At 33.5% G+C, this 72,089-nt stretch overlaps 4 protein-coding genes, 2 long non-coding RNA genes and 3 pseudogenes across 7 annotated transcripts; 3 read left to right on the top strand and 6 right to left on the bottom strand.

Moving 5' to 3' along the window:
* Nucleotides 1-13,128: 13,128 nt before the first annotated feature.
* LOC112805628 (probable CCR4-associated factor 1 homolog 9) lies at nucleotides 13,129-13,686 on the bottom strand (annotated as a pseudogene).
* A 14,325-nt stretch (nucleotides 13,687-28,011) lies between these two features.
* Nucleotides 28,012-28,883, bottom strand: LOC112805627 (probable CCR4-associated factor 1 homolog 11). The gene is made up of 3 exons (XM_025847985.1): nucleotides 28,714-28,883; nucleotides 28,407-28,617; nucleotides 28,012-28,308 (listed from the first exon to the last, which is right to left on the bottom strand). Exons 1-3 carry the CDS (start codon nucleotides 28,881-28,883, stop codon nucleotides 28,012-28,014), a joined length of 678 nt encoding a protein of 225 aa, XP_025703770.1.
* Nucleotides 28,884-34,173: 5,290 nt separating this feature from the next.
* On the top strand, nucleotides 34,174-35,299 carry LOC140173087 (uncharacterized). The gene is made up of 4 exons (XR_011862365.1): nucleotides 34,174-34,507; nucleotides 34,804-34,872; nucleotides 34,947-34,990; nucleotides 35,164-35,299. It is a non-coding gene; the product is annotated as an uncharacterized lncRNA (long non-coding RNA).
* Nucleotides 35,300-35,595: 296 nt separating this feature from the next.
* LOC112805626 (uncharacterized) lies at nucleotides 35,596-38,045 on the top strand (annotated as a pseudogene).
* A 3,641-nt stretch (nucleotides 38,046-41,686) lies between these two features.
* Nucleotides 41,687-45,435, bottom strand: LOC112696728 (mitochondrial fission protein ELM1-like; annotated as a pseudogene).
* Nucleotides 45,436-45,542: 107 nt separating this feature from the next.
* On the top strand, nucleotides 45,543-48,340 carry LOC112696729 (peptidyl-prolyl cis-trans isomerase CYP18-2). Its single transcript, XM_025749572.3, has 6 exons — nucleotides 45,543-45,737; nucleotides 45,837-45,932; nucleotides 46,028-46,089; nucleotides 46,201-46,334; nucleotides 47,239-47,323; nucleotides 47,991-48,340. Exons 1-6 carry the CDS (start codon nucleotides 45,666-45,668, stop codon nucleotides 48,034-48,036), a joined length of 495 nt encoding a protein of 164 aa, XP_025605357.1. The 5' UTR covers nucleotides 45,543-45,665; the 3' UTR covers nucleotides 48,037-48,340.
* A 7,065-nt stretch (nucleotides 48,341-55,405) lies between these two features.
* LOC112805624 (uncharacterized) lies at nucleotides 55,406-57,466 on the bottom strand. Its single transcript, XM_025847983.2, has 3 exons — nucleotides 57,262-57,466; nucleotides 56,510-57,069; nucleotides 55,406-56,395 (listed from the first exon to the last, which is right to left on the bottom strand). Exons 1-3 carry the CDS (start codon nucleotides 57,464-57,466, stop codon nucleotides 55,406-55,408), a joined length of 1,755 nt encoding a protein of 584 aa, XP_025703768.2.
* A 57-nt stretch (nucleotides 57,467-57,523) lies between these two features.
* On the bottom strand, nucleotides 57,524-59,354 carry LOC112805623 (uncharacterized). Its single transcript, XM_025847982.3, has 2 exons — nucleotides 58,556-59,354; nucleotides 57,524-58,479 (listed from the first exon to the last, which is right to left on the bottom strand). Exons 1-2 carry the CDS (start codon nucleotides 59,055-59,057, stop codon nucleotides 57,524-57,526), a joined length of 1,458 nt encoding a protein of 485 aa, XP_025703767.1. The 5' UTR covers nucleotides 59,058-59,354.
* Nucleotides 59,355-59,574: 220 nt separating this feature from the next.
* Nucleotides 59,575-62,679, bottom strand: LOC112696727 (uncharacterized). Of its 2 annotated transcripts, none has more exons than XR_011862363.1 (3): nucleotides 61,366-62,679; nucleotides 61,031-61,087; nucleotides 59,575-60,162 (listed from the first exon to the last, which is right to left on the bottom strand). It is a non-coding gene; the product is annotated as an uncharacterized lncRNA (long non-coding RNA). The 2 variants fall into 2 exon arrangements; XR_011862364.1 differs by having other exon boundaries at nucleotides 62,036-62,679.
* Nucleotides 62,680-72,089: the final 9,410 nt, after the last annotated feature.

Below are 72,089 nucleotides of genomic sequence, written 5' to 3'. Positions count from 1 at the left end.
GGATGCAGTGAACCTCAGAGGGAAATAGATACTGGTCACTGAAGAAGTCATTGAGGATATTCTGCACCTTCCACCTAAGTCTGATCAGCCTGATGGTTACCAAAAGGCTGAGGAGGACATGCGCTTTCTGAGATTTGATTGGGATGCTGTCAAGGAGAGGATAGCCCTTGACCCTACTGTCCCATGGGTCATGGGTACAAACACCACCATGCCTAAAGGAATCAAGCGAAAATACTTGAATGATGAGACTCGGCTCTGGCATCAGATCTTGAGTAACTTTATTATGTCAAGCACTCATGAGACCGAGTTACCTGCTGCCATGATCACCCTCCTCTGGTGTGTGATGGAGGGTATGGACCTGTACCTACCGTGATTCATCTGGCACTATATGTCTAGGGTACATATCCGAGGCACCCTCCCCTTCCCTTATCTGGTTACCCAGCTAGGCCGTCAGGCTGACGTGCCTTGGGAGGACGCTGATGAGAGGCCACCTGCTGCAGAGTATAGGAAAATTATTCCTCACAGCAGGAACTTTCTGGCCTTGGGCTACAAACCTGACTTCCTTACTGCTTTCGATGAGACAGCCACACCCTCAGCTGCCCCCTCTTCTTCCATTGCTACACCTACCCCGCCCACTGCTCCTCCAGCTACTCACAAGCCTATTTACCATTTGGTGCATCAACTGTTCGCCCACTTGGACTGTATGGAGCGTCGCAACAAGCGACGCTATGAGCATCTCAAGTTGTTGATCCGGTCCGGCGGCGACATTCCCTCTGAGCCTGACACCACTTCTGATACATCTGAGGCAGAGGCATACGATCATGAGGAGCAGGCACCCACTCAGGCTGAGCAGAGATGACCAAAGCAGGCTGCACCACACACTGCGGTGCCACACCAGATGCAGGCCATAGATCCTGAGATTTCTATCCAGTCAAACCCTCCTCTACAGCAGACAGAGCCTTCTACCCTCATCCAATTCGCAGATTCTCAGACCACCACCGCGACACCAGCAGCCCATCCTTCCGGAGATGACACTTCGCCACACCCTGCTTGAGTGAGCATCGAGGACGATGCTATTATTTTAAGTGTGGGGAGGTTGCCATCTCTGGCTTATATTTATTTTGGTGAACCACTACAAACTCTCTTCTTATTTTGTTCATTTTCTGTATTTTTGCATATTTTTCTCTTTTTGCTTTTTATTGTACTTTTTGCATTATGCACTTTGAGCTATATGTATACTATCTTGGATATTTTAGCTTGATTTGCACCTTAGTTTACTAGTTATATTTTAAGTGTATTAATTAGTATAGTTTACCCTTTTTAGCATATGATAGTTGATTTGATTGAAAATAAAAAAGGAAGTAAGCTAGAGACTTTAACAAAATAGAAACAATCCACACCTTGTATATATAGCATTACATGTTAGTTAGTTAACAACATTTCATCAAGGAGGAACACTAAAACTTTAAAGCCATCCAATATATTTTACATTGAGAATAATGGGAACTCTTGATTTCTACTTGCATGACATACATAACTGATATATGATTTATGAGCTTGAGAACACACAGCCTGTGAGTTTTGAGCTTAATTGCATGGTTACATTTAAACCATAATATTTTATTCCTGTGTGTTCTGCCCTTCTTATTTATTCTGGTGTTCTTTACTTTGTTTTAATCTATATGTCTGATTATAGAATATAGATACATACCAAGAAAGTGATTGAGGCCATTGTTTGATTCTAGCTCACCACTTCCAAATTAGCCTACCTTTTACATCACCCTTGTTAGCCCCCTTGAGCTTTTTAATCCCATTCTTCCTTATAACCACATTGCTAGCCTTAAGCAAAAAAAAAATAAAAATAAAAATAAAAAATAAAAATCCCAAGTTGAATCCTTGGTTAGCTTAAGATAAATATTGTGTAATTGTTTAAGTGTGGGAAAATTTTATGGGAACATGGGATGATAGAAAAGTAGGAAATTAAATTAAACAAGTTATGTGAAAATAATTTGGGAAGCATGCTCATGTGAAGTCAAAATAAATTAATTACTATGTGTAGAAAAAAAAATAAAAAAAAGAGAGAGTTTTTATTGTCAATAAGGGAACACAAATTCCCCAATTACAAAATAAAAAGATTTAATGCACATGGAGCAATGTTGAATGTTAATACATGAGTTTGCAACATAAAGTGGGAAAGTTTGGGCAAATAGGATTGAGAAACTTTGATTTTTGTAAATATATGTATGATAGGTGAGATCTTAGACTAATCAAGGATTCACTCATTAGCTCACTTAGCCTTATACATATACTCTTACCTCTACCTTGGCCCCATTACAACCATAAAAAGACCTCATGATTTTTGTATGTTGTATTCTATAATTATTGATTGGATAGATGAAAAACAAAGTTATGGAAAACAAGAATAAAAAGAAGAATAGAGTGATTAACCCAATAAACACTGAGTGACTAGAGAGTAAACACAAAATCCAGTGAGGGTTCAATAGCTCATCACCATATATCTCTACTTCTATTATTAATTGTCTTGCAAGTTTGAAAATTATTTTATTTACCCATCTCAATTGTAAAAGTGCCTTAACATTATCTAAGGTTGGCTATGCATATATGATTCCTTGAGAATGTGAATTAATTTAACTACATGTAAAGTTTCATACATAAGTGGATAATAACTAGATTTGCATGACTCATTTAGGTAGATGCATTTAGAATAGATTGCATTGCATGAGATTCCACCACTTCACCTTACTCTTTATCTTGGATTTAGCATGAGGACATGCTATTGTTTAAGTGTGGGGAGGTTGATAAACCCATATTTTATGATATATTTTGTGCCTAATTTGAATGATTTATTCAATTCCTCACTCACTTATGCATGTGAAATTGCATGTTTTTACCTTCCCTTCCTTATTATGAGATGTATGTGAAAAACATATTTTCTAGGCTTTAAAAATTTTAATTTTAATTATCTTTTATTGCCATTCGATGCCGTGATTCGTGTATTGAGTAATCTCAGATCCTCTAAGGCAGGAATGACTTAAAGGATGAAAAGAAAACATACAAAAATGGAAGGAAAGCATAAAATGGAGTTTTTGAAGAAATGGACAGCGACGCGACCGCATGATTGACGCGATCACGCGCCACAAGCGAAATGCATATGATGCGGACGCATGACTGAAGCGACCGCGTGACACGGAAAACTCCAGACGACGTGACCGCGTGACCCACGCGGACGCATGACAGAGGCCACGCACCAGAAATTACATAAAGCAATCCCAGCGATCTCTGAAGCCCTTTTTGGCCCAAATCCAACTCTAGAAAGCATAGACCAGAGGTTATGAAGTGGAAGAATGCACCCGAAAGAAAAGCGAGCGAGCCAATTAGTTACTTTTCATAGTTTAGATGTAGCTTTAGAGAGAGAGGTTCTCTCCTCTCTCTTAGGATTTAGGATTAGGATTTTTAGAAATTAGGATTTATCTCATCTTCATATCAAGTTCAATATTCCTTTATTTTGACTTCTCTTCCACTTTGAGATACTTTAATGCTTTTATTTGTATTGGATTTATGTTGTCCATTTGACTTATGAATATTGTCCATGTTAGATTTTATTGCTTTGAATGTATGTTATTTGAGGTATTTCAGATATTTATGATTCTCATTTAGTTTTTTTATATTCTTGGCTCTAATTCATCAACTAGAAGCTCTTGAGTTATCAACTATTCATGATTGACTGTTATGTCGACTAATTAATTTGAATTTCACTAACTCTAGTCTTTCCTTAGGAGTTGGCTAGGACTTGGGAATTCTAACCAATTGGTTCACTTGACTTTCCCTTGCTTACGCAAAGGTTAACTAAGTGGGATTAACTTCCATTCTCATAGGAGTAACTGGGATAGGACTTCCGAATTTTCATATCTTGCCAAGAGTTTATTTTATAGTTAATTATTTATTTTATTTGTCATTTAATTTACTTGTTCCTCACTTTCAAAACCCCAATTTACAAAACCCATAACCAATAATAAGAACATACCTCCCTGCAATTCCTTGAGAAGACGACCCGAGGTTTGAATACTCGGTTATCAATTTTAAAAAGGGTTTGTTACTTGTGACAACCAAAACATTTGTAAGAAAGGTTGACTGCTTGGTTTAGTAACTATACTTACAATGAGAGTTTACTATAACTTCTAAACCATCAATCTTCAGTTCTTCAGCGACGCACAGCTTATCCAGACCAGCGCCAATTATCTTATCTTTTCTTTTCTAATCCTAATTTCTTCTATCTTTTCTTCTTTCTTCTCCTTTCTTACTTTCTTTTTCTTTTCCATTGGTGTTAAATTTTCTTATTCAACTATTGTATCTTTTCTAGTATTATCTTTGTGCTTAGTGACTTGTTTTATTCTTGTTAGGTAATATTAATTAAATCAATGCCTATCTTTTATACCTGTATTACTTTTGCATTGACATGAATTTATATTATCTCTCTTTACCCAATCTCTTCCCCATTGTTGCAATTTTCGCACTCTTGATATGCCATTTGCTTCCACTATTTTCTCCCTTGCATGTTGTAGCTACCATGTAATTGAGACCTTTATTATTTGGCATTAACACCCATATTTCATTTATGTTTTTATGTTTACTTCTGGGTTACTTTCCTTCTTTTCCTCTTCTTTCAGGATGGCCACCGAGGAAGAAAAAGGGAAAGCTTCTAACTAAATGGGGAGACAAACAAGTCAATCTGCACAATCTATAGCGAAAGGCATCAGTTGGAGCAGCCGTCCACTTATACATCTTAGCATGCACCGAGGACGGTGCAATCTTTAAGTGTGGGGAGGTCGATACCGATCTCCATGGGCTAGTTATTTCTGACTCAACACCAATGTCTAAACTTCTCTGTAGTTAGTTCTTGCATTTGCATGTTTGATTGCATTATAGTTAGACTTTGTGCATATTTTACCACCACTTGGTTAAAGTAATAAATTTCTTTTCAAGACTTTATTTTATAATATTTCACTAATTTAAATTAAAAATTAAAATTTTCTATGTGTTAAATTTGTTTGAAGTTGTATTTGGAATATGGTTTTTGAGGCAAAGAACACACAACCTGTGAGATTTGAGCTTATTTACATGGTTACATTATTTAACTATAATATATTATTCTTGTGTGTTTTCTTCTCTATGATTGCAATCGTTGCTTTGTTCCATTCTATATGTCCATTATTTAGTGTATGTACATGCTTGCATATGATTGAGGCCATATTTGATTATTAACTCACTTATCCCAAATAAAGCCTACCCTTTTACGTCACCCTTGTCAGCCACCTTGAGCTTTTTAATCCCCTTTTGTTTTATAACCACATTACTAGCCTTAAGCAAAAAAATAAATTAAAAATCTCAAGTTGAATCCTTGGTTAGCTTAAGATAGATATTGTGTATAATTTAAGTGTGGGAAATTTTATGGGAACATGGGATGATACAAAAAAAAGGAAATTAAATTGAATAAGTTATTTGAAAATTTGGGAAGCATGCTCATATGAAATCAAAATAATTAAATTACCATGTGCATTGACAAAAAAAAAGAAAAAAAATTTATTAAGTAATTAAATAAGGGGATACAAAAAAATATATTACCCCAAATACAAAATAAAAAGAATCAATGCACATGGGACAAAACTCAAAAACAAGTTTAATACATGAGCGTGTAATACAAAAGTGGGAAAAATTTGGGTAGCTAGGTAAAGCATTTTAAATTATATAAAGTGTGTATGTTAGGTGAGATCTTACACTAATCAAGGATTCACTTTGTTAGCTCACTTAGCCTTATACATATATCCTCACCTTTACCTTAGCCCCATTACAACCTTGAAAAGACCTCATGATGTTTGTATTGGTACATTAAATATTTATTGATTGGTTAGATGAAGAACAAAGTTTAGAAAGAATGATTAGAGAAGAATAGAGTGATTACCCTATACACTAGAGAGACTAGAGTGAGACATACACTACCAGTGAGGGTTCAATGCTTGATTCTATGTTTCTTGCTTTCATGAGCTATCTTCTTACAAGTTTACTTACTTTTTATTGTATAATTTGAATTAGTGGAATTTGATTCATATTTGTCTTGAAGAACTTATTTACTTTTAACCAAGTAGGTAGAAACATTTTGCATGTAGTTGCATTCATATAGATAGGTTGTATTTCATACATTCTATCATTCCTCTTCACTCTCTTATAGCTTCTCTTGAGTTTAGCATGAGAACATGCTAATGTTTAAGTGTGGGGAGGTTGATAAACCACTATTTTATGATTTATCTTGTGCTCAATTGAGTGATTTTTATCAAGCCTTCGCCCACTTATTCATACTATTTGCATGGTTTTACAATTCCTTCCTAATTTCGTGCTACGATTAAAAACATGCTTCTTTGGCTTTTATTTTCTTTTATTTAAATCCTCTCTTATTACCATTAGATGCCTTGATATGTGTGTTAAGTGTTTCAGGCTTCATAGGGCAGGAATGGCTTAGAGGATGGAAAGGAAGCATGCAAAAGTGGAAGGAATACAAGAAGTTGAAAGAACTGCAAAGCTATCAACCTGACTCTCTCGCACTAAAACGGTCATAACTTGAGCTACAGAGGTCCAAATGACGCGGTTTTAGTTGTGTTGGAAAGCTAACATCCGGGGCTTCGCAAAGATATATAATTTGCCATAGCTGCCCCGAAGTTAAGCGACAGGAACGCGTGGATGACGCGTCCGCATCGCATCTGCGAACTTCAATCCACGCAAACGCGTGGACGACGCCTCCGCGTCACTTTGCCGTGACCTGTACGGACCAGAAAGCGCTGGGAGTGACTTCTGGGCTGTTTTGACCCAGTTCTCGGCCCAGAAAACACAGATTAGAGGCTGGGAGTATAGCAGAATCAAATCATACAATCATAACTCACTTTTCATAGTTTAGATGTAGTTTTTAGAGAGAGAGGTTCTCTCCTCTCTCTTAGAATTTAGGAGTAGGATTTTTAGAAATTAGGATTTATTTCTTCTTCATCACAGGTTCAATATTCATTTTACTTTATATTTCTCTTCTACTTTTAGATACTCTAATGCTTTTATTTGTATTTGATTTATGTTGCCCAATTGGCTTATGAACTTTTCCATGTTAGAATTGACATCTCCATTCAATTTGAGGTATTCCAGATACATATGATTTTTATCTAGTTTTTAATATTCTTGACTTTGGTTGATTAATTAGTGACTCTTGAGTTATCAAACTCATCGTGATTGATAATTGTTATTTTTGCTAATTGAATTGAATTCCAATAACTCTAGTCCTTTCTTAGGAATAGGCTAGGACCTGAGGATCAAACTAATTAGTCCACTTGACTTTCCTTTGCTTAGTAAAGGTTAACTAAGTGGGATTAAAACTCAATTTTCATCACCATCGATAAGGATAACTAGGATAGGACTTCCAGTTTTCATACATTGCCAAGAGTTTTATTAGTTATTAATTTATTAATTCCTGCAATTTATTTCTCTTGTTCAAAATCTTTTTAAACCCCAAAAATACTATTTTTCATAACCAATAATAAGAACACCTCCCTGCAATTTCTTGAGAAGATGACCCGAGGTTTAAATACTCGGTTATCAATTTAAAAGGGGTTTGTTACTTGTGACAACCAAAATGTTTGTACGAAGGGATTTTTTGTTAGTTTAGAATCTATACTTACAACGCTACTATATTTTTTATAAAATTCTTTACTGGCAAAAATCCTAACGTCAGAACCCGTGACGAGTGGTAAATTCCAATTTTCAGGGGAGGTGCTGTCAAAATTTTCCCCAAAAATTTGCAAGAGTGTTGGTTATGGTTTTGAAAATAATTTTTTTATTTGAGTAACTTTAACAAAAGAGATGTGTTTCAAATGCTTTTATAGATTATTAAAGAAAATCGTATTCTTATGATTTTGTTAACCTGTTATTTCAAACTCATTTGACTTCTAAAGAACGAAGAGAGTTTTGATTAATTATTTAAAGGTTTTAAAATAGAAATTTATATATAAATTCGAAGGTTTAGGAATAAGAAAGTAAGTCTAGAGGTTATGTTTGGAGTTGAGCTGTGATTAGTGGTAATTGGCTTGGTAGAGAGATAGGATAAGGATGGAGTATGATTAAGGTATGGTGATGATTTTTGGTTGATTATACTGATGTGGGATGATAACTATAATTAAGGATGATGGTAATATCATTAACTTATGACTCGAGTATAAGAATTTGAATATTAAGGTGTTACAAGAAAGCTGTCAGACCCGGCCTGATGGCACTTCCCAGCAACTCAGTCCACCTGAAATGTGTCAGCTACCTTTTGCAAACCGCCATAGAGGCCATTCTCAAAATACATACATGCCATACAAAATGAACATACAATTGCCATTAATTTGCAGAGTTCCATCTTAAAGTATTGATGCAGTCCCTTTTTCTCTCTTGGGTAATTTCCTTGATTATATTCTGTTTTGCGTCTTTATTTGTGAATCATTCTTCCCTTCCTGGTACCGTTTGCGTCACCTGTTGATGCCATAGAATATGTATAAGGAAAGGAGGATTTATAACATGCATGGAATGATGTAAGTGTTTAAAAGTTAAACAAAAATCAACCGATATATATATATATATATATAAGAATCGGATCAGGTGCTGGTGTAGTCTTATGAGTACGAGCTAAAATCTACATGGAAAATAAAATTCCTAACCCAAATTAAAGTAATAAACATAGTACAACAAAATCCTTCCTTAATGACATTCCATATTATATTCTAAAGATTATCGTGAGATACATTAAATATGCAGGATATACTGAATTTTTTCTGAGATATTCTGGCATTATTCTTCACGATCGAGTCTATATTACTCTTATATCTAGTAGGTACAATATAATCAACTAGAAAAAGTTCCTCTAAAAGGAGAATGGAAGGGTGTATCTGTAACGGGTAAAATATAGGCCAAAGCCCAATTAGGATAGTTTTATTAGTATTTGAATTACTATAAATAGATATAGTAGAAAAAAAAGGGGATCAGAAATTGAGTAAGGAATATAGTTCCTTTTCTCGAATTCTTTTCATGGAATTATCTCTCTCCCTCTTAATTCTCTCTAAATTTCCTCTGATTGATTAATTCTTCTCTATTCCTAAATCATCCCTCTTACAGTATCCACCGTTGAATCATTTTGAGTTATGATTACAATACTTTTGTTGATCTAGAGGTATATAAACATAACCCCTTGCCTTCATATTTGAAAAGAAAGCTGACTCTAGAATAGTGGTTAATACTTACGGGCATATTTGCCTTGCATGTTCATGCAATTTATACTGGAAGTATTACACAGTAATTAAATTTGGAAAATGTACTTGAATTTGGCTGATGAGGTTAAAAATCTTTAGTTATTATCTCGGTATTCAAATCCCAGAGATGAGAAACTCCCTCTACATGTTTATCTTGGATGATCTTATTCAGCATTTGCTGATTTTAAATATATTAATGAAAAATGTTTATCTAGTTCTCTCTGCATTGGCAAGTTGCTGTGTCTATTGGTCCTTTGATGTGCCATAATATTTCTGGCATTCCTTGGGAAACAATTAATTATTTATATATTTTCCTTGCAGGCAAGTCTTTCGGAGGGAGAAAATGACAGTAGTTTGACCAGGATTACCATTGCAGGTCTATGTTTAAAGTTTGTGTTGTATGCTCTGCCCGAATAACTACTATTGAAAGGATTAATAACTAATCTTGTTTTGCTCATGGGTCTTTCATATTATTTATCGGTGTTAATAGGACTTTAAGTTGAGTGGAAACTATATAAAAACTAATCTAAAAGTATTTAAATTAATATAGGGTGTTTTGATTTTAGTCCCTCAAAAATAATTTCTTAGCATTTGTTAGCAGGCTTTTCCAATATTTGGTTCTTAGTCCTACTGTTCTAAACTTTGATCATTGTAAGTCTAAATTCTCCAATATTTAGTCCTTACATATATTGGAAGTTTCTTTTTTGGTCCTTGTAAATATTTGATAAACCATCTTTTGGAATTAAGGATTCCTTGATGCTTTCAAGAATATAGTATTTTTTTTTCAATTCATTTTATCCAGATAGATCTACAGTTAATGATTTAATTAGTCTTGCTTAAATCACATTGAGAAATCTGGCTAGTTTATTTCTAAATTGAATTTGTGCCTTGGTATACTAAAATTACAATATAACAGAGTACTAAATTCAATCTATGGCTGCTTGGATGTCGAGTCAGTGGCTGCAATTTTTGTTTGTTCTGTGTGACATAATCTTGTCAAAAATCAGTTTAGAATTATTTCTTTTACTATGACTTAAATCATCTATTCATGTTAATAATATTCAATAACTTTTTTACACTAGTTATTGATTTCCTAACTCTTCTGTCCTGGAACTAGCAGTATAGAGGTTTGTAATAAAGCACGACATGGGAAATTAAAGTGAAATGGAAGAAGCTGAGTGATGCTATGAGTGTTATTTGTGATAAAAAAATCTACCATTCAAGTTTAAAGAGAAAAAATTTATGGCACAGCTAGACATGTGAGAAAAAGTTGGGTTAGTGGAAGTTCTAGTAAGTAGATTAAATTAGGCTAAGGGTAACTTAATAGTCAAAGATAGGGGGAGACCAAGCACACCTACATGAACAAGTATTTAGATGAATTTAGATTTTTACGATAAGACATGGTCCATAAGAAGACACTAGCGTAGTCCATGCAACTACACACTGAGATAAGGTTTGGTGGTGGCTGTGTTGATAGGGTTGTCAACAATTGTTTGCTTGCACTGGAAGTCTTAAAAATAAACTGAAACTCGGATACTAATTGATGATATCTCTGTGCAATTTGTCATTGTCTTTCCTGCTATTAAGGTGTGTTCTGTCGTACCTCTTACAGGTTGGAATCCAAGGGATGCAGATCATGAAACGGCAGAGACCGAAAGAGATTCATTTGTCAAAATCAATTGCAAATGGTGCTAAAAAAGTTAACGGTACTGCTACGGAAACTTGTCTTCAACTGGGTTTGGTATCAAGGGAGGATAATGTTGAAGTTGAAATGGCTAATTGGAAAGTGGAAAATCTAACATTCACTATTAAGCAACCGGTAATGGGAATTCCATATTTAATCATGATGTCATTGTCTCTCGCTTTATGATCATCGTGTGTGATTAAGATTTTACTATGCAGATAGAGGTGATTTTAACCAGTGATGAGGCTCAGCACCTTCCTTTTCTGTGCAAATCTGAAGTTGATTTCATGGGCATGTAGGAAGTGAAGGGATTGACAAGATTTTCTTTGCTAAGGACAGCAGAGATGATAATGTCCACAATAGAGGATTTTGTCCATCATCGAAGCTGGTAAACAAAAGCTTGCACAAATTGACGATGGAACCGACATTAACTTTGTTCGAGGAAGCAGCTGCAAATTCACAGGAAAAGATCAATGCCTTCATCAGTGATTTTGGTATTTTAGAGTCCTCTGGGCAGCAACTTACCATTGCTAAAGAACTCAGTCAAAAGATTGAATCAATGGAGGGTTTATTGAAGCAATTACGCAATAAAACTTAGTCCCATCCATATTTGTATGTAATTAGAATTTATGATTGTCCTTTTTCTTTATTGATATATTTTACATAGGTCACAATTCTTTTTGTATATAGTAAAGATCATATTGCCGAGTGTTGTATAAAATAGTTAGAAAATAGGATTCTTCATTATTATAAGAAAAATTTTGTTCGGTTGAGCTCGTACTCTGCGAAAAAACAATTTCGGTAGCTTGCCTTTATCTCATAAAATTTTCTTTTGGGTGTTTTAATTTGTTCATGTGTAATACTGTATTCAGGAAATGTTTAATTAATATTTATCAAGTTAAAATTGTTTTAGATAATGGATAGTGTTACGTAGGTAACCTAAAGATAGGTGGATTGGGCTAGAATAGAAGGCCCAAACTGTGGGGGAAGGTGATTTCCAACTTGTGTTTGCCTGGGAGTCGCTGTCCGAATTGTGTGTTTGAGAAAGGAGTGGGCGGTACCTGCAAAGATACTCCGACGACTAAGTTAGCAAAGGGATAAGCAAGCTTAAAGTATATTGAAACTTAGTTTTACCTGAGTGCTTCAGTGTATTTATAGGTGATGGACCAATAACCACCGTTGAAGTAGTTTCACTTTAGATGGTAGATAACCATTCCTTTATCTTAGGGTTGTTGGGATCTCTTTTCTAGAAGTGGGCAAGAGATTTAAGGAGGCAGTTACTTATTTGAATAAGTGTCACTTACCTTTGTGTGCTGATTCCGACCTCTTTGAGGAGGTCGGATAGACGGTGAGGGCAAATCCTTAAGATTTGAACTTCTTAGCTTAATTTGGGCCTGACTTGTTGCTTGAGGCAGGGTTGAACAGATAGCATATTCATTGTGTTCAGTTATATTGTGTGAATATGTGCCCTACAATAGTACAGTAGACTCTAGTTTTTGGCAAGTACATGCCAATTTTGAATTTTGTGAATGTTAGAGACACCGTAAAGAATAAAGAATATGCTGTAATACTGCACAATAGTATTAGGGGGTTAGGAAGTTTTGAAATTTGTAACCATCAATTAACCATTATTAATATTTTTAATGGTGTGATATTACTTCTAATGGTGTAAGATTATTCATTTTTTTACTGATTAAATAAATACTGACCTAATTTTAATAAAACTGCTGGCCTCAAAACTTTCTCATAAAATTAACATGTTTGCTAAAACTTCAAAGGCAAATGATAATGAAAGTCTGTTAAAAGCTGTTTCTAAACTCAAATATAAACTTGGTCTCTATAAGACAGATTCAAAAACAGAACCATGAAACAACTATTGGAAGTGTTATGAAACAAATTTGTCATATCCAAAAAACAACCATTCAAGTATTGTAAAATAATTGTCATATCCAAAAAATAACCCGTTGATACTACTTTGTAATTCACAGACAAAATGTTGATACATGAATAATCTAATGTATGATAATTTCTTTCAACTTAAGAGTATTAAGCTTTTGCAATTTTCAACCCAAAAAATACATTAACATACTCCCTAAACCCATTTCATTAGCCAAAAAAATAAATTTCTCTAATCTTGTGAAAGGTGTGGCAGGTGAGCAAGCTGTCAGACCCGGCCTGATGGCACTTTCCAGCAACTCGGTCCACCTAAAGTGTGTCAGCCACTTTCTCCAAACCGCCATAGAGGCCATTGCAGAACCTCATCACATGCTTCACATCATAAGCATTTCCCCCAAATAGCTCTTTTACAAGCACCAAGAACTCCCCCGAGCTTGTCGGATGTACACCCCTTCACCAAATATCCAATATCATAAGCACCATGGAATATGACCCATGTCAGTGCTTTGTTGAATAGCAACCCAGATGCTGCGGCCAACTTTGCAAAATGCACCGAAGAAACTCCAGCCACTGCATTGCGTGCAAAGTCAAGGCCCTGGCTGCGTAGGAGTTCCACAGAGTCCTTTGCGTGGATGTCACGCATGAGGTTAAAATCTCAGAAATTGAACTGCTAGATGTAGTGAGTTCTGTTGTTGGTTCCTAGGTCAGGGAGGTTGCCAGAGTGAGTCCAAGCTGAATGATTTTGAGCGCATCCACGTTGGCCTTCATGACTTGGTAAGTTTCTTATGGGACAAGATTCCGGTAGTTCTGGTTGCGGGCTAGGATGACTACACCGAGAAATTCAGTGTCAATGGAGACAAATTGATATTGGAACTCGGAATCAGCGTTGGCAGCCCACACTCGCCTGATCACAACCGAACTATTGGGACTAGGCTCTAGAGGCGGCAGTCGTTTCGGAATCCTTGGCTGAGCAGCACGATAAAATGGCGAAAAAACAACATCCATGGGCGGTGGCATCAGAAAAACTCTCGGTGGTTGTTAAAGTTGTTCTCCTTCATCATCGATCCTCGTCATTTTTTTATACATGGTCGTCATGCTTAGGGCTGAAAGTGAGTCAAACCAGCTCATGAGCCAGTTCGAACTCGACTCGTTAATAGCTCGATAAGCTAAATTTGTGAGCTGGTGAGCCAAGCTTGAGCTTGGAATTGAGCTCATAAATTAAATGAGTCGAGCTTGAGCTTGGATAAGCTCAGCTCATTAGCTCGTGACTTTTAATATTATATATATACATATGAAATAGTAATATATAATTATATATGTTAATGGTATTAATTATTTAAAAATTTTATATTTATTTAATACATATAATTTTAATGTAGGACATAAATAAAAAAATTATATTTATTGATAGATAAATAATATATAAAATTATTCTTTTCAAATATTTTTTAAAATAGATAAGTTATAATTTATTGATATAAAATTATAGATTATGTATTTGTGTTTCTATTATTTGAGCCAGCTCATGAGCTTGAGCCAGCTCGTGAACTTTTGGTAAGCCGAGTTTGAGCTTAAGAAATAGGCTCGATTGTTAATGAGTCGAGTTGTGAGCCAAGCTCAATTTTAGTGAGCCGAGCTTGAGCTTGGTCTAACTCAACTCAGTTCGGCTCACTTCCAACCCTAGTCATGCTCTTTCTAATTTAACCCTGAAAAACAACTCTGTTAAATCCTTAGAAACCGAAGAAAAAAATAGAACAAAGGAATGTAAATTGTGTGCTGTGTATGGTAAACTGAAAACGGTGCACTACCTTTTCTTTGGCCGAATTCTTCTCAGGAATGTTTTGAGGCTTGGGTGGATAATGGTATGAATAAGAAAAGGAGTTTGTTGCGATTTGAGAAAATCAGTTTTCAGAATGTTGTTTTTGGACAAAGCTCTTCTATTATTCTATCTTTTTGAGTCGTCTTTGAATTTGAATCATGAAAGCTATTTTTCTCTCTTGTCTCAGTTGTTGTGGACCACATATTTATTTGCATCGAAGATTCTGGTATATCTGTAACCTTTTACATTATTTGATTGTAATCTCCTTTATTGATGATCAAATATTAAAAAGCTAATAAGCCACGTTTCTATTATTTTTAAGAGAATAATTTTTATATTTTTATTTTTAAAATTATAAATTTAATAAAATAATTTAAATATTAAGAATAAAAAATTAAAAAATAAAAATATTTTGTTAAATTATTTAATTTTTAGAATATATAAAATTTATAAATTTAAATTAAATAAGATATTAAAAAATTTTATTATGTTGTTATTATGTGTAAAAAAATAAAAATAAAGATTTAAAATATTATTTACAAATTAAATATTTATAAATATTATTAGGTTTATTTATTTATTTTTAATAGTATTTAATTTTAATTAGAGATAAAAAAATTATATTTAAAATATTTTTTATGCATAATTTTAATTGATAAAAAATATTTTTTTAATTTTATTATTCAATTTTTAAAATTATTTTTAATTTTATTATTTTTTAAAAATTATTAAATTATATCTTTATTTTTGTCTCAACGCGATTGTGATATTACATTGTTCTCTTTTCTCGTCTTCTTCTCTTTTCACGTTCTCTTCACTCTATGGTTATTAATTATCACCAAATATCATTATCATAACTTTTAATTTTATCTATCACTTTGATTTATAACCAACTATTCTGTTAACTTTTATGAGTTGTTGAAGTTTTACTAAAAAAATTTTTTATGTCTTTTCAATATCTAAATGTATAAAAATTATAATTTTTTTCTTGATGTGCGTATTAGTTGTCTTATTTTGTTCTATTAAGAAGAAAGTTAAATAAAAAAATATTCAAAATTTTTGTTATATTATCAAAATTTGATGTGAATAATTTTAAAAATTAATATTAAAATATATTATTTTTAACTAAATATTAAAAATAATACATCATTGTAAATTTTTTAACTAATAATTATAAATTGAAGTCGTAGTTTAATATAATATCTTTGACAAAAGAAAATCATTGTTATCCACATTTGACTACTACTATGTAAGTTTCATGTTTATATCATTATACGCATTAATTAAACTGTACTTTATTTTGTTTTATATATTTTGAAATAATGTCACCTATCATAAAGGTGAGATGAATTTTCATAATCTAATGTGAACTTTATTACTATTTTGTTTATAATTTGAATATTATCCATAAAAAATAGTTATTTAAAGTAAAACACTGCATAAAAAGAAACAAAAAAACTTTTGGATTCATCGTTCTAATTTCTTTTTTAATCCTCGTTTGATATTACTCAAATTTAATAGGTTGATGATTCTGATTTTTTGTAATTAATTAGAAAGTTTTATCTCTCTCTTCTTTCTCTCTCTCTTTCCAAACTCAATTTTGTTATGAAATATTTTTTTATGTAAGAATTTTTTTTAATTCTTTTAGGTAAGAATATTTTTAATTTTCTATATAATAAGTATCTTTTAAATTATCTAGTGGATAAAATGTCACGTCTTTTTATTTATTCTAAAAGTTTAAAATTAAATGATAGTATTTTTTTTTAAAAACAAAAATCTATAACAATATAAAATGATAATATTAAGTTTCACGTTCTTATATACGAGAACATTATGGTTTATTATATTATATATTATCTTTGTATCACATAATAAAAATAAAATTCTATATCTTATTTTTGTTACTTATTTTAATTTCTTTTAGTTGTCCAAATTAGGCTATATATTATCAACTCATTTCTATTATTTATGCAATAATAGTTATCCATTAATAAATATTGAATTGCCCAAATTCAAACCTATTCTCTTGAACCACTTTTTAATTATACGATTGGAATCGTTTAAACAGGAAATTTAAGACCCTACAATTTTCAAAGTAAAAAAATAAAATAAAATAAAATAAAATAAAATACCTAATAAAATAATATAATTCAAAAAATAAAAGATATATAAGAAAAATAATGAATTAAAATTTACATACCCGATGAGATAGAAAAAAAAATAATTATGAATGTTGAAATAATGAAAAATATATATTTAGATATTTATTGGGTTGTCAGATTATTTAAAAAAATCAAAATTTATTAACAAAGTTCTTATCTTGTCATATTTTAATTATATGGAGTTTATTCATTCTATTAATGGTATGTGCATGTTTTTAGGTTCTTTGTATGTCAATCAAATAATCTTTTGCTATGTGTCAAATGCATCATATTAAATTAATTAATTTTTAAATTTTCGTAATATACTTTAAAAAATTAATAAATGACAAATTCAGTACTCTACAAAATTAAATATCAAATTCAGTACTCTAAATAATTAACAATTTGTTTATGGTTTTTTTTCATAGTTTATCCATCTTTTTCCTATCTAATTTTTCTTCATCCTTTATCTATCTCTTCGATATATATCTAATTTTATTCATCGTATACGATCTTCACAGTTACAGTAAATTCAATAAATTTCTTTATTATAATAATCAATTAGTTCATGAAAGAGTCTTTCATTTTATGTCCGTTTAAGAAATAATACATATTTTTATTCCAAAATTGAAATTAGTGAATAAAATTTTTTATTTTGTAATTTCTTGTTTTATTAGTTATGGCAGTTTTTGTCATATATTAAAAGTATATAGATATTATTTGAAGTATAACTTTTAATATATTAAAACTATTTAATTAGCCCGATTAAATAATTATAAAAATTACAAATTTTCAAAACAAAAATAAAAAATTTTCATGTTAGCAACGGTAAAAAGACACTCAGATAATGCTACATTTTTCTTCTTCAATTGTTTGCACTTCATACTCTGCTATTTTTATTATTTGTTCTTGTTTTTCTCCAATTTTTTTCTGGAATTTCTTTTTCTTTTTTTACCATGTTAAAGTGTAAATGCTTGAAAGTTACACTGAATGGAATACGAAGAGTAACAAATCAAATTGAATTAGAAATCAAACTTATTTTAGTCAGATTTATATATAGCCTTAACATGAGAATTGAAATAAGTACTTTTTTATTCCAAAACAAGAAATAGAATTCCAATTTTGTAGAGAATTCTATTTTAAGGGTTAATCAATATAAAACCTATTATTCTAAAAAATGCTAAAAAATTAAAAAAATTAAATGAGGATTAAAAAAATATCAATTTATGTCACAAACATCTAAAAAATAAAAATAACATTAATATATACAAACATATAAATAGAATGCAAACAAAATATTTTTTTATAAATAAATTAATTATATAAAATAAAATATAATTGACAAGACATAATATTTATATGACATGGTTGTTGAAATAATAAATGAAAATGACATTACTTCATATATATATATATAGTACCAATCGATTGAATACATAAAAAACTTTAATCACGTACAAATTTTAATCGATGGTATTATCATACCAATCAATTGAATAAGAAAATACCCTTGTTGTTTTGCAAAATTCAATCGATTGTGTGTAATAATTTCAATAGATTGAATTACAAAAAAACACGATTTTCTACCTCGTTGATTCACATTACCAAAATATTTATGAAGGTTACGATTAATAGAAGATATATTTTGTTATTTTTTTCTAATGGTTAATAAACATCATAAATGATTTAATAATTAAATAATATACAAAGGATTAAATTATAGTTAAAATTAATTAAGGATTATTTAGCATTATTAAAAGACTTAAAAAAATATATGTTGTTATTGAACCATTTAATAATCCAAACGTTTTGGAACAGTCAAATCCTATGCCGAATGAGTCCAAGTTGAATGATTCTGAGCGTGTCTACATTGGCCTTCATGACTTGGTAAGTTTCCTCTGTGACAAAACTCCGATAGTTCTTGTTCCGGGACTGGATGACTACGCCGGAAAATTCAGTGTCAATGGAGACAAATTGATATTTGTCAATCAGGCTACTTCGGAACTCGGAATTAACGTTGGCAGTTCACACCTGGGACTAGGCTCTAGAAGCGGCAGTTGCTGAGCAACACAGTAAAATGGCGGAAAACCAACCACCATAAAAAAATTCTCTGTCGTTGTTGTAGCGATTCTCCTTTATCATCTATCCTCGTCATTCTTGTATATATGGTCGTAATGTTCTTTCAAACATAATTCTAAAAAGCAACTACTTTAAATTCTTAGAAGCCGAAGAAAAAGATAGAACAAAAGTATGATTATTAATTAAGTAAGAAGAATAAAAGAAAAAACCAATGTTCTGCATATATAATATATGCACCAAAATTTATAAACTAACCGTTTCTTTAATGTAAACAATGACAGAATTAAAGATTTAGATTTATTAATTGTAAATTATGAAGCACGAATTTTCTCATAGTGCGGGCATATCTGACGCACACGCGATGGATACTTTAAACGAGTCGTAACGAACGAGTTCGATCTGATTAAGATGTTCATGAGATAGATTTTTTTGTTGGACTGCAAATCTTCAATTGATTTTGTGATTTTATGAGTCGATTAACCAATTTTTTTCTAATTTTAAAATATTATAAAATTAAAACAAATCAAAAATTAAATTTAAAAATAAAATAATTAATATAAATCAAAACCTAAATCTATTTACCGTTTGTCTTTGATAGCTTACTTACTCACGAGCTTAGCAGTTCTTGGTTATCTGCGATATATTGAAGAAGAAGAAGAATAGAAGATACCGAGGTTGAAGACGAACTGAAGAACTACATTGTGTGGTGCGTGGTGTTTGCAGATGATGGAAGCTGTGGTGTTTGCAGACGATGGATTTGAGGGAGAAGAAATTGATACATTTTCTGTTAGCCAGATGGCAAGAGTAGATTAAAATTTTTTATTTTTTTAATAATTGCATAATTTTAAGACTTTTTTATGCAATTATATTTACTCTTATATTTACAATATGATATTTTATTAATTTAATATATTATTTAAATTTTAATTCACAACGTATCCTAAATGTGTCGTATCCAATTTTTTTATAAAAAGAACTGTCAGCGTATTCGTGTTGTGTCATGTCCATATCGCGTGTCATATGGTGCTTCCAATTTTGACCATATTGGTAGAGGCGACGGAAGACTCAGTATCATCCTCCCCATGTAGATTGTAAACTGATTTTTTAGATTTTACCGTTACTAGACTTAGATTTGCTCTGATTTAATTTAACACAAATAACTTAGCCACAAGCTGCATATGAATTAATAAGGGCCATAAAAATCAGTTTCGCAAGTGGGATTTTATATTGCTCTATTTTAGCAACCTATAAAAAAGATAGTATACAGATTGGTTAAGACCTTTTGTTGGACAATACAGTATGAAAGAATCAAGGAGACCTAAGAGGATTACCAAATCTGAAAGACTTTATATCATTGAAATTTCTTAAAGAAGCAGAAGTTCCAAGAATAAAGAGTCAGGTTCAGTTAAAACAAACAAAGAAGTAAGTAGAAGCTGCCAAGTTATAGTTGTGAATTTTAGAATGCATGTTATAACATTAAGATACAAAATTCCTAGTAAATTTAGGATTTTCACTTACATATTATTGCAAAATTTATTTTAAAATTAAAATATTTTTTGTTTGAAATAAAAAATATATCACATAATATCTTCACATAATCTTTTAAATATAAAAGAGTGTTAGCATCTTTAAGAATCTAAAAGAGTATCAAATATTATCTAGATATAGTTTTGATTATATGATTATTTCCTTATTTAACTAGGAATAGGGTTTCACTATTATTATAAATAGAGGTTAGTGATCCTCTCTTATAAATTCAATTTATGGCTGCTTGGAAGTCAAGTCAGTGGCTGCAATTTTCGTTTATTCTGTGTGACATACTCTTGTCAAAAATCAATTTAGAATTATTTCTTTAACTATGACTTAAATCATCAATCCATGTCAATAAGATTCAATAACTTTTTTTACACTAGTTATTGATTTCCTAACTCTTCTGTCCTGGAACTAGCAGTGTAGAGGTTTGCAATAAAACACAACATGGGAAATTAAAGTAAAATGGAAGAAGCTGAGTGATGCTACGAGTGTTATTTGTGATAAAAATCTACCACTCAAGTTTAAGGAGAAAATTTATGGCACAGCTAGACGTGAGAAAAAGTTGGGTTAGTGGAAGTTCTAGTAAGTAGATAGCTTAATAGTGAAAGATAGGGGGAGACCAAGCACACCTACATGAAAAAGCATTTAGGTGAATTTAGATCTTTTATGATAAGACATTGTCCATAAGACACTAGCATAGTCCATGCAATCTACCTTACACACTGAGATAAGGTTTGGTGGTGGTTGTCTTGATAGGGTTGTCAACAATTATTTACTTGCACAGGAAGTCTTAAAAATAAACTGAAACTCAGATACTAATTGATGATATATATCTGTGCAATTTGTGGGAATCCAAGAGCTGCAGATCATGAAGCCGCAGAGATCGAAAGAGATTCATTTGTCAAAAATCAAATGCAAATGGTGCTAAAGAAGTTATTGGCACTGCTACAGGAATCTGTCTTCAGCTGGATTTGGTATCAAGTGAGGATAAGGTTGAGTTGAAATGGCTAATTGGGAAGTGGAAAATCGAAAATTCACTGTTAAGCAACCGGTAATGGGAATTACATATTTAATCATGACCTCATTGTCTCTCTCTCTCTCTCTATGATCATTGTATGATTAAGATTTTACTATGCAGATAGAAGTGGTTTTAACCAATGATGAGGCTCAACATCTTACCTTTCTGTTCAAATCTGAAGTTAATTCCATGGGCCGGATAGCAGCTGGAATTATAATTTTGGACCTAGCAAACTGTAACTTTGAGCACATTAATATCTTTTAATATTACAGTCTTTTTATTAAACTCATATATGTCTTCCATTATCCTTCTCTAGTAACTTTGTGATGGCATGTAGGAAGTTAAGGCATTGACAAGATTTTCTCTGCTAAGCACAGCAGAGATGATAGTGTCCACAATAGAGGATTTTGTCCATCACCAAAGCTGGTAAACAAAATCTTGCACAAATCAACGATGGAACCGACATTAACTTTGCTCGAGGAAGCAGTTGCAGATTCACAGGAAAATATCAATGCCTTAATCAGTGATTTTGGTATTTCAGAATTCTCTGGGCAGCAACTTACCATTGCTAAAGAACTCAGTCAAAAGATTGAATCAATGAAGGGTTTATTGAAGCAATTACGGAATAAAACTGATGAGTTTGGAAAACTCTAAATTAGTATTTGTGATGAGTAAACATTATTAAAATAATTAATTACAAAATTATTAATTTGATTTCCATTTAACATATGTTAATTAATAATTTTGTTTTGCAGAATTTTATAATGGGCTAAAAAGAAAAGAAAAATCCAGCAAGCCCAATAGAATATATTCAGCATTGATACAAATTATTTTGATCCTTATGGCTTAATTATTGTTCTTGTTATCGGGCCAGAATTCAAACTATCATAAGCCCAATTCATCTTGCATGCTTGGTCCGAAATCATAAGGCAATGGGGCACAACATTATTTTATTAACAAAAGAAACTCATTCCTTTGATCATGTTGTTGCATGCTCCAACCAATATCACTTTTGTTCCTTGATGGAATCCAAATTTTATTAATTGGAGTTATTGTAGACCTTGGAAACATGAGAGAGAGTGTCATTGATTGATTAGATGGCTAGCCTTAATGAAGACACGCTACTCAGCAAAGAGGGAAGCAAAAAGCAACCCACCTTTCTTTATTTTATTCAAACTAAATTAATTGCTTCTCTTTCTACTCTAACTACTCTCTCATTTTTCTTCTTCCTTCGGTCATGTCACAGCAACCATGGAAGCTACATTAAGCTACACTCAAGGTTGTCAAACTCGCGAGTCTAGGTAAACTCGTGGAGCTGACCTAGATTCGACTCGTAGACTCGTACGAGTTTACCTGTTATATAAAAAAATATATATATCATGTATAATATATATATTTACTCAGATATAGACATTCAAACTTAACAATTTCAATATCAAAACACATAATAAATTAACATAATACTACAATTACAAATTTACAAGTTACAACAAGTGCTCTAGATCACACATTTAAATCCTTCACAAGTATGTATCTAGTTCAACATAAAACACACAATCACACAATTAAAACTTCATAAGAATTAAGACACAACCAAAAAACAAAAGAAAACAACAAAATAAAGTCTAAAACTCAAATACTCCAATTTCTTCATCTTCTATGGCATCAACATCATCATCTTCACCATCTTCACCAGAAACATTCTCAGACATTTTGTATTTTTATCCCTAAAAATCAACAACCCAAATAACAAATTCAATTTCAGATTATCCACTAACTAAATTCAGATTTCAAATTCAGATTCAGTTGATAAATAACATTCAGATTTCAGCCTTCAATTGCCAAGTGATCCACTATCAAAGTTGAATTATTCATAACTAATACTAACTAAACTAACACTAACATTTCAGAGTTTCAGTCAGATATTCAGATTCATTAACAAAAAATCACTAACTAAGTAATTAACAGTTTAACATTAACGTCTAACAACTGACAAGTCCATTAATCCAGAACCAATCAACCTAGTATTATCTATTGATATCACATATCAGTAGTTTAGAAAAAAAAATTTTAACCAGACAACCAATAAAGTAGTAAACCACACATTTTAGTTCTTTTGATACATTACTAACTTATTAAAGCATGAAGCAACATCAGTTTAATTTTTTTTCCATCATATCAAATCTCATTAACCAATTCTGTGTATGATTTAAACTAAACTAATATCAGAAGTTCGAAACCAAAATTGCAGAATTCATACCACAACTAAATTCAACAACCCAGATAACAAATTCAGATTATTAAAGCATGAAGCAGCATCAGTTTAATTTTTTTCCATCATATCAAATCTCATTAACCAATTCTGTGTATGATTTAAACTAAACTAAAAAAATTTTAAAAAGTTAATATTAGAAGTTCAGAACCAAAATTGCAAAATTCAGACCAAATTTGTTAATATTTGAATTTGTTTAAAAAAATTACCTTTGAGAACAGGGATAGAATTGAAGTAGATCGGCAGTGCAGAACAGGGGCGACGAACAGGGGAGGTCGGGAGGCAAACGCAGTGAAGCAGAAGTAAAATTGGAAGTAGATCGCAGAACAGGGGCGATGGCCGACGAACGCAGAACAGGGGCGGTGATGAACAGCGTGCTGTGAATCGTTGAGTTCTCCGACGTGGGTGGTGGGCTGGTGTCGGCGATGTAGGCTGTGGCACGAAGAACCTTCACCAGTTTAGGACATCAGGACATGAACGATGGGGGTGGTGGGCTGGTGGGCGGTGTCGGCGATATACCACGACTCCACGAGGAAAACTGGTAGTGGTTAGGCGAGGCGACAGGCGAGGGATGAGGGATCCGTCCGCCCTCTGCGTGGCGGCGCAGACAACGGTGCCGGTGGATGGTGGCGGCCTCAGCAAACGTCGGAGAAGAAGAAGAGAGTGAGGGCTTGGTGGTGGTGGAGAGTGAGGGCGCCATTTTCGAATTAGGGTTACTGGGTTAGTGGTTTGGTTAGCTGTAGTTGATTTTGTTTTTTTTTTGGGGCCCAAAACGACGCCGTTTTGGCGAAAATGGGTACCCAATTCAAACTCGCTGACTCGCTAGTAAACTCGCGAGTTTGAGCGATTCCGTCCGAGTCTAGCCGAGTCTACCCGAGTCTACCCAGAAACGAGTTTGTGTCCGAGTCAACTCGATTCCACTACCTAAACTCGTAAACTCGTACGAGTTTACGAGTTAACTCGCGAGTTTGATAACCATGGCTACACTCACCGAAAAGAAGAAGCTGCATGCATCAAGACCATCAAGTTAGTGATGGCAAGAAAAAAAGGAAACCAAAAGTATGTTGTGGCTGAGATAATCATCAAATGTGGTAAGATTTGGTGAGGTAATCTCGGATCCCTGATACTCAAAAGGAAGAAGAAGATTCGGCCAGCAAGGTGAGATTCTTGGAGGCATGGCTTGTCTTTGATTCTGCTCAACCACCACAGGAAGTAGCTAGAGTGGCGAAGTGATGGTTGAGGCAGAGATTGAAACAGATGAAGTCATCATCATCATGAAGCATCAAGGGGCAGAAATCCATCTTGGAGAGGAAGTCAAGGATGGAGCGCTCGGATTGATGAAGAGTGATGATCAAGAAAGGACTAGAGGTATTTGCATGTTGGTTTTTGCATTAGTTATCTCTTCTCTCTCTGTAGCCGAACCGGTTCATTTTGAAGGAAAGGAAGCTAAGCTCGGGTGTGTGTTTCAACTGTGAAGGCTTCACTTCTTTATAAAAGGGTGAACAGTCATGGTTTGATTCAATGAGAAAATTTGAGAGTGCAAGGCACAGAGTTCTTAGAGCTACCTGAGCTAACAGATTTTTCTTCTCCTTCAATGTTTTCTATTTTGTAATTTTTCTGTTTAATTTTGTCATGTCTTGAGTCTCATGGAAAAAGACAAACAAGTGAGGTTTGTATGAAAAAGCCATAGAGCGGAAAAGGCAGAGAGTGCAAAATTAAAAGAAAAGGCCATAGATGTCTTAGAGTTCCTTTGTACATCTGTGTTGTGTTTCATGATTTTGTGGGAATCCCCTTGTAAGTTGGGTTAGCACTTTACAATTTGTAATCTAAATGATTATAGTGAAATTCTATCATTGTTGTGATGGAGACTGGATGTAGGCTGCACTGCACTTAGCAGCTGACAAGGATATATCTGGGTGTAATCTTCTATCTCTCTTCCTACTTCAATTCTGTTTTTACTGTTCAGATGAAAAATAAAAAATGTCTCGTGTCAAGTGACGAGACAAAATGAAAATGTCTCGTGATTAGGGACGAGCTAAAAACAGAAAAGTTTCTTCTAAGTCCAGCAAGTGTTAGCAAGCAAAAAGGGGGCTAAGATTCAACCCCTCCTTCTTTTAGCCACTGAAACCATCAAAAACTTAAGACTCACTCATATTTGTATATAATTAGAATTTAAGATTGTCCTTCTTCTTTATTGATATATTTTACATAGGTCACAATTCATTTTGTATATAGCAAAGAAGATCATATTGCTGAGTGTTGTATAAAATAGTTAGAAATTAGGACTTTTCATTATTGTAAGAAAAGTTTTGTTCGGTTGAGCCTGTACTGATAAATTACAATTTTGGTAGCTTGCCTTTATTTCATGAAATTTTCTTTTGAGTGTTTTAATTTGTTCATGTGTAATACTATATTCAGAAAATGTTTAATTAATATTTATTAAGTTAAAATTGCTTTAGATAATGAATAGCAAGTTCATTGTGTTCATTTATATTTTGTGAATATATGCCCTACAATAATACAGAGGTCTCTAGTTTTTGGTAAGTACTTGCCAATTTTGAGTTGTGTAAATGTTAGTCACTGTAAAGAATTTATTGTAATACTCGCCTCCTTAGTGACTCTCAGTAAGATGATGATGAAGCCAATAATAAGATCTTAACATGTTTGCTAAAACTTCAAAGAAAAATAATAATGAAAGTCTCTTTAAAGTTGTGTCTAAACTCAAATACAAACTTGGTCACTACGGAAAAGTCAAAGGTAAAACAATGAAACAACCAATTCAGATGTTATAAAACAATTGTCATATCCGAAAAATAACCAATTGAAATACACTAAGGATTGAAATACACTTCCCCTTCCCCTGCCCCCCCCCCCCTCCTTCTCTTTTTTTTTCTTTTCTCTGAAAAGGACTCCAAAGTCAAGTCTAGTGCCTTATAATGGTTCAGAAAATAACTTCAGTTTGATTAGATAGAATTTACTTTCAAGAAAATACAACATGGAAGATCAATTAGATATTAGTGCCTAATAATGCCTGATATTTTTATACCCTCAATGTATCACTATCAACATAATAACTACTTAAGCAAGTGTAATAGTTGGATTATACTTGATCAGCAGTGGATCCGTGTACTATATATTAGTGCAAGGGAATCCAAAACACAAAAAAGAAACAAATACATGCATGCATACATACTAACATACACTTTTATAAAGACTCCTTTTCAAAACAGAACAATGATCCTCTTCTTGTACTATTTCAAAGGAGCTTAATTAAGTATAAGGTCATAGTCATACCTCGTGCTCTCAAATCCAAAAATAAATTCTCGGCAAGAGTTTCCAACTGTAGCCTTCCTAATGATTGAAATACACTTGCTATAGATTTTGCAAATGAAAGCATTTCTATGTCTATATTTTTCAACACATCTGTAATCTGGATCTTCAGATCACTTTCACAAAGAGCTAATAAGTAATTTTCTGTAATAAGATTTGATTCCAATTAATGTATTTTGGTGCCACATGTAACAAAATTCCTTTTACCTTGGGACCTCAACATACACGATAAGCGAAATTACATCAGTATGTGTCAGGTTAGGCTGGGCACAATCACTTCTATTATCATGAAGCTAGATGCTAGATATGTCCTGGGAATACAATTTAGCATGAATTTTCAAACTGTTTCTAATATCTAAGACGTGAACAAAGACTAACTTGTTAATTGCAGTACAATGGCAAAGCACACCCATGTACAACCAAGATAACAAGTTAAACTAGAATATTTAGTATTTCCATTTCACAATGCATGTCACACAATCCCAAATCAAATGAAGGATCTCTTGTAAAAAGCATCAACATAGTCTCTACATTAAAATAAAGCAAATCATGAATGTCCCACATGGTACTGCTAAAAACTTGTGCTGTATATTCAAATATATGTTACTGTTATCTGAAAAAAAATCGCTACTTTGTAATTCAAGTGTTATAAAATAATTGTCATATCTAAAAAATAATCACTTGATACTACTTTGTAATTTATTGACAAAATGTTGTTACATGATTAGTCTAATATATGATAATTTCTTTCAACCTTATTAAGCTTTTGCAATTTCCAACCCAAAAAAATACATTAACGTATTCCCTAAACCCATCATCATTAGCCAAAAAATAAATTTCTCTAATCTTGTGAAAGGTGTGGCAGGTGAGCACGCTGTCAGACCCGGCCTGATGGCACTGCCTAACAACTCGGTCTGTCAGACCCGGCCTGATGGCACTGCCTAACAACTCGGTCTATGTGAAGTGTGTCAGCCACCTTCTCCAAACCGCCATAGAGGGCATTGCAGAACCTCATCACATGCTTCACGTCATAAGTAGTTCTCCCAAACAGCTCTTTCACAAGCTCCAAGAACTCCTCCAAGCGCGTGGGAAGAACACCCCACGTCAGAATCTTCACCAAATATCCAATATCATAAGCACCATGGAATGTGACCCATGTCAGTGCTTTGTTTAACAGCAGCCCGGATGCTGCTGCCAACTTCGTAAAATGCACCAAAGAAACTCCAGCCACTACGTGCAAAGTCAATGCTCTGGCTGCGTAGGAGTGCCACAGAGTCCTTTGCGTGGATTTCACACATGAGGTTGAAGTCTCGGATATTGAACTGCCAGAAGTAGTGAGTTCTGAGTTTTGTTGTTATTTCCTAGGTCAGGGAGGTTGCCGTGCTCATATGACAGAGTGAGTCCAAGTTGAATGATTTTGAGTGCGTCCACATTGGCCTTCATGACTTGGTAAGTTTTTTCTGGGACAAGATTCCAGTCGGTCTTGTTGTGGGGCAACATGACTACACTGGGAAATTCATTGTCAATGGAGACAAATCAATATTTGTCAATCAGGCTGTTTATCATTTGGAACTCGGAATCAGCGTTGGTAGCCCACACTTGCCTGATCACAACCGAACTATTGGGACTAGGCTCTAGAAGCGGCAGTCGTTCCACAATCCTTGGCTGAGCAGCACGATAAAATGGCAGAAAACCAACAACCATGGGCGGTGGCATCAGACAAACTCTCCGTCGTTGTTGTAGTCGTTCTCGTTCATCATCGACTCTTGTCATTCTTATATATACGGTAGTCATGTTCTTTCTAACTTAACCCTGGAAAGCAACTCTGTTAAATTCTTAGAAACCGAAGAAAAGGATAGAACAAAGGAATGCAAATTGTGTGCTGTGTATGGGTGAACTGGAAATCGTGCACTACTTTTTCTTTGGCTGAGTTTCTCTAAGGAATGCTTAGGCTTGGGTGGATAGGAGTATGAGGAAGAAAAGGAGTTTCTTGCGGTGACGTGTTTTGTGTGGAAGGACAGGAATGAGATGATTTTCAACAATGTTATTGTTTGATGAAGAAAGAATGAAACATGATATAGTTGTTTCCTATTTGTGCTTCAAACTGGAACCGGGGGAGAGGGAGCAAAGAACAGCTAGTCCGAACCTTTCATGCAGGTGTGGTGCGACAACTGGTTCAGGAATGCTTAGGGTCCACGGGAGGAGTACTAAGTTTCTATGTTATTCAATGATGTATTTAAGTTTCTAATTTTGTGTTGCTTTGGTTTCTTTAGGTGCTGCCTTCCACCGTTCTACTAGTTCTTGTTTAGAATTTTGCTATGCGCGTGTAAAGTTGTATTCATTTAAGGAAAGTTTAGGAGATCAATTAATGGTGAAGTTAACTAGAGCCAATTAGTATAACACCCTACTATATTTAATCTTATGCTTAAGTCATAAGACTAAAATAGTATGGTATTACAACTTTTAAAAGTAAAATATATAATAATAATAATAATAATAATAATAATAATAATAATATTAATAATAATAATAATAATAATAAGAAAAAAGATACTCAACTAGGAGTCTTGAAAAACGGGTAAAACAAATGCTCAAAATAAAAAGCGCAACGTTCGAGGAATTGAATTTCTTGCGGGTTAAGAAGCCTAAAAGGAAGTGATAAAGATAAATAAGAGAGAAAGGAAAGCCAAGGAAACAACATAACTAGCTCCTGATTCAAATAATCGTGTCCCAAAAGTGTATAGGTTTCATCGGGTCTAGAGTCGGGTTCGGGTCTAATAAATAGGTCCGGTATATATTTCAGGCCGGGTCTGGGTCATATCAAACCCGGTTTCACCCGACCCATGCACACCCCTACATATAAACATACATAAGTATTCTCAAAATACACCAAAATGCCAAAGTAAACTCCTATCTCTCCCTCAACCTCTAAGAGGAGCAGCATACATAAGTTACTTGGAGAGTAAGCTAAATACATATATACACAAATATGAACAGAAACCCAAAAGACATCGAAGAACTACTTCGCTTCAAGATCCAGACGCCAAGCGAGGAGCTTCTCGACCTGCATCTGAAAAATAACAACACAATATGGAATGAGAACTTGAAGTTCTCAGCATGGTAAAAGTATCACACGTATAATAAATAAGGTCTTGAGAATGCCATAGGCAATCTTAGAACTCCGTTATTCAGTTATCCAACTTAATTACTAAACAAAAACTATAAACAGGGGTAGGTATTCTAAATCTACCTAACTTAATTTCAATCCACACCTATCACCAAACCATTTCTCCATTTTCTCCATCCCTCCATCATCCATAATGCAACAAGAACAAACAACTAAACAAGTTCAAGCACAAGTAATGAACAGATAATACAAGTAGCAAATATACAAGTAGTAGGTGATATATATCAATTAGGCATTCCCAATTAAGGCATAGCAAACAAAGCACACATATGCATATGATGAATGTCTATTCTACTGGCCATGAGCTCACGTGTCAGTTATTTTGTCAGAACCTGACACATTTGGTAGCTAACCCAGACATTGGTCTCTAGGTTGCGCATCTCCAGGAGGATCATAAACAAAGGAGAGTGCCTTTCTACATCGAAGGAGTGTGCCTTTACACCTTTTCCTGGAGGATATACGAAGGAGAGTGCCTTTCCACATCGAAGAAGTGTGTCTTTCTGCCTTACAACCAGAGAAGAATGTGGGGGAAATAATACGAAGGAGAGTGTCTTTTCACCTTCCCACACCTACATCACGACAAGAGAGGGAACTTCCGTCCTCAACTTGCCATATCGACCATTTTGGCCACACACAGTCATTCCTAAATCTCGTCATTTATCATCATCATTTCCTTACATTCGTTCTTTATAGCCATAGCAACAAGTATTCATTTAACTTCACATCATTCCCTTATAATTCATCACGTTTATCCTTTTTGGGTCCTGACTAAACCATTTATCAAACTCTTCTCAACCTTTTTAATATCGAATAACCTTAAAATCAACTCAACTTTAACATTAAATCAATCTCATAATACGAAGATTAATCTTTGACTTCTCGGACCCATGACTATCACTAAGACATCTTCGACACTTTATTTTCCTTTCTGTTTTTAATATAACAAATAAACTCGGAATTGGGCAAACTTTATGTCCAGACATTTATCTCGGAATAAGCTTTCTAACAAATAAAAAATCACAATTTTTGGATTTAACTAGCCTCAGAAACAGAGGAGAAACGTTGACTGCTCTACAGTGCTTAGAAGCCAGAAAACAGCAGCAGCATATGATATCTAAAATTTCATATAAAATTCAAATTAAATCCAATCGATTTAAAAATTAATGTGGTTCAACTTAACATATCCAGGTTTCTTTTTCAATTAGTTTTCAGGTCAAAATAATTTTTAATGAAGGAGTTATGTAACTTGGAAGTTGAGTAACTTTCTGCAGAATTCTGTTTTAAAAGCCAATAAACATGTCCTCTTCCAAGTCCCATAACTCACTCATTAAAACATGGACATCCCTAAAATTTAAATCACAACTGCTAAGCATAATTAATTTTCATCTCCAATTAGTTGCACCTGAATATGCATCCATAATCAGAAGTTATAAACTCTCAAAGTTGTTGATCTAAGAAAACAGAATCTGGCTTTTATTGTATAACGTATCGTATTTCAAAAATTCATATCTTTAAAACCACAAGTACAACCATTCTGAAATTTTACGATATTAAAATAATAGAACTAAAGCTTTATTTAAAATTGGTTTCATTTCAAAATTCATTTTGAAACATTCGCAGCAAAGCCAACAAGTTACTGCTGTTCTAAAAATTATGCAGTAAAAATTAGATTCCATGACTACAATTTGAAAATTCACCATAAATCATATATTTAACGAAAAGATCCCAAATTCTCTAGTTCAGTTCTAAATATTCTGAGGTTTAACCAGGACTTAATTTCACGCAATTCTAATCATCACAGAATTAGTTACAACATATGTAATACCACCACAACACAACTCTACATCCTTATTAACAAACACCAACCATAATCCATCATAAATAAATACAAGAGCATACCATTAATAACTTTCACACCTCATAATGCCAATATATATCCACCAACAAATCTATGCCAACAACATTACAAGGCTAATCATTAAATATAACAACAATTTAACTTATCATATAATTCCTCTAACCTAAGTTTTCACAACACCGTAAATATTAAAAGTGTGAAACTTAAACTATACCTTGGCCGATCACTTTGTATCACCCAAAGCAGCCTCACAACACAAATCACAGCCCCTCCAAACTCAATCAAAACAGCCCCAAAACAAGTCTTGACCACCAAAAAGCCTCCAAGTATTCCCATTTCAATTTCAATGCAGATATACCCACTTAATCTACACCTAATACATATACATATTCTAATTTCAATTTTTCCATTATAAATACAAGATTGGGCTAGGGTTTAGGTTGTCCTTACCGTGCCCACACGCGTAACAACTCGAGCTCAATAAGCTCCGCAAGCTAAATTAAACCTAAAACACCAAATTATATAAAATCTCAACACCAAAGCCCAATAAATTCAGAACTGGAAATGAGAAAATTGAGGAAGAAAACGTGGCTTCTTTATCTTACAATGTTATGAGCTTTGTAAAGCTCGACGCCGCGGTTGCGTAGCCGCAAACAGATCATCAATCGGAGTTCGGAGCGAGAAGTTATGTGGATTTGAATGAAATCAAGGATTTTGGAATCTTCAACATATTCTTCCCCATTTTGGCTCTGTCCAGCATGTTCTGCATGCTGAATGGAAATGAAATGAGCTTCAGCTCATTATATATAGTGAGTTGGTTGGGCTCACGGGCCCAGTTCGAATTCGGTTCGACCTGTTCGGCCCAATCTTAGGTCAAATTTTTTGAAATTGACGTCAAAATTCTGGTTTTGACAAATTCTATCCTATTTTGATATTAGTTTTACATTTTTAAATCTCCTAATTAAAATTCGAATTATTGACTAATTATTTACCATTTTAGCGGGGTTTACAATTAGGATAAAAATAGTTTCAAAAACAAAAACTAATGTAATGTATATTATACTGCACCAAGGTCAATTATTTAATGTGAACAATGACAATATTAAATATTTAGATTTATTAATTGCAAATTGATTTTTTTAGATTTTATAGTTACTAAACTTGATTTGTTTTGATTTAATTTTATACAAATATAATTATTTGATCTATTCTATTATTAAAAATGATTGTGTGAAAATATTTGACTGATTATTATTCCATTTATTAAATTTAAGTTAAAATAAAGATTTAATTTTATCGCAAAAGATTTATGCATAGCTTCTCCTAATTTGTAAAGTGTATGACTTTGACGCCACCATCTAAATTGTGAAATAAGAAAGAAGATAAAATTTTTAATTTATACTAATTAACAAATTTAATTTAAAATAAGGGTCTATTTTTTTTTTTTTTCACCAAATGAGATCCAGGAACTCAAAAGACAAAAGTATCGTTCTATTTTATTTATCAACCAAACTACACATTCAAGCATGTTTTTTATCCAAGTCCAATCAAGTATTTAAATTCAATGTGTGAGTTTTCTAGCTACAGTCAGTGAGCAATGTGCAGATAGAACCCATTTTTGTGCAAATTGATAGGCTGGATTTGGTTCTAAAGGAGAATTCTGATTATAAAAGGCCGCCCGAGAATCATGCTAGGTAGTGAAAATTCTTTTCTTGCTGAAAGTATCTGAGAAATCTTGTTGTAGGGTGATGGTATTTTCTCTTTAGCTAGTAATTTTTATACTATTGTTTGCAGCATCACGCCATCAAGTGCCTCTTCAAGGGGTAGTGGTTATGGTTTTGCTGATAAGGTTTGACACTATCACTACTAAGATTATGTTGTAATGTGTGGCTGAGTAACATCTACAATGTGTATTTTACTAGTTGTGTGATGCTTGTAGTTGTTAAACTTTACAATGGATGTACACAATTGAAAATGGAAATGAAGACAAAAAACTATTGTCTAACAAAGTTGGGAGATTTGAATTGATTCACTTCATGCCTTAGCTGGACTCCACATTTTTCTATCTTTCTCCGTCCTTTCAACTTTAACGTTGTTGCTGTTGATTGTTGAGAGTTCCTTATGCAGCATAAAAATAAAGATCTATGAAGAAATACTAGTTTAGGATATGGATTAATTGTTTGTTGCAAATAGAAATCATTTGTCTGATGCGCATGTTCAATTTGAATGTTCCTCATTGCTACTGACTGTGGACTTCCATCAGATATCCGATGGAATGACTATACAAATTCAAACAGTTAATTTATTACTTGAAACTCATGGGGGTGCTCGTCCCCAAGGGGGAGCAGCATGGTAAGTTCTTCTTACTAGTATTCTGAATTGGTTATCTACTTTAGTTTATTTATGCTCTGCAGTCATTGTCATTATCAATATATTGAATTGAAATCAATATTTATATCTTTTTTGCTAGGTTTGATCATTAGTGCAGTATTTAGTCTGCATTCATTGCAATAGAGTTTAATGATAGTGCATGTTTTTATGGGGTAGCTTTACAGATAAACCTGATGGATCGTCCTCTTTGACCAAAAAACTATGTTATAAATTTATCCGAAACTTATCCATAATTATCCCTATATCTCTGGCTGTAGGGCACCCCGCCTATGGCATCTGTCAGCATCGGCAATTTGTTGCTGTATACCACAAATGATAGCTGGGAGGTAATTATGTCTCGGCTCGTGCTTACAATTAATTTGGGACACTTGGTATAAATATTTTCCGTTTGCATTATCAGGTTGTAAATCTTAAGGAGGCAAGGGAATTCTCAAGTAATACGAAGTATATATATGTATTCAAAGTACTGCATTACGCCTTTCATTTTATATCTTATGTGTGTATGACCGATATTGGGATAAATTACCTTCTAAATATTGATATTCAATGTCATCTCTATCCATTCATTGGTATTTCTCACTATGTATAAATTCTTATCCCCACCTCTTTCTCTACAGAAACTCGAGTGGAAATCTGTCTATTGATCTTTTTCCTCATCCTGACATGTTGAGGGAAGAACTTTAGGCCGCTCTCAAGAGCGAGAAAACATAAGAAACGATGATGGTGCAAAACGAGTATTCTTTGGAGGGGAGTGTTTTCTAGAAGGAATATCGGGAGAAGCATATGTACAATTCCTCTAATTATTGTAATCTACTTTCTTCTAAATGGGCAAGATTCCTGACTCATGAAATATTACTGTGCTTGCTATTTCCCCGATCACAATTCAGAGAACAGTCTCCAACAGTCCACTTGGGCTTGAGGTTCAGTTGCACATCATAGAAGCTCTTTGCCCTGCATGAAGTGAGCCAGGTAATTAAAAGGACACTTTTTACATGTGTCCACATTGAATCGATATAAGTGGCATAGATGATGTATGAAGTTAATATATCATGTGTGCAGGACTTCGTGCACTTCTCCGCTTTATGACAGGATTATCTGTCTGTCTAAACAGGGGAGATGTAAATTTGAAGGCCCAGAAGGTTTCAATTGCCTTAACTTTTCCCACCTTTGAGAAAATCAGTTTTCAGAAGCTTGTTTTCGGACAAAGCTCTTCTATTATTCTAGTTTTTTGAGTCGTCTTTGCATTTGAATCATGAAGTTAATATATATATATGGAATGATGTAAACTCCAATATTTAGTCTTTACATATATTGGAAGTTTCTTTTTTGGTCCTTGTAAATATTTTATAAACCTTCTTCTGGATTTTATAATATCACCAGTTAATAGTGCTGGTCTAATAATAGAGACCAAAAACATAATGTTAGAACAAAACTCAGATCCAAAGAAAGAAAAGGTTGAGGGACAAAGACCAAAATGACTTATAGATATTAAAAATATTAAAAATATCTTTAAGCCATCTGGGACAGGGTTGGGTGTCTTGCTTCTACTTGGTGCATCTTGGAGAGTTTGAAAAGTTTTTATTGTTCTAATGAATATTGTCATGCTAATCTTTGTATTGAGGATCTCTTGTCTTCCACCTTGTTTGCATTATCCTGCTCCCTAACATTAATATTTCTTCCTTTAACAAGGAAATAAATGAAAAAGAAAAGGAAAAACATATTACTGAATGTGAAAAATATTGGGGAATGGGTGATGGCCTATGTGGCACCTATAACTTTTGTTGTTAGATATATTTGGTTGGCTCTTGAGCAAGTAATTTCATACAGAATGGGAAATAAGAAAGCAAACTATTAGCAATGTGCCCTACTTAGTTGTTTCAGTCTGCTATAGTCATAATGATGGTTTCTTTTTTCCATGCTGACTGTTGAAATAGTTTTCACTATTACTAAATTGTATATGTTTCTTGAAAATGCAATGACAAGTTTTCACACCCGCCATGTTCGTTAGTGCAGCCATCTTTGCATTCTGTTAAAAGAGAGTCTTTTCATGTGCCAGAATTTGGTAATGCTTTATTAATTTAATTTTGCAATACTGATAAGGATAATTTTGTTTCGGTGTTGTCCAGTAATGTGTTGTAAATTTATTGAAAAAGTTAGACAATGATGGCATAACATTTATTTAATATTACATACCTTCACAACAACAACAACAACAACAACAACAACAACAACAACAATAACAACAACAACAAAGCCTTGTCTTAATAAATGGGGATTATTACAAGGATCAAATGACACCATTGTGCCTATCACGAATGATGCCTGAACTCAGCCATATATTCCTTGCTTTATTTAATTTATTCAATCCCATTTTCTCCCTCCTGCAGCTAGAGCTTTTGCCCTCCAATATATCCACTTGGAGAACAGCAGTGGCAATTGATTGAGAGAATTCCTCTAATCTGCCTCCGTTCCCTTTAGATTGTGCCTTGTGCACTTCCACCATTTTTTGCTTCTCAAACCGTTATTGACTGTCAGCCTCTTATGGTATTGCAATTTATTTCAACAAGTAACTTGCCTGCTATGCCTATATATTTGCTACGGTAATAGATTATGTTCTTTATTGATCTTTCATTATTTTCCAGATTCATCTTCAGGAAGAAGCTTGCCTTGGAGTATCTTCTTTCTTAGCTGATAGAAGTATTGTCAATTCTGGTGATATTTTACCAGATTCCTCAGTAAACTCTCTTTTCTTCACTCTCAGTGTCAGTGGACTGGATCTTATGGTTCTTTTGGATAAGGCCCAGTTGGATATTTCTAAAAGCAACACAGATAATGTAATCCAAACCTCCTTTGCTGGTGCAAGGCTTCATATTGAAGACTTCTCATATATAGATTCACCCTCAATGAAACTAAGAATACTGAAAACTGGATAAGGATCCTGCTTGTTTCAGTCTTTGGAAAGTTCAACCAATTGATGCTATCCGGAGAAACTGGAGTGCCAGAGCAGCCCATATTACTTTATCTCTGGAAGCATGTACTGTCCCACCTGCACGTCACGATTCTCTTGGATGGACCCAGGACTATGGAGATGTATTGTTCTAAAAGGTGCTTGGATTGAAGTAGCAATGGCAACTGGCAATGGTAGTCCATTGTTAAAGGTTCCTCCTCTAGGAGGTATTGTGAGAGTTGATGTTGCTTGTGAACAGTTTCTGTCCAATTGTTTTGTTGAACAATTATTTTTTGTCTTGGATCTTTACGTGTATTTTGGGAGAGTTAGTGAGAAAATAGCAGTGGCCGGAAAAACAAACAATTGGAGGGCGTTAAGAACAAAGCTTCTAGTGAAAAGTTAATGGACATAACTCCTAGTGACAGTGTTGTAAGTTTGGCAGTTAAAGACCTTCAACTTCGATTTCTTGAGTCTTCACCATTGAATGTCGAGGGAATGCCTCTAGTGTAGTTTGTTGGAAATGATTTGTTCATTAGTGCCACTCATAGAACCTTTGGTGGTGTTATTGTTATTTCGTCCACCTCATAGCAGGAGAGAATGGCTCATTCTTAAGTTCTGGAGAAAATATTCCTTCAAGCAGTGATATTGGAAGCCGTCAATTGAGAACTGTATTCTGGGTACATAACAAGAGGAACCATCTATTGAACTGAAATGCTCCTTCAATCCCTTTTCTGGATGTAAACATGGTGCATGTCATACCATTGGGGGAACAAGATATAGAGTCTCATTGTTTGAACGGTTCAACTTCTATATCTGGTATTCGTCTTGGTGGGGGAATGAACTATGCTGAAGTCCTCCTACATCGATTTGGAATAATTGGTCCTGATGGTGGTCTTGGGAAGGGTCTTTGTAAAAGCTTTGAAAAGTTACAAGCAGGACCATTGGCAACAATTTTCAAGACAACACCTCCCGATGTTGATCATTCAGAAGATGGTATGAAACAGTGTTACCTGATTTTTCATACCAATATATTTACTATATGTTGTGATTTCTTCTTTGTTCATGTTCTGTGTTTGTTTTTATAAATTGTTTGCTTATTAGTCAATTTTATGCCAGTTGAAAGTTTGAGCAAAGGAAAAGAAACCAGATTTTCAAAATTGAATAAGCCAGATAATGTGGATATAACCATAGAATTGAAGGGAGATTCTATGATGCTGATCGTGATTGTCAGCATCCCATGCTTTCATGTGGTGTAAGGTTAAGAGAGTGACACGTGCAAATTGAGGTTAAATGGGGGGTAATAGATTCGTGTTGTGGTTTCGTTGCTTCCGTTTTGATTGTTTGATGAAGAATGATTAATTAACCGTTAATCATAAATTATGGATTGTGGATAATGGACTGAAAGTTGGTGGTCCATGTGAAGTTAGCCAAGAGTAATGAAAATTTAAAAATTGCCCGAAAAATCTACTAAAGTAGCTAGCTGAAAACTAAAGTGCATGAATAAACCCGTTTTTTTTTTTTCTCAACATGTAATTACAAAAAAAAAAGGCTCTCTTAAAAGTCCAAAACGAGAAAAATGATTTTTTTTTCTATTTATAAAACTTACATTTTTTCAATTACAAAAGTTAAATAATATTCGCTTTAGTCTATTTGATTAAAACATTTATTTATAATTATTTTACATATAAATTAACCATAATTATATTAATGTTTCAAAAATAGAAATAATAATACATAATATATACTTAATATTATTGTAATAATTTTTATTTATCTTTAATATTTTAATTTGTTATAAAAATATTTAATTAAAACATTTTTATATATTTTATTATTAATAAAAATATTAAAAATAATTAAAATTTTTCCGTCAATAGTAATATATATTTTATATTATTAATATTATTATAGTAGTAAAATTAATAATATGAAATATATTTATTATTATATATTCTATTTATTTTTTTATTTTATCATTAATCATGAAATATATAAAAAATTTAAATTTAAATTTTTTGTAACAATTTAAAATATTTAAAATAAATTCTACTAATTTTATTAATAATAAATATATATATATATTATATTTTATTACTAATATATAATTATAATAATAATTATTAAAAGTATTGTAGTCAAATAGACCAAAGTGTAGGGGTGGCAAAACAAGTCGAAACCCATCGGTCCGACCCACCGAACCCGTTAAAAAAGATAGGTCGGGTTAGGATTTAGAACCTGTTAACTTAAAAAAATTCGGCAAACCCGCACCGTCAAATTTGCGGGTTTTGGTGGGACAGGGCGAACCGGCTCGCCGGGCCAAAGATTTTTAATTTTTCTTTTTTATTAAATAAAATAATAATTATTACTACAAAATTAATAATTATATAATTTTGAAACACTTTTTTCATTTTTTATTTTTATTCTTCTTTTAGTTATTTATTTTATTTTATAATTTCATATATATGCTCAAATTATGTGACTTATTTTTTAAAATAAAGATGGTTCTATTGACAAATATTATTTTAAACAATTTTATTGAAGTTAAAAATAAAAAAATAAAAAAATTATATCATAATTTGACTATTTTTATTTGTATTTAATTTTTTAATTATTATTTTTTGGTTAATTTTAATTAATTTTATTTATCAAAAAAAAAAAAGAGTCAGGTGGGTTAGCTCACCGACCCGCCAATCCACCATACTATCATTTTGAACCCATTTTAGTTGGCGAGGCGGGCCGAACCTAGTGGGAGCGGGGCAGGTTGGGGCGGGCCATCCCCCTTTGCCACCCCTACTAAATTTATGTTATTTAACTCTTGTATATAGGAAAGTGTACATTTTAAAAATAAAAAGGAGGAGAGTGTGATTTAGACATTTCGCAGGTAAGTTTTTTCATGAATTAGTAATTAAAGTTATAAGATATTTTTTTAAAAAATTCTATATATTAGCTAATCATGCTAATCATGCTAAATAATAAAAAAGCTCGTTATAGCTAACGAGTTATAACTCAAATGATATAGTCTTTTTTCTTTATCTAGAGGTCTTAGGTTCAAGTTTTACTCTTAAAAAAAACAGTTCATTATAGTTTAAATGACAGTCTCCCTTTCTCACCTAAAAATTTTGAGTTCGAATCTCATTCCTAGCTTAAGAAAAAAAAAAAAAAAACAGCTCATTATAATCCTAATTCCTAGAGATATTTAAATCATTTCCTATTCCCTAAAGATATTTACATAATCCTAATCTTACAAAGTCATATTACAAAGCACATTCAACTTCACATATTTTGTGACCCATCTCTACAAAAACGAATGTCACCCTTATAACGTCTTTATTTCCGGCGTGTATTATTCAATTGTTTTGGAGCTCCATTCACATCGCAATTATTAAAGTATTATGAGCCCATACAAATACGGCCGATTTTTCCACCTACATTAAGATACTTCATTAGTCAAAATATGACCCTAATCAAGCTGGTAAACCAAACGAAACTTATTGCACACAGATGTTACCTGCTCCTCCATGCGTCGTTCGCTATTTGTGACACGAAATAACAACATACAATGCTCACAAATGAAATAAGCACGATAGATTTTTCCTTTTCGTTATAGTACAGTTCCTAGGTTGAGTTTTTTCTTTAAAAAATAATAAAGATTGACTTCAAAGAAACGGAGATTTGTGATTAAGTGTTACATCCCGGGGGATTTGTCATTGTGTCTTACATCCTAAAGCTGCGTTTGTTTATAAAGATAAGACATTGAGACAAAAATATTGAGATACAAAATCGTGTTTGGCAAAAATATGGACAGAGACAATGTGTCTAGAAATACTAAATTAGTATATTTTGTATCTATCCTGACAAGAAAGATACGAAAACACTAACAAGAAACACAACCTATTTTTTATTTTTTCTTATTATTCTTGTTAATTTTTCATAATTATATTTTTTATTATTATATTTTTCATCTCAAATTTTTTGAATGAAAAAAAATGAAAATAAATTGAATTTTCATAATTTATTCTAATTTATCACCAAACAGAATACAAGAACATAAAATTTTGTATCTCTATCCATCAATATCTTGTCCTATCCTGTTCTCGATGTTTTGTCCTGTTTTTAAAAACAAAGGCAGCCAAAGTGCTGTATAACTTATATCATTACAACTCACCAAAAAATATAAAACTATCACCAAAAAAGAAGAAAAGAAAGGAGCTAGATTAGATCCAAAATTATTGCTTCAAATTTCTATTACAAGCGAAAATTGGTGAGATCACTCACTGGCCGCACCACCTATTAAAAAGGAAAAAAAAAAAAGCATGTCATTATAACTATTTTTAGTGACCTTTCTTAACAGGAAATTCCCAGACATTGAGCACTCCAAAGCTATATAAATATACATATACATAAGCTAGTGCCCAGTGGGAATTGGAAAGTATTTCCTCTTCAGCCACCACCTCATTTATAAATTCCATGAGTTCCAAAGGAAGCTTAATTCATTTAGAAAACCATTAGGTATGAATAGTCCATCCACGCTGAGCAAGTGCGGCAATAACTTGATTGGCGGCTTCTGCAGTGTCATTTAGTGGAGGATAACTCCAACTTTCACTCATCTGTATAATCCAAAACACAAATAAGTAAAATGCAATGGCTGTTCAACAACAAAAAATATCACCAAGAACTGAAGATGACATGACAGCACATAAGAGGCCGTTCCCATCTAAAACCAGTCTACATTATTTCTCATAAGGCAACTTCGAAAGTTATATATAGGAAATGTATCACGAAATAAAAACCCAATTTCCATATCTAACTTTGCAATCTAATGATGAGAACTAATTGCAACTAAAAAAGAAAGAGAATATCATAGGACAGCTGCCTACTCACATTTTCTTGCCCAGTGAAGGGTCGAGTGACTCCTTGCTTCTGCAAAGAATTTTGGAAGTCCGCAAATTTCCATGTACAGAGTTCCGCTCCGATTACATACACAGGCTTCCTGTAGCACAATATACACAGTCATGGAACTATAGATATCCCATTAAGGAGTGAATGATGAAATGAGGTTTCTTTTTTCCTCTTTAATGGTAGATGCTAATCATCAGGTGATCTTACGTACCCGGTACTGCAGGCCTCACTTAACATACTAACGGAATCAGCTGTGATAACAAAGGCATCAGCCCAGGCCAGATGTCCCATATGCGGATTTGGACCTGAATGTAATAAAGTACATCACATAATGCCATCTTCAATGCTGGGACATGGTTTTATGGCTATGAACATTACAGGTATAAGTACCTTCACCATCCCAGATATGGACCTTAGGATTTGTGGCAAATTCTTTGACCAAAATGTTGGAGATCTGCAATAAGGATGGCAAAACTGAATTTGTTGAACAGATCAAAATATATCAAAGTATACAAATGAATGGGGTCTCCATCCCTTATGGCAACATCATCTGTATGTCGCGAATGCCAGCTTTCAAGGCTTACAAACAAACCCACCAACCAGAAGCATGCTCATGGTAGAAGCCAAAGCTTATTATAATCACGACCTATTGAATAAAAAAATATTCTTACTAATTGTGTAATATTTTATACCTTCGCAGGTGTTCTTCTAGAGAAAGATATTCGGATAGTTCCACAACTCCATAACACATTTTGAAGCATTACCACCAACTGCTTTGCGAGATCCACACCATAGCAGCAATTTCCTGATAAAAAGTTATCAAAATTTAATAATAATAATAATAATAATAATAATAATAATAATAATAATAATAATAATAATAATAATAATAAAAACAAGAGCAATACAGGGCACAGCAAAAGTAGGACTAGAAAAAGTAAATTCTACTCTACACATAACATAGATATAACCAACGGTAATGTGTTAACTGTAAAATACATATTATAATCAAGAAACATAGGGGGTAGGCCATAAAAATATTAAAAAGTTTCAAATTTTAAGCTCAGAATCTTTGAGGCTTTAATCAAACAAACCGTAATGTATGCAAAATTGGCCTAGTCAACTTCAGTAAATTTCCAACTATGCAGTATACAATGCAAACATTTGACAGTTAGTAATGCAATCAATCCAATGCAAACATTTGCCAGTTAGTAATGCAATCAATCCTGTAAACAGAAACTAGGCTATGGAGTCATTTAAGAGAGTCACCAATATGCAAGGGACGATCATCAATTCAGTAGGAATAACAGACAATAAATACTAACACACAAATGAAAGATTCTTGACCAGATTTCTACAGACAATGACAACAATCTCAATAATGATAAACACTAAAACATCAACAAGAAGAATTTTACTACAAATGTCAAACAATTACAAGGTGCAAGAGAACATCTAAAAATTGATTGATTTCTTACATACGAAAAGCAAATATTAATATGAACATATGATACTTTTTAAAACGTCCAACAGGCAAAGCATCTTAAGTTCCTCAGTGCAAAATAAAATACCTGTAGGACCCCAACATTAACAACAAGCAAAGGCTTGGGCAGAGCTGCTAACTCATCATGCCAAGCAGAAGCAGCAGCCCTAAGAGTAGTGGAATCAGCTAGATGAAGCGCTCCCACAGTGAGGAACTATTATAATGTAAAATCAGGGACTTGAAAGATGGGAAAAGGTGTATAACGTAAGACAACATCACAGGGAAGAGACAAATACTAAAGCAACAAACATCACACAACCACAGTACCCACCACATTGCTGCCAGGAGGTTCCCATGGAGTGACCCACTTCCGAAGAAACCATGGAATTTGCCGCCGGCCTTCCAGAGTCAGCGGATAATAATCATGGCGTGGAGTGATAACAAGATCAAATCGATTCAGGCGCACTCTCGGATGTTGTATCTGAAATAGGCATCACAGCATGTGAAACATTTGGAACTTATCACCCCAACAGGTATCATAGAAATAATATGTCCAAGCAATTTCTCAAAAATGCAAACAATATCCATTCTCTTTAAATATTACTATTTACCAAGAAACAAGTCTAATTCAATTTCCACTCAACCGATAGCAAAAAGATTATAATTTCACTCAAGCATACAACAGATATACATGTACTATGATCGCATTCAATCATGAAATGAACTTATGCGTCAAGTTACAAAAATAGAATAAGTACAAAGCATAACCTGAACAACAAAAACATTTTCTGGGGCTAACCGTTTAATGGAGCTTGCGACATGAATAGTGTCTCTCCCAGATGCAACCACCAACAAGGGACCATCCCTATGAATAAAATACAACCGCAATTCATTAGTCTTTCTAATACAAATTCACCACACCTCTGAATTTCACTTTCAGAAAGCACAATAAGACCACAACATACTTGTGGAACGTTTCACGCGCCATTGTTGCAATATGGTAAGCATCAGCTTCTAAAACGCTTGATATGCCTGAACTAAGCAACCATCATTTTCAAATACAACTTAGCACACGAATCAGCACAAACAGCAATCACATGAACAAAATAAAAGTTAGGAAAATATGATTGGCATACCAATCTTCGAAGCTTGAAACCGCGAATTCCCACAGAGCCTTCTGATAACAGAATCCAACATCTTATGAACCGAAACCGGAAGCCAATGAAGCCACCTATTGATTCCTCCATGGGGCCTCGTCACGCGCTGCACATAAAAAAATAATAATAATAAATCAATTTTTCTCAGCAACCAAACACAATCCAGTGATACAATTCAGCTTAGTTCCAAAGCTTACGTATAGGGAGTGAAGATTGGAGAGACCGAGAGCACGGACCAACCCGATGCACTGGTTCTCAGCGCCGGCGAAGCCGTTACCGATGACGACGGCTCGCCGGACGGCGCCGTCGAAGAACTTCGGCAAGCTGAAGAAATGGTTCGGCGGTTCGGGAAGGTTGATGGGTCTCATCGCCACGATTCCAATATTCAAATGGAAAAACCACAGTTTGGAGCTTTTCAGATGAAAGAGAAAACAAAATGGGCCAGGCGATATATGGGCCTAGGCCCATAAAAGGCCCCGCCCAGTATAAAACATTAGCAATTTTATAGTCACGGAGAGTCTTTCACTCTCTTGAATCTTGACGCTTTTCTTTCTTTGGCTCAGAGAGAGAAACGGAATCAACTTATTATTAGCATTTGCTTTTTGTGACTGACGAAGCGAAAATAAAAAAAAAATGTGGGCAAACGCAGAAGGTGGTGCTCCGGAGGTTACTCTAGAAACTTCCATGGGTTCTTTCACTGTTGAAGTACTTGTCTTTTTTTCAGTTTTTGTTAATTTTCCTTTTTTGGTTTGCCAATGGCAACAATTATTTTATTTTAATTTATTTTTTCAATGTTGGGTTCAGCTGTACTACAAGCACGCACCAAGGACTTGCAGGAACTTCATTGAATTGTCTCGCAGAGGTTATTACAACAATGTTAAGTTCCACAGAATCATCAAGGTACTTCAATTTTTCTCCCTCTGTGTATGAGTATGTGCCCCTTTTTTTTTTTTGAATGTTGATACATGGATTCATTTGGTTTAATTGTTGAGTAGGACTTCATTGTACAAGGAGGGGATCCCACTGGGACTGGAAGGGGAGGAGAGTCTATATATGGGTATGTCTTTTTTATTTTTAGTGATTATATTCTGTTTTATTTTTTCATGTTGATCGTAATGCACTTTTCATTGATGATTTATTGCATTGTTTCGCTTGTTCTTTGTCGCAGACCGAAATTTGAAGACGAGATTAGACAAGAGTTGAAGCACACTGGAGCTGGTATCTTATCAATGGCAAATGCTGGCCCAAATACTAATGGCAGTCAATTCTTTATTACTCTAGCACCATGCCCTTCTCTTGATGGTAATGTTTTCCTTTTTTCTGTATATTACCTTTAGAAATTGGAAATTGTAAGGCACTACTTCTGAAGTTTATGATTAAATTTGTTTTTGTTTTTCCAATATTTATAGTTTACCATACCTATTGCACTGTGAGGATTCTGTGCTTTAATTTGAATGTTTTTTCCCCACCAATATGGTAACTTGAAATTGTCCATGTACCGTGAGTAGTTTGGTTCAGTGAGAAGCATGCACAATTGCTGGATTGTTGACACAGTGGCACACACATTGTGAATGCAAACTGTCTTGTGCATGAAAATCAGATAATGATGAAATGTAATCTCTTTCCCATAGTAGAGTCATGGAAAGAAAATTGGTTTTGCAACTCTGTTCCATTCATGTTCCCTTTTTCCGTTTCAGCTTTTAGGTGAGAGGTAGATCGACATAATTCACCTTACAATTTGCTGTTGTATGACTGCTTATATCATGATCGGGTGTAGTCTCTCTAAGCCCTAAGGTCACTAGAGGCCAAAGGTATAGATGTATTCCAAGCATGCGAGCAAGGAGCAACTAGTGAAGTTATATCACAACATGTGGTCCTGTCCAAATGTGGAGGATTTAAGATGGATTAGAATCTCTCTTCGTGTGTTTTAATGATTGTGTCAACAAAGCTATGGATTAGGATGCAGCTTCTTGCTTATGTTTCTTAAATGTTATCATTTCTTGGTGGATACAAATGCATGCATAGTTTAGTTTGTTTCCTCATCCAACTAAATATTTCTTTTCTCTTTTAAGAGAGTTCTCTGATATATCTTTGCTTTAAAGGTTGACACATTTTCAGGCATAGACCGAGACTTTCTTGGTCATTTTATGATTGATTGTTTCAATTTTCATGAAAAATTTAGAATACCTATTGTTTCAATTTTCAGGAAAACACACAATATTTGGGAGAGTATGCCGTGGGATGGAAATTATCAAAAGACTTGGCAGTGTCCAAACAGATAACAATGATAGGTATGTCAAACATATATCAAGATAGCTATTTAAAGTAACATATGCTATACATAAACCAACAATCAAGGAATATGGGTGTGTTTGGTTTGCATTTTCATTTTTGGTTTTCATTTTCACTGTTTTCTGATTTTTGGATTTTGTGAAGGAAAAAGTGAAAATAGTAAAAACAATAGGATTTTATTGTTTTCACTGTTTTCACTTTTTCCTTCACAAAATTCAGAAAACAGAAAACACTGAAAATGGAAACAAAAATTGAAAACGCAAACCAAACGCATCCTAAAATTAGCAGTAAACCTCTGAATTAAACTGGTTATATGAATTACAAAGCTTCTACAGATATTGAGCTCGCCTATTTGCTGGGTATTCAGTGTTCTAGAATTCCACAACCTATGTTTTATCCTTTATTCCTTTTATCATATGTGGAACATAGCCATGAATTGATCCATTCATCATCATTTTGTTTTCATGTTTATTTTTGTGAATACATGGTCAAAGAGAAAGCTTTTCGGCTTTGGCCAATTAACATTCAGGTTCTATGATAAACCAAATTGAATTTGGATCTTGATACACCAAAAATTATCAGCTGCATCAATGATTGAAATGAAGTATTTTATAGAAATTCCTTAAGAACCACTTCAATTCTAATTTTGATCTTATACTTATTCAGGCCCATCCATGACGTGAAGATTTTACGGACATCAGTCAAGGATTGAGATGTATATCTATGACGTCAATAATTGTGGTTCTATTACCAGTTCCCAGCAAACAGTTGTGACTTGAAATTCCCCTATATTAAGCACTAAGATTTATCCGTAGTGCCTGCTTTGACCTGTAGACTGTAGTATTGCAATAATATCTAGAGATTCGGCTATAATGCAGAATGTAGCATCAATGGAAAGGATTAAGATTTTCTAAAGTAAAGAAGTTGACAAAGTGATAAAGTAAAGAGTTGATTATTTTTAAATTAAGATAGTTGGACATATTTCAAAGTTATAAAATCAATAATGATTAACTTTATTTTATTATTTTACCAATTTTTTTACTTGGGAGGATCTAAATTCCAATGGAAAAATTGGCCTGACAGTAGTTTTTTGTTCATCTTTTTTTTTATTAACTTTATAGTAGATTATTGATCGAGAATAGAGCTGTAATACAAAATTTGGTATGTTACCTCGAGCATAAACTACGTTACAAAGTCTGGTGAACCTTAAACCTTATCCATATAGTGGTACCATCAAAGATGTGAAATGTTTATCGTTTCTGATGTAGCTGAATATGCCAATACAGATAGCCTCATGCTCTACAGCTTCTAAAGCAGGTATATTGAATGAGTAAATAGCCAAAATCGTTTTTGAAAGATACTCCGATCTCTATTTTAAGAAAGATAAAGTTAATCAAAATCGTTCCTAAAAGATATACGATTGGTAACATTAGTCCTTCCGTCATTGGATGATGACGTGTCACAAGATGATTGGTTGATGTGTCAGATTAGTAACACCTGGCATGTCACGTGTCAGGTTAGTGATACGTGGCATTTGACATGTAAAAAAGTTGTTTATAATTAAAATAGTCCTCGAAAGTTCAGACGTAAATCATTTTCATCCCTAAAATTTTAAAAATTAATTAAAATAGTCCTTATATAATTTTTTTATTTTTTCTTGATAATATTAAATTTAAAATATTTTTTTATACTACTAATTTTAATAGAAATGTAATTGACAACAAAAAAATTAGTAATTGTATCTTTTCTTCTTAAAGATTTTTTTTAACAAAAATATCTCTCCTTATATATATATTCCAGTAAAATGTAATAATATAAGAAAAATGTTTTAGAATAGAAAAGAATAAGAGAGATTTTGACAAGAATTAAAGGAGAGAGATAACTTTATTGAAAAAATTTTTAAGAAGAAAAAATACAATTACTAATTTTTTGATTGTCAATTATATTTCTATTAAAATTAGTAGTATCAAAAAATATTTTAAATTTAATATTATCAAAAAAATGAAAAAATTATATAAGGACTAATTTGATTAATTTTTAAAATTTTAGGGTTGAAAATAATTTACGTCTGAACTTTCAAGGACTATTTTAATTATAAATAATTTTTTTACATGTCAAGTGCCACGTGTCACTGATCTGACACGTGGCATGCCATGCGTCGCTGACCTGACACGTGGCATTATCCCTCCACATCATCCTATGCCACGTGGCACTTAACGTGACACGTCATCATCCAACTGACGGAAGGACTAACGTGACCAATCATGTATCTTTCGGGGACGATTTTGATTAACTTTATCTTTCGAGAACCAAAATGGAGATCGATGTATCTTTTAGGGACAATTTTGACTATTTACTCTATATTGAATAGAATAATATTATACATCTATATTTTTTAATGAATGAAGTTTAACTAAATTAAACAATAAAATTTAAAATAATATTACTCATAACTGATTTTTATTATGTTAGATTAATTTAGTTGAATTTAATTAACAAAAGAACTTGAATTTATAGCAAAAGAACTTGAATGTACGATATTATTCTATTCAATATCCATTCCAACGAATAGGAAAAAGGGAAATAAGTAAATCACTATTCAACCAATCAAAGTAGTCAAATGCACAAGGAAGATAAAATTTTTAATTAATTAGGGATTTATGGGTGAGCTCGGAAAAAAAAATCACAAGCTAGCTTATAAATAGTATATAGGATACACATAATAAATTTTAAATTTAATTTTAATATATTAAAAATATAAAAAAATTTAACAAATATTTAATCACAATTTTAATAACAATAACTATTTTTAACAAATAACATATAAATAGCCATTTAAATAATTGAACGTAATTCAATAACTATATAAATTACATAATTATTGTATTAAAATTAAACTTTATATATATTCTTTTGAATAAAGAAGTTCAACACATTAAAATAGAATAAAAGATGAACTAAAAAACAAAAAAATATATAAAATAAAAACAGATGAAATAATAGTTTATTCACACCACTTCATTTTTTATAGCTAAAAAACATTTGTTAATAATTTTCTCTATATCTGTTTCGTTGTTTTGAAATATTTTTCTATTTCTTTTCACCCAGACATTTCAAATAATCACAAAAAAATGCATCAACCATTTTTATTTTTTCGCTCCTCCTTTCTAGTAAGAGCTCATGTCCAACTCTCAAAATATTCCTTTAACATCCAGAAAAAGGATCATAACCTGCCAAAATAAAATTAGATAACTATGTGCATCACACATGCCAATTAAATTCACATCCAAAAAAATAAGTGGTTAATAACATCTTTTTTACATAATACAAAGACATTATCTCCGAGATGAACAAGTCCTAGCTTGCTCAGTCTTTCCTTGATATTCACTTTGACTATCAAAAACAAACCAAGCACAAAATTTCACTCTTAGTAAAATCAAACCTCTCCAAATAGTTCTAGTGAAGCTTTAATTCATTACTTCTTTTGGTAGCATTTCTGCCTGCAACACCTATATAAATGAGTTAGTAGAAAATGCACATTTTTTTTATCAAATTTTCGTACAATTCTATCCTCTCTGTCAGTTGCTAATTTAACTGTCATTAGAGTATCATGTGGTTGGTTCAGTTTTCAACTCCCATTGGTATAACTCTCGCCTTCATTGGAAGTTTCAAATCTACTCTAACCCATCCCAAAAACCACAATCCTCTATGACAGATCCTCTTTGGTTTGAAACTAAGAAAAGTCTCAAAAATCTATCTTTCAAAGACTTGCATTGAAGCCAAATATTTTTCCAGAATCGAGTCTTTCTTCCATCACCTACCTCTAAAGACAAGTCAGAAATCATTTTATATCTCACATATTGTTCCTTAATCTGTAGCTAACAACTATCCTTATATGACCCCTCTAGTAGGTAACATTTGATTGGATAACATCTCATTGGGATTTAGATTATTACAAGAGCATACAATAATCTTTCATAACGGATGCTTTTCTTTTGAAAAATACCATCACCACTTAAATAGAAGTAATCATCACATCACCCACCCCAACACACCTAGCTTATTTGGAGTCTGCACAACTTCCCACCTCACCATCGTCATGTCATTCCTCCCATCCTCCTTACTCAAAAGGAATCTTCTATGTAATGAGATTAACAACGAAGCTCTTAGTTACTGGTACGAAATTTATAACCCACAAACTAATCGGTAAGTGCACCAGGTCGTACCAAGTAATACATCAGGTGAGTGAAGGTCGATCCCACGAGGATATATAGACTAAGCAACAATGATTGAGTGATTCACTTAGTTAAACAAACAGAAAATGGTGTTTTGAGAGTTCAATTGTATTAAACAGTAAAATCAGAGAATTAATAAAGCAGGCAGTAAACGGGTTGTGAAATATATAGAGAAAACAGTTAAAGTTTCAGAGATATTTATTTTCCAGATTAACTTTTCTTACCAACTATTTTAATCATGCAAGATTCAATTCATTGCAAACTATATATGACTAAACCCTAATTCTTTAGACCTTTTTAGTCTCCTCTAACCTTCATCAACTGCCAATTTCTTGGTCACTTGATTCCAATTAGAGGGTTAAGTTCAATTCTAGTTTATATGCCAAAGAAACCCTAATTGCCCAAATATAAGAGGATTATATGTCACGTATCCCGTTAAGTCCAGATAATTAGAAATTTAGGAGAAATTATTTTCAAGCTATTGTTCAAGCAAAGAGCTTTTCCAAGTTTTACAAGAATTCAATTAGAACAAGGGTCATACTTCCGTTCCATCCAGATTCATAAGATAAAGAACGAAAATAATTCTTGAAATTGAAATCAATACTTGAATTAAAATAGAACAGTAATAGTATTAATCCATAGAATAAACAGAGCTCCTAACCTTAACAATGGAGGTTTAGTTTCTCATAGTTCAGAGAGAAAACAAGGATTCTGAAAAACTGTAAATTGCGGAATAAGGTAAGAGAAGAGAAGAAAGGCCCGAGCGGTTGAATCTTTTCCCTTTTATATCTAATCCTAATTAATGTAAAATATTTTTTCTAAAACTATAATATCTTTTTCTACTTGTAATTCAAATAAAAGTTTAATAAAAAATAAAATAAAGATTTTGTTGCCATCATTACATAGACACGGGACCACTTCTTTCTCCTTGGAATGGCACCTAACTTCAAGAGTTGTGCACCTAACTTTGCTGGCTAGGCCTTCTTGGCACCTAACTTGGAAAATTCTAAGTTAGGCACCATCTTGGCCATACAGAATGAAGGAGAAGGGAATACTATCATATATCGTTGGAAAGCTATAGAAGTTAGCTTTCCAATGCCACTGAAATCACATCAATGGACCTCTGTAGCTCATGTTATGTCCGTTAGAGTGCAGGGAGCTCAGGGTTGACAGTATCATTCACTTTCTTCTCTTCTTCTGCAAAAACTCCATCAAGTCCATCCGAGTACTACTTAAAATAAACAGAATTGTACACAACTCAAAGTAGCATTCATAATGGCTAAAAAATATTTAAATCTTGATTAAACTTAACAATTCAGATACAAATTCACTAGGAAAAGATAGGAAAGATGCTCACACATCACAACACCAAACTTGAATTGTTGCTTGTCCTCAAGCAACCAAAACTAATATAAACTTAGGATGTGAATTTGCATGAGAAGTGAGTGTTCAATTAAGCTCCTGTCTCTTCTTAAAGTGGGGTTTATACACTACAATTCTGAATAGTTTTGGCATCTCACTATCCTTTGAATCAGAGGAATGTCACTGTCATTTGGAGTTAGAGTCTGGATAGTATTATGAATTCTCTGGCCTTTTTACCTTGGGTTAATCCTTGAATACAACAATTTTTTTCATTCTCTTTTCTTTGGTGATTTGCACCTTGAGTCTAGCCGTGACTTTAAATGCTTTGTCTCAAGCCTTACTTGACACAAAAATACCACAACACTTAAATGGGGAACTCTCTTTTAATTTTGATTTTTCTTTCAATTACTCCCAGACAGTGGTGCTCAAAGCCTTTGGCATACTCTGTATTTGCAGTTGGCCTCGACTCTTAGTGCTCTGTCTCAAGAGTTACTTGACACATTTACACCACAAGCATATGACTAGGAAAACAACTCTTTGAGTTTTTAATCATATTTGACCTTTCTAACCATTGATGCTCAGAGCCCTGGACCTTGCTTTTATTTTTCTTTTGCTGTTTCTTTTGCTTTAAGGATTAAGCTTTTGTTTACTTCAGAGAATTCATAATAGTTCTCTAAATTCTTTTTTCTCATACATCAACATCCTTTGATTCAAATTCAAATATGCATTGTTCATATAATGTATTCAAAATTACAGATAATACCACCACATTTAAGTAAATAAGACTACTATTTAATATAAACTTATTTTTTCATGCAATACATCACTTCTTTTCTTTTTCTTTTTTGATTCAAGCTCAGTGAGCGGTACATGTGACATTTCTTCAGTTAAAAGATAAATAAATAAAATTTCAAACTAATGGAATTAAACTAAAACCTAGGACTCAGGATTACTAAAGATCATGCAGACATTCAAGTAAAATAGTAGAAAATTGGAATATAACATAATAAGAACGGAATGAAATATAGAATAAAAGGAACTCAACCACCTTAGTTATCCTAGTGGCCGTTTCATTCTTCAAGTTGTGCTCTTCCGTGAAAATGATTCGCCTCCCTTTGATGCCATTAAAATAAAAAAAAACCACAAGCGAAGCAATAACACCAAACTTAAAAGTTTGCTTGTCCTCAAATAAAGAAAAACTAAAAAGAGGGAGAGACATAAAAAGTGCACGGAAGAATAAAAAAAATTTATAAAAAAAGAAGACAATAATAAAAGGATAAGAAAAATTAAAATTATTTAAAATATATATATTATATATATATATATATTTATTTATTTTAAGGGGACGTATGTGATTGGGATGATGGGGTTTGGAATGGGGAAACGGGTGGGGTCTTGATTATATATATATACACTAGTGTGAAGACCCGTGCAATTGCACGGTCTTATACATGATATGAAAAATAAATAATTTGATATTTCAATTAGAATAAGTAAATATAATTAGTTAAAATAGAATGCGCATATTATTTTATACATTTATAAATAACCAAAAAAATATATATAACAAAATGCATACATATTAAAAAAAATAATGATTGAAAGGTATATTAAACAAAATAAAAAATAAAAAAATTAAAATATAGAAGAAGAAAAAGAGAAAAAAAGATAAAAAAATTAAAAGAAAAGGATGAAAAATAGTAAAATGTATATTTAGTAATATACATTCCATGAATTTTTTTCATAAATTCAAAAATTATTTAATTTTTTTAATTTGATCAATTTTAAAAAGTGTGAAAAGATTATATGTAAACATGTAATCCATTAATTTGCTATTTTTTATAATTATCTTTTTTTATTGTAAATAAATTATACTATAACATTCTAAAATGTTTTTCAATTATCTTTTAGCAATTTACCACAAAAATATAAATGAAAAATGAAACGGATAGAGAATCAAAATTAAAACGGTAATAATAATTGGTGGAGAGTGGCTTCTCTCTTTTCAATAATGTGGATGTAAGAGTGGGTTTAGGATTTCAGGATTAGATTGATTTGAAGGGATTTGTTTTGTTAATTATTTATTAGTTCATTAATTATTATTATTAATTGTTATACATATAATATTGATAAAAAAATTTTATTTAATGTTAAAAAAATGTGCATTGATATTAGGAAATTAATAGTAAAATATAATTTTTATTAAAGAAATTTTGGTAAAATTAAAATTTAATAAATAAAAAATTATTTAAGAGTATATTAAAAAAATATTTTACCAATTAAAAAACTTTTTAAAGATAATTTCATAAAAATACAATTTAGTAAATAGAAAAATAATTTGTTAAAACGTATTTGAATAAACTGAATCATATAAAATAAGTTAACATTTTAATTTATCTTTATATTTAATACAATAAAGCAGTATCATTACAAAAAATAACCACCACATAAAATTACATTAATATAAAAACAAAACAAAATAAATTATAAAATCTTATCAAATATTTCTTTAAATACGACATTATGAGTTAAAGTAGAATCATCATTTTCCTCGCCAGATACCAAAATTCTTAAACCATCTTTGCTCTTCACTCGAAAAATAGCGACATAGAGTTGACCATGAGAAAATACCGGTCGACGCAAGAACAGTCCAACACTGGATAGAGTTTGACCTTGACTCTTATTGATAGTCATTGCAAAGCACAAGTTTATAGGAAATTGTCTCCGTTGAAATTTGAAAGGTATCCCAGCGTCACTCGGAATTAAATTCATCCGAGGAATGAAAACTTTATCTCCAATGTGACTCCCTGAGACAATCTCAGCTCCAATCACATTTGTTCCTAGATCTCTAACAATAAGGCGAGTACCATTGCATAAGCCACCAGTTGGATCAATATTTCTCAACAAAATAATAGGCACACCTTTCTTCAATTTCAATGAGTGATTCGGTAACCCTGAACATTTTATTTGATTCAAAAACTCAGTATTTATCCAATCAACATCAACGTCACAATAAGCATCACTACCACATATAGAATCAGCACTTAGATACTCTTTTTCTGTCCCAAGTAGCAATTGAACAATGTGATCATTGATTTCTTCAACAATCTCTACTGTTGGAGCTAATATGGCTCTGTCTTGGAAAAAACCAGTATCATCAAAGTTTCTAACTATGTCAGGATAAATTGCATTTATAATATCATCAATTGGATTATCAGAAGGAAAAATCAGAAACTCATTTGGAATTTGAACTAAAAGCTTTTCGTTAATTATTGTCCCAATACGCCCTTCTCCAATCTGAAGAATCCAATCGGAAAACCTTTTCAATTCTTCCAGATTTGATTGATTTGTAGCACTTTCTAACCGCATATTTTTTGTCAACGTCAACACTTCAAAGTGCTTCCAAAGAATTGAAGAATTGATTGATGCCATAACAATCTCAGCACGAGAAGCTTTAGGAATAACAGGCAAAACCTGTCAAAAATCACCTCCAAGAACAATGATTTTTCCTCCAAAAGGTAGATCTTTGTTAGACACTGAAATCGACGTCATTATGTCTCGAAAACTTCTGTCTAAAGCTTCAAATGCCAACTTGTTAGTCATTGGAGCTTCATCCCAAATAATTAGCTCAGCAAGTCGAATTAAATCAGCCTTAGGACTATCTTTCGGAATTCTACAAATAGTATCTTCATTCAATTCAATTGGGATACCAAACATAGAATGAGCTGTCTTACCACCAGGTAACAATAATGAAGCAATTCCACTTGAAGCAACATTAATAACAATTCTTCTTTGAGAACGCAATTTGGCAGATAAGAGTCTATACAAAAAAGTTTTTCCAGTCCTACCAAACCCATAAATGAAAAACAACCCGTGTTCCTTGTTAGTAACACAATGTATAATCCTATCATAGATTGACTTCTGTTCTTCATTCAACTTTGGAAAATTTGAATCGTGTTCTTCAAGCATCACAGAAATGTCATATTCTAATTCACGCAACACCAAAGAATTACTAAATTGTGAGACCAAATTAACATTAGGAAGCGGCATACCAGCAAAATCTCTTAATGATTTTCCATTGGCCTGTAGCAATTTCTCTATCTCTATTAGACAAAATGTTTGTAACTCTTCGTCAGTCATTGTTATTCCTGCAATATATTTTTTTTCAGTTAGTAAATTCATCAAGATATCAAAAACTTGTATTGTTTGAAAATTTTTCCTATCATGCTATGTATGTATTCTAAACTTTCTGCATATCATTTTCGATTTATTTATTGTTAAGAGTTTTTCTTAATCCTATAAATAAAATAAAAAAGATAAACTAAAGATTAAGTAAATACTTGGAATATGAAGCTCACTTCGCCTGTAATAAATGATATCATCAGATAAATATTTCCAAGTTTGATTCCAAACTAAAACGGGCCTAGAGACAGAACCAGATATTAACAATGAAACAAAAAGTTTTCTCAATTGGGTGCCAGAAGATAACTCAGCCGCTTCATTAATGGCCAAGACAAACTCATTATCATCTATTAAAAGACCCATGGCAGAACATGCCTCTTGGAATGTATCATATAAAACAGAATCGACAGTCCTTATACTTCAAAAACTGGTGCATCCTCTTTGCACATTGAGAAGCATACGCATATAGAACAGCTCACCAGTTGAAGGATGAACAAAACTTAATCTTCCTATAGAAAATCCCCTTCTTCTTGGTTTCCACTGTCGAGATTGTAAATCATAAACGAATTTACTTGGGAACTCAACATATGTTAGTGTTCGTCCTTCAACATATGTTCGATTAGCCATCATCCAAGCAGTAAACATTGTCATCAAATCTCTATTTCTTATTAAAACAGAGCCAATAGTATCATGATCATCGAACACAACATGCTGCTGATTAGGTAAATGAAATCTGAGTCTTTGCACAGGTGGCCATCTATGATGAATTTCATATGCAAAAATTCTCCACATAGATTCACAAGGTGAAAGATACCGACAATCATAATACTGTTTGATCTCATCAACCACTTCAAAAGAATGAGTTGTCTCAGTTGAATGACTAATAGTTGCAGTTACACGATCTGGACCCTTGTTAATGTACTTGAAAAGATACTTTATAACATTTGACTTGTTGCAAAATTCCAAATTAATATGAGCCTGGTACTTCATCAACAATAATGGATTATATGGAACAACAAATCTATTATCAAGATCAACACCATGACTTTTAACTGTAACACCAATATCTCGACGCTTGTAAATAGGATAACCATCTTCATCAAAACTCGTATAATTAACAAACTGCTTCGGATAAAACTTGGAGCATCTTCCATCTTTCATGCATGGAGAAGTTGGTCTTACCCTACCACAAGGGCCATGAATCATGTATTTACTAACCACACTATACAAATGTGGAAACTTCATAGGATTAGGAAGTTCCGCACAAATCAACTCATCAACAATTTCAATATTCTGCAATCTATTCCTTCCATCAAGCCAAAGTAGAATATGTGCATATGGCAAACCTCTTTTTTGAAACTCAATTGTATACATACCTAAATAGTAAAAAAATATCGGTAAATATAGAAATTTAGCATAAATTCAATATAGAATTGTCTATATTCGATATACCTGCATTAAGAGGACCAAAAAAAACACCATTCTTAAGATCATTAAGAAGACACTTCATCTTAGCATGAAAGACTCGGCAAGCAATGTCTGGCCGATCAGCAATTGGAACTTGATCACGATTAGTATATCTTTGAAACTCAGGCCAGTTAGGATTGCAAGTAAGGGTAAGAAATAGATCTGGATACCCAAAATGCTTACAAATAGCCATAGCATCTTGGCAATTATTAAACATGTAACGTTTACCACCAGTGAAGGAAGAAGGCAAAATCACTCGAGTACCAATTGATGATGCTTCAGTATCACCGCGTCGCATAGCTTCTTCAATACCTTGTAAGACTTCTCCTCTAATTGTGCTCTGTTTTTTCCTGATTTCATAAAGCCTCTGTGACTCAATCATAGAGAATGAATCAACAACAAACTGTTGGAACAATCTTCTAGACTTATGAATAATGCTATCCTCATCCTCTCTCATTTGCAAACGAAAACAGATAAATTCTCGCATGGATACTCTAGTCCTTCTCCCTGCAACATTTATATCTTGAATATCTCGATAAGGAATACCCAATTGATAACCATCTTCCCCGTAAGGAAAAAGCAAGGGATATTGCAATGGCTAGTATAAAGCATGTGTCTCATATATTCTTTGAAGTTGGCCAGTTGCAGATTTAACAATGACATCACGACCAGTATCAGAAGAATCAAAATCACCAACAACCAAAGCAGCAACTTCATCGCACGAAGGATAATTATAAACTCTTCGATCACGTTCTCTTTGACTAAACAATTTCAAAGAAAACATCTGAGACGGGTGATTCTCATGGAATTCCCTCACTCTTCTAAATGATTGTGCTATGGGATTGTGTTGATCAATCATTTGGGTCAAATCAATTATCAGCTGTCTATCTATTTTTGAACTTTGCCTATAATTAAGAAAAATAATAACACAATATTACTAAGTAATTTTACTTAAAATGAAAAAAATGCATTTTTTATAATTAGAATGAATCTTAACAACAATATTTAAACAATAGGATACGAACATTTTGATTATAATAATCAAAGTTACATCCATATTAGTATCTTACTAACTAAAAATGAAATTGAAAATAAAAGAAACAAATTAAAATTACAAACAATCATAACAAATTTTTGTAAGAATTGACCTTACCCAAATATTCTTTCTCTATGCGTTAACTCATGTTCTGTGTCATATATGTATAATTGGGCAAATTTCGGAACTTGACCAGCCTGAGGTAATAAACTTCCAATCCTATGATAATTTTGACCACTTATGATGAATTGTGGTGGGCCAGTTCCATCATTCACTGAGTCTATTACTTTACCACCAAGAGAAGTGAAAGCAAACATACTATTATAATACCGAATTTTCTTCTAAAACTGTAAAGACTTACTATCATGACCATGAATCAAATTATATAATAAATCTGGAGCTTTCTGAAGATACGGTAATTGAATTTTTCCTTGAAAACAACAAAGTGTAAAAAGAGGTTGATTAATTCTTGACTGTTTTTCAACCCGCTCTAGTAACCAAAACGACGCACCACAATATAGACAAGTATACACAGGGTCACCAATATCGAGACAACCTACAAAAATGAATAAAAAATTTAAATAATAAACAAATCCTTACAAATTTAACTAAGTAAAAAAATTATATTAAATAAAGACTTAAATGCTTCTTAATTTTTTTTTTACTTAAGAAAATATACCAGTAAAACAATTAAAGATTCAGAAATTATTCACTGGATACTCATTGTCTACAAATTGAAAATATAAATATTTGATAATAATAATAATCTAACCAAATTTGAGACACTTGTATTGAAAGTATTTAAAATCAATGAATACTATTTTTTTCATATTATATTTGGTAAAAAATGTCATAAATTTTATTACGACCAGAATATTAAAATTATAAAAGGAACATAACGTGACTAAATATACTGAATGAGTAGATTATATCTAAATTAATACAAAAAATGCAAACTCCATAAATAAATCAATTATAAGTATATTGAAATATCTTGAACTTCACTTTGTGAAAAAAGTGGATGATCAACAGGAGACCGAAGCTCATTCCAAGAATTTACAGTAGGATCATATATTTCAGAGTCATCTTGATTTGGGTTTTTATTATGAAACAAAAAAAAACTTATTATAAATAAATCAAATATAAAGATATACACGTCAAAGAAATATTTAAACAGACAATCATGAAGTATGAAGTTATTAATAACTAAATGCATAATAAACAACATAAAAAAAATATACAAAAATTAATTCAATAATGAAATATATAAACCAAAATAAATAGACAAAAAATATAAACATGATAACAATGATTAGAAAAGAGTCCTTTTTATATTTTAAAATAATTGAAAAAATAATGTAAATAATAACTATACTTTCTAAGTTAACGAAGAAATTAAAAAATTTAAAACAATAAACTCATACCTGATAATATGAAATTGGCATTAATAATTGGAGTATCTTGCAAAATAATTGATCCCCCTAAAGAAAAAAAAAAGAACTTTAAACGTAAAATTAAAACTATGGGAAGAGCAAAAAAATTAAACAGGTAGGTTAATAAATACCACGTACCAATATATTTAAACTTAAAATAAGAGAAATATTAGAAGTAGGAACAACATCAAACAATAAAGCATAGAAATCCAACCAATAATATTAATTGAACACCGATTTTATAATAGTAAAAAGCATTTGTAATGAAAAGATGTAAATTTTAATTTCTTTCAAAAAAATCCAAAAGTGAATATAGCAAAACTGACCTCTTCTATCTTCAACTTGTTGTCCTCTCTTTCTCTTTAAATAATTTTTTCTATATAATCTTGCAGTAGCATAAGATTGAGACATTTTATGAAATTTTAACCAAGCTAAAGAAATTTAGAACCAACTAATGTTCACTATAATGGTATTTCGAATAAAATAGTACTTCCTTCTTAGACACCACTTCAGTTATATATAACCCAAAAAAAAAAAGAAATCAAAGAACCTCCATAAGTTCATTTGAAGAGAATGAATGAGAATGAATGAGTATAACTTATTTTCTCACTGCATACACTTGTAACCTTGACTTTCAGAAAATAAAATCAGAATAAGTAGAAAGGCTTTTCAGAATACTCTTAAAGCATGAAAGTAATGCAGCAGACTTGTGAAACTTAGGATCCAATTTATAGACAGAGAAATGAAACCAATTCAGGATTTAAATTAAAAAATTTGAACCATGGAGGAAAAAAAATAAAAGATCATTGTGTATATAACACTCACTTTGAAACCAATCGAAAGTGGAATTGATATATTCATTGGAGGGTATATTTCTTAAGGGAATATATACATATATAAGGACTACGCTGGAAAGAAGGATGAGCACTGATTATGAGGCAAAACAATATGAATGACCATCACATCATTGAAAATTTGACAGCAATCAACACCTACCAATCAAATCTGCAGAAGGAAGATAATCATCCATCGGAAGAATGAAGAGCAGGAGATCTGACGTGATTTGTAGAAGGGGAATGTTTTTCCTTTTTGAAAGAAAACCTATAACCAGAGAGGCCATAAAAGTACTTGCTGATGGGATTGATTTGCAACAAATGACAAAGGGGAGTTAGTCACAAGTAACGATACCTACTCTCATTAACCAAATAACTTTTTTGATAGAATAATAAAAGATAGTACTATTTGTTATAGAAGATGATGTCATTTCTCCCACCAAACCACCAAAATCTGATTTTTCATGTGAGGGTACACTGAAAAACAGGGAAGAGAATCACTTTCCCCACCTAACCACATCCAATCCATCTTTTGTTTTTGAAGAAAAATTCAAAAACCAACATCCCATCATAACTTCGAAAGTGACAAAATAAAAGGAGGAAGCAACAACTTTGACTGACATCAGAATCATGTATAAAAGAATGAGATGAGATCACAAATAACATCATTCAAACTAACATCCCATCATAACTTCAGAAGAATAGAATTCACATTATATTTTCAACAATTTGAAGCATATAATAATAAAAATACAACCTCACCTCCCTAGAACTGATTGAGAAACAATCTATACATACTATGATTTGATGAGCACTGATGAGCGGATAATTTATACGCTTTTTGGCATTGTTTTCATATAGTTTTTAGTAAGTTTGAGCTACTTTTAGGGATGTTTTCATTAGTTTTTATGTTAAATTCACATTTCTGGACTTTACTATGAGTTTGTGTATTTTTCTGTGATTTCAGGTAAATTCTGACTGAAATTGAGGGATTTGAGCAAAACTCTGAAGAAGGCTGACAAAAGGACTGCTGATGCTGTTGGATTCTGACCTCCCTGCACTCGAAAAAGATTTTCTGGAGCTACAGAACTCCAATTGGCGCGCTCTCAACGGCGTTGGAAAGTAGACATCCAGGGCTTTCCAGCAATATATAATAAGTCCATACTTTATTCGAAGAATGACGACGTAACTTGGCGTTGAACGCCAAGTACAAGCTGCTGTCTGGAGTTAAACGCCAGAAAAACGTCATGATCCGGAGTTAAACGCCCAAAACACGTCATAACCTGAAGTTTGACGCCAAGAAATGCCTTAGCTCGTGGAATGATCAAGCTCAGCCCAAACATACACCAAGTGGGCCCCGGAAGTGGATTTATGCATCAATTACTTACTCATGTAAACCCTAGTAGCTAGTCTAGTATATATAGGACATTTATCTATTGTATTAGACATCTTTGATCTCAGTTTTGTTTTATTCTTCATCTTAGGGGATCATTGATCACGTTAGAGAGGGCTGGCCATTCGGCCATGCCTGGACTCTTTGCTTATGTATTTTCAACGGTGGAGTTTCTGCACACCATAGATTAAGGGTGTGGAGCTCTGCTGTACCTCAAGTATTAATGAAGTTCTATTTTCTTTTATTCAAATCTCTCTTATTCTTATTCCAAGATATTCATTCGTACCCAAGAACATGATGAATGTGATGAGTCAGATTACCCTCATCATCATTCTCACTTATGAACGCGCGTGATTGACAACCACTTTCGTTCTAGATGGCGGCATTTATGAGGATCCGGAAAGTCTCACCTTGTCTGTGGTATTCCGAGTAGGATCCTGGGAATCCGGAAAGTCCAACCTTGTCTGTGGTGTTCCGAGTAGGATTCCGGTAATGAATGACCGTGACGTGCTTCAAACTTTAACCTGCTGGGCGTTAGTGACAGACGCAAAAGAGGGATTCTATTCCAGTAGGAGCGGGAACCAACCGGTGATTAGCCGTACTGTGACAGAGTGCGTTAGCATAGTTTTCACTGCGAGGATGGGATGTAGCCATCAGCCATGGGTGATGCCTCCAGACTGGTTAGCTGTGCGAGTGACAGCCGCACAGGTTATTTCCCCGTGAGGAATGAAAGTAGCCACAGTTGATGGTGAACCCCTATACAAAGCTTGCCATGGAAAGGAGTAAGAAGGACTGAGTAGAAGGAGTAGAAGAGCAGGCGTGCTTGAGCCATACAGCATCTGCATATACTTAACTGATACCTCTACTAATGAATCTGCATAAGTGTTCTATCCCTTTTATTATTTCTTCTTTTTATTATTACTTATTCGAAAACCCATAAACCATTTTTAATCTGCCTAACTGAGATTTGCAAGGTGACCATAGCTTGCTTCATACCAACAATCTCTGTGGATTCGACCCTTACTCACGTAAGGTTTATTACTTGGACGACCCAGTACACTTGCTGGTTAGTTGAACGAGATTGTGAAGGAAATAAACAATGTCATCAGAGTATACATCCTACAAGCAGAAAGAACAAGTGATCACAATTTCGTCCACCAAGTTTTTGGCGCCGTTGCCGGGGATTGTTCGAGTATGGACAACTGACGGTTCATCTTGTTGCTCAGATTAGGTAATTTTCTTTTCAAAAATCTTTTTTTTAAAAATTTTTCTTTTTATTTTTCGTTTTTCAAAAGATGTTTTTCGAAAAAAATTAATAAAAATACAAAAAAAATCAGAAAATCATAAAAATAAAAAAATATTTTGTGTTTCTTGTTTGAGTATTGTGTTAATTTTTAAGTTTGGTGTCAATTGCATGCCTTTAAAAAAATTTTTTTTCTCTTGCATTTTTTCGAAAATCTCATGCATTCATAGTGTTCTTCATGATCTTCAAGTTGTTCTTGACAAGTCTTCTTGTTTGATCTTGATGATTTCTTGTTTGGTGTCTTTTCTTGTTTTTCATGTGCATTTTTGCATTCATATTTTCCATGCATTAAAAATTTCTAAGTTTGGTGTCTTGCATGTTTTCTTTGCATCAAAAATTTTTCAAAATTATGTTCTTGATGTTCATCATGATCTTCATAGTGTTCTTGGTGTTCATCTTGACATTCATAGCATTCTTGCATGCATCTTGTGTCTTGATCCAAAATTTTCATGTTTTGGGTCATTTTTGTGTTTTTCTTTAAAAATTCAAAAATCAAAAATATCTTTTCCTTATTTTCCTCCAAAATTTCGAAATTTTGGGTTGACTTGGTCAAAAATTTTTAAAATTAGTTGTTTCTTACAAGTCAAGTCAAAATTTCAATTTTAAAAATCTTATCTTTTCAAAATCTTTTTCAAAAATCATATCTTTTTCATTTTTTTTTATAATTTTCGAAAATTTCAAAATTATTTTTCAAAATATTTTCAAAATCTTTTTCTTATCTTTTTATCCAATTTTCGAAAATTAGCTAACAATTAATGTGATTGGTTCAAAAATTTGAAGTTTGTTACTTTCTTGATAAGAAAGGTTCAATCTTTAAGTTCTAGAATCTTATCTTGTAGTTTCTTGTTAGTTAAGTCAATTTTAAAATTAAATCTTTTTCAAAATATCTTTTTCAAATATATCATTTTATCTTTTATTTTATCTTTTTCAAAAATTTTATCTTTTTCAAAATTTGATTTCAAAATATCTTATCTTTTTCTTATCTTCTTATCTTTTTCAAATTTGATTTCAAATCTTTTCAATCAACTAACTCACTCTTTGTTTGTTCTTATCTTTTTCAAAACCACCTAACTACTTTTCCCTCTCTAATTTTCGAAAATTCTCCCTCTCTTTTTCAAAATTCTTTTTGTTTTAAATTTTAATTTTAATTATATGTCATCTTTAATTTTCGAAAATTACTAACTTCTTTTTCAAAATTATTTTCGAATTTCTCCCCCCCTCATCTCTTTCTTTTATTTTATTTATTTACTAACACTTCTCTTCACCTCTCTTCATCTCCAATCACTGCCTCTACCCTCACCATTGTGATTGGATTCTCCACTTTCATTCCTCTCTTCTTCTACTAACATAAGGGAATCTCTATACTGTGACATAGAGTATTCCTCTTTCTTTTCTTGTTTTCTTCTCTTTCTTATGAGCAGGAACAAGGATAAAGGCACTCTTGTTGAAGCTGATCCAGAACCTGAAAGGACTCTGAAGAGAAAATTAAGAGAAGCTAAATTACAACAATCCAGAAACAACCTTTCAGAAATTTTCGAACAAGAGAAGGAGATGGCCGAAAATAATAATAATAATGCAAGGAGAATGCTTGGTGACTTCACAAAACCAACGTCCAAATTTGATGGAAGAAGCATCTCCATCCCTGCCATTGGAGCCAATAACTTTGAGCTTAAGCCTCAACTAGTTGCTTTAATGCAACAAAACTGCAAGTTTTATGGACTTCCATCTGAAGATCCTTATCAGTTTTTAACTGAGTTCTTGCAGGTCTGTGATACTGTAAAGACGAATGGAGTTAATCCTGAAGTCTACAGACTCATGCTTTTCCCTTTTGCTGTAAGAGACAGAGCTAGAATATGGTTGGATTCACAACCTAAGGATAGCCTGGACTCTTGGGATAAGCTGGTCACTGCCTTCTTGGATAAATTCTTTCCTCCTCAAAAGCTGAGCAAGCTGAGAGTGGATGTTCAAACCTTCAAACAAAAAGATGGTGAATCCCTCTATGAAGCTTGGGAAAGATACAAGCAGCTGACCAAGAGATGTCCATCTGACATGTTTTCAGAATGGACCATGTTAGATATATTCTATTATGGTCTCTCTGAATTTTCGAAAATGTCACTGGATCATTCTGCAGGTGGATCTATTCACCTGAAGAAAACGCCTGAAGAGGCTCAAGAACTCATTGACATGGTTGCAAACAACCAGTTCATGTACACCTCTGAGAGGAATTCTGTGAATAATGGGGTTCCTCAGAAGAAAGGAGTTCTTGAAATTGATGCTCTGAATGCCATATTGGCTCAGAACAAAATGTTGACTCAACAGGTCAACATAATCTCTCAAAATCTGAATGGGTTGCATCATGCATCCAACATTACTAGAGAGGCAGCTTCTGAAGAAGCTTATGATCCTGAGAACCCTGCCATGGCAGAGATTAATTATTTGGGTGAACCTTATGGAAACACCTATAACCCATCATGGAGGAATCACCCAAATTTCTCCTGGAAGGATCAACAAAAACCTCAACAAGGTTTTAACAATGGTGGACGCAATAGGCTGAATAATAGTAAGCCATATCCATCATCTTCTCAGTAACAGACAGAGAATGCTGAACAAAATAATTCTAATTTAGCTAATATAGTCTCTGATCTGTCAAAGGGCACTTTCAGTTTCATGAATGAAACAAGATCCTCCATTAGAAATTTGGAGGCACAAGTAGGCCAGCTGAGCAAGAAAGTTATTGAAACTCCTCCCAGTACTCTCCCAGGCAATACAGAAGAGAATCCAAAAGGAGAGTGCAAAGCCATTGACTTAGTCAACATGGCCGAATGCACAAAGGAGGAGGAGGACGAAAATCCCAGTGAGGAAGACCTCCTGGGACGTCCTCCAAGCAAGAAGGAGCTTCCTAATAAGGATCCTGAGGAATCTGAGGCTCATACAGAGACCATAGAGATTCCACTAAATCTCCTTCTGCCATTCATGAGCTCTGACTATTATTCATCCTCTGAAGAGGATGAAGATGTGACTGGAGAGCAAGTTGCTCAATATCTAGGAGCTATCATGAAGCTGAATGCCAAGCTATTTGGTAATGAGACCTGGGAAAGTGAACCTCCCTTGCTCATTAGTGAATTAGAGACTTGGATTCAGGAAACTCTACCTCAAAAGAAACAAGATCCTGGCAAGTTCTTAATACCTTGCACCATTGGCACCATGAGCTTTGAAAAAGCTCTGTGTGATATTGGGTCAGGGATAAACCTGATGCCACTCTCTGTAATGGAGAAGCTAGGGATCATTGAGGTACAACCTGCCTTGTTCTCATTACAATTGGCAGACAAATCCATAAGACAAGCTTATGGAATGGTAGAGGACGTGCTAGTAAAGGTTGAAGGCCTTTACATCCCTACTGATTTCATTATCCTAGACACTAGGAAGGAAGATGATGAATGCATCATCCTAGGAAGACCTCTCCTAGCCACAGCAGGAGCTGTGATAGATGTCAACAGAGGAGAGTTAGTCCTTCAATTGAATGGGGAATACCTTGTGTTTCAAGCACATGGAAATCCCTCTGTGACAAAAGAGAGCAAGCATGAAGAGCTTCTCTCAGTTCAGAGTCAAGAAGAGCCCACACAGTCAAACTCTAAGTTTGGTGTTGTGAGGCCACAACCAAACTCTAAGTTTGGTGTTCAAACTCCATATCCAAACTCTAAGTTTGGTGTGGAGACAACATTGACTTGATCACTCTGTGGCTCCATGAGAGCCACTGTCAAGCTATTGACATTAAAGAAGCGCTTGTTGGGAGGCAACCCAATTTTATTTATCTAATTTTATTTTATTTTGTTTCTTTGTTATTTTTGTGTTTAATTAGGTACATGATCATGAGGAGTCACGAAAAAATAAAAAAAAATTAAAAACAGAGTCAAAAACAGAAGAAAAAAATTTTTCACCCTGGAGGATGCACGGGCTGGCGTTCAACGCCCAGAAGGTGCATCTGGCCGGCGTTTAACGCCAGAACGTGCACCATTCTGGCGCTGAACGCCAGAAACAAGCAACAACCTGGCGTTAAACGCCAGGAAGGTGCACAGAGAGGACAAACTGGCGCTGAACGCCAGAAACAAGCATGAAACTGGCGTTCAACGCCAGAAACATGCATCACATGGGCGTTGAACGCCCAGAACATGCACCAATGGGCGTTTAAACGCCAGAATGGTGTGCCAAGGCATTTTACATGCCTATTTGGTGCAGGGATGGAATTCCTTGACACCTCAGGATCTGTGGACCTCACAGGATCCCCACCTACCATATTCCCACCTTCCCTCCTAATCCTATTTTTGTGATTTGAATTCCCCATGTCACAATTCCCAATTTTCTTCATCAATCACCCCATTCACCATTCACATCAACCTCCTCTTTCCCACCCAACCCCACCCATATAGCCGATTCCATCTCCCCTCACTCACCTCCATCTTCTTCTTCTTCTCTTCTTTCTTTTCTTGCTCGAGGGCGAGCAATATTTTAAGTTTGGTGTGGTAAAAGCATAGCTTTTTTGCTTTTCCATTACCATTAATGGCACCTAAGGCCAGAGAAACCTCAAAGGGAAGACAAAAGCTTCCACCTCTGAGTCTTGGAAGATGGAAAGACTCATGTAAGCTGGAATAGCTCAGCTGGTTAGAACATGTGGCTGCAAATCAAGAGATCCCTGAGATACCTCAGGGAATAAATGATCCTCCACACAACTATTGGGAGCAACTATGGATAGGAGCACCAAAATTACTATAAATCATTCAACAGAAGCAAGGAAGAGACATAGAGGAGCTCAAAGAGCACCATTGGACCTTCAAGAAGGCACCACCCTCACTCAGGTGGACTCATTCCTTGTTCTTATTTCTTTCTGCTTTTCGGTTTTTAATTAGTGTGTTTATCTATGTTTTGTGTCTCTACTTCATGATCATTAGTATGTAACCATGCCTTAAAGCTATGAATAAAATCCATTAGTCTTTCACCTCTCTTAAAAGAAAAATATTTTAATTCAAAAGAACAAGAAGTACATAAATTTCGAAATTATTATTGAATTTAATTTAATTATATTGATGTGGTGGCAATAATTTTTGTTTTCTGAATGAATGCTTGAACAGTGCATATTTTTGATCTTGTTGTTTATGAGTGTTAAAATTGTTGGCTCTTGAAAGAATGATGAACAAAGAAAAATGTTATTGATGATCTGAAAAACATCATGAAATTGATTCTTGAAGCAAGAAAAAGCAGTGAAAAAGCAAAAGCTTGTGAAAAAAAAAATTGGCGAAAAATTGAGAAAGAAAAAGAAAAAGCAAGCAGAAAAAGCCAATAGCCCTTAAAACCAAAAGGCAAGGGTAGCAAGGATCCAAGGCTTTGAGCATCAATGGATAGGAGGGCCCAAGGAAATAAAATCCAGGCCTAAGCGGCTAAATCAAGCTGTCCCTAACCATGTGCTTGTGTCATGAAGGTCCAAGTGAAAAGCTTGAGACTGAGTGGTTAAAGTCGTGATCCAAAGCAAAAGAGTGTGCTTAAGAGCTCTGGACACCACTAACTGGGGACTTTAGCAAAGCTAAGTCACAATCTGAAAAGGTTCACCCAGTTATGTGTCTGTGGCATTTGTGTATCCGGTGGTAATACTGGAAGACAAAGTGCTTAGGGCCACAGCCAAGACTCATAAGTAGCTGTGTTCAAGAATCAACATGCCTAACTAGGAAAGTCAATAACACTATCTGAAATTCTAAGTTCCTAGAGAAGCCAATCACTCTAAACTTCAAAGGAAAAAGTGAGATGCCAAAACTGTTCAGAAGCAAAAAGCTACAAGTCCCGCTCATCTAATTAAATTAATATTCATTGATATTTTGGACTTTATAGTATATTCTCTTCTTTTTATCCTAATTGATTTTCAGTTGCTTGGGGACAAGCAACAATTTAAGTTTGGTGTTGTGATGAGCGGATAATTTATACGCTTTTTGGCATTGTTTTCATATAGTTTTTAGTAAGTTTGAGCTACTTTTAGGGATGTTTTCATTAGTTTTTATGTTAAATTCACATTTCTGGACTTTACTATGAGTTTGTGTGTTTTTCTGTGATTTCAGGTAAATTCTGACTGAAATTGAGGGATTTGAGCAAAACTCTGAAGAAGGCTGACAAAAGGACTGCTGATGCTGTTGGATTCTGACCTCCCTGCACTCGAAAAAGATTTTCTGGAGCTACAGAACTCCAATTGGCGCGCTCTCAACGGCGTTGGAAAGTAGACATCCAGGGCTTTCCAGCAATATATAATAAGTCCATACTTTATTCGAAGAATGACGACGTAACTTGGCGTTGAACGCCAAGTACAAGCTGCTGTCTGGAGTTAAACGCCAGAAAAACGTCATGATCCGGAGTTAAACGCCCAAAACACGTCATAACCTGAAGTTTGACGCCAAGAAATGCCTTAGCTCGTGGAATGATCAAGCTCAGCCCAAACATACACCAAGTGGGCCCCGGAAGTGGATTTATGCATCAATTACTTACTCATGTAAACCCTAGTAGCTAGTCTAGTATATATAGGACATTTATCTATTGTATTAGACATCTTTGATCTCAGTTTTGTTTTATTCTTCATCTTAGGGGATCATTGATCACGTTAGAGAGGGCTGGCCATTCGGCCATGCCTGGACTCTTTGCTTATGTATTTTCAACGGTGGAGTTTCTGCACACCATAGATTAAGGGTGTGGAGCTCTGCTGTACCTCAAGTATTAATGAAGTTCTATTTTCTTTTATTCAAATCTCTCTTATTCTTATTCCAAGATATTCATTCGTACCCAAGAACATGATGAATGTGATGAGTCAGATTACCCTCATCATCATTCTCACTTATGAACGCGCGTGATTGACAACCACTTCCGTTCTACATGCAACAGAGCTTGAATGCATATCTCTTAGATTCCCCAACAGAATCTTTGTGGTATAAGCTAGATAGATGGCGGCATTTATGAGGATCCGGAAAGTCTCACCTTGTCTGTGGTATTCCGAGTAGGATCCTGGGAATCCGGAAAGTCCAACCTTGTCTGTGGTGTTCCGAGTAGGATTCCGGTAATGAATGACCGTGACGTGCTTCAAACTTTAACCTGCTGGGCGTTAGTGACAGACGCAAAAGAGGGATTCTATTCCAGTAGGAGCGGGAACCAACCGGTGATTAGCCGTACTGTGACAGAGTGCGTTAGCATAGTTTTCACTGCGAGGATGGGATGTAGCCATCAGCCATGGGTGATGCCTCCAGACTGGTTAGCTGTGCGAGTGACAGCCGCACAGGTTATTTCCCCGTGAGGAATGAAAGTAGCCACAGTTGATGGTGAACCCCTATACAAAGCTTGCCATGGAAAGGAGTAAGAAGGACTGAGTAGAAGGAGTAGAAGAGCAGGCGTGCTTGAGCCATACAGCATCTGCATATACTTAACTGATACCTCTACTAATGAATCTGCATAAGTGTTCTATCCCTTTTATTATTTCTTCTTTTTATTATTACTTAT

Source organism: Arachis hypogaea, chromosome 6 (genome assembly GCF_003086295.3).
Source record: "Arachis hypogaea cultivar Tifrunner chromosome 6, arahy.Tifrunner.gnm2.J5K5, whole genome shotgun sequence".
NCBI lineage: Eukaryota > Viridiplantae > Streptophyta > Magnoliopsida > Fabales > Fabaceae > Arachis > Arachis hypogaea.
This window is presented reverse-complemented; position numbering and strand designations above follow the sequence as displayed.

What these genes read in the sequence shown, in the direction of transcription:
- LOC112805627 (XM_025847985.1), bottom strand. Translation starts at nt 28,883, where the DNA reads ATGACAAGAGTCGATGATGAACGAGAACGACTACAACAACGACGGAGA. An exon ending in AATAGTTCGGTTGTGATCAG is followed by an intron (nt 28,618 to 28,713) that starts GCAAGTGTGGGC and finishes TGAATTTCCCAG; the next exon opens with TGTAGTCATGTTGCCCCACA. An exon ending in ATCCGAGACTTCAACCTCAT is followed by an intron (nt 28,309 to 28,406) that starts GTGTGAAATCCA and finishes CATTTTACGAAG; the next exon opens with TTGGCAGCAGCATCCGGGCT.
- LOC112696729 (XM_025749572.3), top strand. Translation starts at nt 45,666, where the DNA reads ATGTGGGCAAACGCAGAAGGTGGTGCTCCGGAGGTTACTCTAGAAACT. An exon ending in AGTTCCACAGAATCATCAAG is followed by an intron (nt 45,933 to 46,027) that starts GTACTTCAATTT and finishes ATTGTTGAGTAG; the next exon opens with GACTTCATTGTACAAGGAGG. An exon ending in CAAACAGATAACAATGATAG is followed by an intron (nt 47,324 to 47,990) that starts GTATGTCAAACA and finishes ATACTTATTCAG; the next exon opens with GCCCATCCATGACGTGAAGA.
- LOC112805624 (XM_025847983.2), bottom strand. Translation starts at nt 57,466, where the DNA reads ATGGGTCTTTTAATAGATGATAATGAGTTTGTCTTGGCCATTAATGAA. An exon ending in AAGTGAGCTTCATATTCCAA is followed by an intron (nt 57,070 to 57,261) that starts GTATTTACTTAA and finishes AATATATTGCAG; the next exon opens with GAATAACAATGACTGACGAA. An exon ending in CTCCAATGACTAACAAGTTG is followed by an intron (nt 56,396 to 56,509) that starts GCATTTGAAGCT and finishes GATTTTTGACAG; the next exon opens with GTTTTGCCTGTTATTCCTAA.
- LOC112805623 (XM_025847982.3), bottom strand. Translation starts at nt 59,057, where the DNA reads ATGCGAGAATTTATCTGTTTTCGTTTGCAAATGAGAGAGGATGAGGAT. An exon ending in TTTTGGTCCTCTTAATGCAG is followed by an intron (nt 58,480 to 58,555) that starts GTATATCGAATA and finishes TTTACTATTTAG; the next exon opens with GTATGTATACAATTGAGTTT.